Below are 60,948 nucleotides of genomic sequence, written 5' to 3' on the forward strand. Positions count from 1 at the left end.
ACTCGGCGATGTGTACGTGTGAAGTGTAAGGATGATGCGGAGGAAGAGAGACTAATCAGCTAAGAGCGAGCGAGGAGTGGAGTGTGGCAGTTTGATGGATCACACCATTGTAATAAAGCTAAAAGGAATGGAGGGATGGAAAAGGTGCCGCGATGCGATGTATAGGGTGCTGAGATGGGGATACGTTAGTGGCTAAGAGCGTTGTGGGAGGAGGGAAGATATAGTGGCGGTGAGCTGAAGGGCGTGGGGCATTCCGAAGGTGGCCAGCCGCCTGTTGTCCTGCAGCCTCAGGTGTGTTACCCCACGCTAAGGCATGCTTACGAGGTTGGGAACGGCGTGGTGGGTTCGAGGAGGGGTGGAGAGTGAAGGCGGCGTGATGGGTTGAGGAGGATGGAAGGTGGGGGCGGCATGGTGGGTTGAAGAGGATGGAAGGTGGAGGCGGCGTGATGGAGTACGGAGGGGTGGATAATTGTGGGCGGCGTGGTGGGGTGTGGAGGGATGGAGGGCAGGGTGGCGTGATGGGGTGTGGAGGGGTGGAGGGCGGGATGCCGTGGTGGGGTGTGGAAAGATGGAGGGAGCGGTGGCGTGATGGAGTATGGAGGGGATGGACGGTGGTGGCGGCGTGGTGGGCTGTGGAGGGGTGGAGGGCGGGTTGTTGTGGTGGGGTGTGGAGGGATGGAAGGCGGGTTGGTGTGGTAGGGTGTGGAGGGGTGGAGGGTGGGATGGTGTGTTGGGATGTGGAGGGGTGGAGGGCGGGGTAGCGTGGTAGGGTGTGGAGGGGTGGAGGGTGGGGTGGCGTTGTTGGGTGTGGAGGGGTGGAGGGTGGAGTGGCGTGGAAGGGGGCTGAAGGATTGGACGTCTAGAAAAAGACGTGAAAAATTGCATCAGCGTAGGAGTGGATAGGACACAAGTTGTTTGGTTTAGAAGATCACTGATGAATGATAAGAAGAGAGTGAGTGACAGGACAGAACCCTGCGGAACACCACTGTTAATAGAATTAGGAGAACAGTGACCTTCTACCACAGCAGCAATAGAACGGTCAGAAAGGAAACTCAAGATGAAGTTACAGAGAGAAAAATAGAAGCCGTAGGAAGGTTGTTTGGAAATCAAAGCTTTGTGCCAGACTCTATCAAAGGCTTATGATATGTCTAAGGCAGCAGTAAAAGTTTCACAAAAATCTCTAAAAGAGGATGACCAAGTCTCAGTAAGGAAAGCCAGAAGATCACCCGTAGAGCGGCCTTGACGGAACCCATACTGGCAATTAGATAGAAGGTTGTGAAGTGATAGATGTTTAAGAATCTTCCTCTCGAGGATAGATTAAAAAACTTTAGATAGGAAGAAAATTAAAGGGATAGGACGGTAGTCTGAGGGATTAGAACGGTCACCCTTTTTAGGAACAGGCTGAATGAATATACGATATATATATATATATATATATATATATATATATATATATATATATATATATATATATATATATATATATATATATATATATATATATATATATATATATATATATATATATATATATATATATATATATATATATATATATATATATATATATACTCGTATATATACAAGCTATAGAACGGTAGTTTGCAGAATTGGAATGGTCACCCTCTTTATGAACAGGCTGAATGTAGGCAAACTTCCAGCAAGGAGGAAAGGTAGATGTTAATAGACAGAGTTTGACTAGGCAAAGGCATGGAGACACAGTTTCGGAGAACAATAGGAACAATCCCATCAGGTCCATAACCTTCCGAGGATTTAGGCTAGAGAAGGCATGGGAAACATCATTGCGAAGGATTTAAATAGGTAGCATGAAGCAGTCAGAGGGTGGAGGAGAGGGAAGAACAAGTCCTGAATCATCCAAGGTAGAGTTTTTAGCAAAAGTTTGAGCGAAGAGTTCAGTTTGAAATAGATGAGATGGCAGTGGTGCTATCACGTTGAAATTAAGTAGGGAAAGATGAGAAAGCAAAGTTACTGGAGATGTTTTTGGCTAGGTGGCAGAAGTCACGAGGGGAGTTAGATCTTAAAAGATTTTGACTCCTTCTATTAATGAAGGAGTTTTGGCTAGTTGGAGGACAGACTTCGCATGATTCCGGGCAAAAACATATAGCACCTGAGATTCAGATGATGAAAGGCTCAAATACCTTTTGTAAGCCACCTCTTTATCATGTATAGCACGAGAACAAGCTGTGGTAAACCAAGGTTTGGAAGGTTTAGGTCGAGTGAAAGAGTGAGGAATATACGCTATCACTACCACTATCCACTACCACTACCACTATCAACTCTGTTATGTGCTCAGTACACAGAGATGGGTCTCTGATACAGAAGCAGTAGTCATTCCAAGGAAAAGCAGCATAATATCTCCTCAAGTCCCCCCCAGCTGGCAGAGGCAAGATGTCAGAGGCACCACCACTTTTGGGGATCCTGAGGAGGGTTTGGAGCGATAGGACAAGATACAGATAAGAGACTGTGATCGGAGGAGCCCAGTGGAGAAGGTAGGGTAACAGTATAAGCAGGATTAGAGGTTAGGAAAAGGTCAAGAATGTTGAGCTTATCTCTAAGACGGTCAGGAGTACGAGTAGGTGTTTAATAATGGTGTTCATCATGGCAGTGACGTAATGGCGACATCATTAAGAAATCCGTAGCGATAGAAAATAACAACAGGTGCAACACTGCGGAAAAGAGAGGCTGAAGAAAGTCAGCTAAATTTAAAGGAAAGGATTTGTTTTTAATACCTGACTGAGTTATTGGAGTGACCATGGACACTTACTGCCTTTTGTATTTTATTGATGCATCAAAAAAAATATAAGATATAAAGTCTAAGTACTTATGAGTGGATTACACAGGTGTAGAAGGATAGTTTTACGTGATAGAAACCTTTTACCAAAGTTAGCTTCTTTGATATGATACGATAAAAATGACATTCAATGGTACATTAACAGAGAAGGGTCTGGAGTCAGTAGCGTCGGACACCTGAGTGAGGAATACAAGGTGAAGTATGGAAGAGGTGAGGTGACGCACGAGTACCTCATATTGGAGATTAGATCCAAGGCTGTGAATGTTGCACAATTTAATACAGATAAAGCTGGAGGAGATATAGGTATTCCGCGTGTCACTATCTGGAAGACAGCTTGGCGTGGAAGTGAAGGAATTTTGGTCTGTGAGGGATACGGGCTGCCATGTAAGGTGAACGAAGGCAGCTGTCCTCACAGTATCAGGCACCCACTCGTTGCTTACCCAGGGTTGGATATCGAGAATGAAAAGATTAAATATCCCAGCACAAGAAAATATAACAAGGTATAATAATCTCCCGGGCGTCACAGACAGCAGCGGCAGGCCACGGGCTGGGAAGGGTGATGCGCAGGTAGACGCTCGCCTGTCCACGCTTAATGTTGGCACGTAACGTAGCGAGGCGGGAGGCCGAGCACAAGTGTTGCCTTCAGCAGGGTGAGGTCGGGGCGTCATGGGTAGCGTGGAGTAAGTGTAACCCTGGAATGGTGCCTGGCTAGACACACACCTGGTCCACAGTCTCGTCAACCAGTAAGGTTGAGATAGTAGAGTCGAGCAGCAGAATACTGGAACAGCCGGGTAGCTGACCGAGCTCAGGCCAGCAGCAACTCCCGTCAGCTGGGTAAGTTAGCTGGGGAGACCATACTAGTCATCATAACACGGTTGAATCCCAGCTGAGTCTCCCACCACAATCACGCCATGCCCGGAAGTCAGGTCGGGTACGAACCCTCGGTGCTTCGGAAGCACGAGAGAAGCAGGAACGAAGCGAGCAAGTAATGGTTATGAAGTGAGACAGAGTGTTTAATAGTCTATCCTTCACATGGTCAGAAACTTGAAGGAATATCGGGAAGTCGAGAAATGTGTCGTAAGCAAGATACACACAACTATGATCTTCCAACAAGAATTAACAGCGTACAAGTGTACCAGTGTTGAGGTGGCGGTCAGGATAAGTACAAATGCTGGGCTGGGCAAGGTGCGCGGTCGCTCAGCGGTTCTTTGTACTCACCCGGCAGTGATTATATGCTAGGGGCACCTGCTGCCTGTCTGCCTTGCATGTACAGGGGCAACTGCTGCCAGTCTCCCTTACATGTGCAGGGCCACTTGCTGCCTGTCTGCCTTGCATGTAAACGCCAGGGGCACCTGCTGCCTGTCTGCCCTGCATGCACACGCCAGAGGCACCTGCTGCCTGTCTGCCCTGCATGCACACGCCAGGGGCACCTGCTGCCTGTCAGCCATCCATGTACACGCTAGGAGCACCTATTGCCTGTCTGCCCTGCACGCTTACAGAAATGTGGTACAGACTATGACGCGATTGTTAACCTCTAGATTATCTTTTAATCCCCCTTGCGTGGCAGGTAATGCTGAGGCGGCCGTATTTGGAGATAAAATATCGACTCACATCCACCGCCCCTCGCACCGCTTGCCTGGCCACCCACTGGTGCCGGGCCATCTGTGTGGGCTTACTCGGCGAGTCCCTCTGTTTGGAGCCTTTTGATCAACAACTTTCAAGAGAGGTAACACAATATAACTAGTGCACATCCTTAACTTCAAGTGAAATGAGACTGTGAGCAGCAACACGGCAATTGTAGTTAAGATGAATGAATGAATTGTAGTTAAGATGAATGTTTCGCTAAGGTGAACACGTAGTGAACACCACCACTTTTTTACTAATGAGCAGCGCATGAGACGAATCAGAAACGGAAAACTCTCTGCAAATTAAACTTTGTCTTCAGATAGTTTTTTGTTTATATATACTCGTATATATCTATATCTGTCTATTTATCTACATCTATATCTATCAGTCTCTCTCTCTCTCTCTCTCTCTCTCTCTCTCTCTCTCTCTCTCTCTCTCTCTCTCTCTCTCGCTGTGTGTGTGTGTGTGTGTGTGTGTGTGTGTATATATATATATATATATATATATATATATATATATATATATATATATATATATATATATATATATATATATATATATATATATATATATATGCCCACGCTCTTGAATCTTCCGAGATTTCCACCATCTAGCTACGAATAAAGAGTCACTCTCAAACTAGATTTATCTGTGCTGTTTACTTCTCACCTAAGTCCTCCGACTATAAGAAATTCTTTATCTACCTAACTTCCAAAGTGGGGCACATTCTGACTCTCTTCCCATTTGCAGAGATCTCCATTCTTAGAGACTTCAATGTTCACCACCAGCTTTGGCTTCCCTCTCCCTTCACTGACCATCTTGGTGAACTAGCTTTTAACTTTGCTATCCTCCAGGAAGTAGAAAAAAACTGTTACAACACTGGTATTCCTTGGAGATACGCCCAACATTCTTGACCTTTTCCCAACCTCTAATCCTGCCTATGCTGTCACCCTCTCTTTTCCGTTGGGCTTCTCCGATCACAGTCTCATATCTGTATCTTGTCCTATCGTTCTAATCCCTTCTCAGGACTCCTCAAAGCAGAAGAGCCTCTGCTGTTTTGCTTCTGCTAAATGTGGGAACCTAAGGAGGTATTATGCTGATTTTCCTTGGAATGATCACTGCTTTCGTGTCAGAGACCCGTCTCTGTGTGCTGAGCACATAACAGAGTTGATAGTGTCTGGCATGGAGGCGCACATTCCTCACTCTTTCTCTCAACCTAAACTTTCCTAACCTTGGTTTAACGCAACCTGTTCTCGTGCTATACATGATAAAGAGGTGACCCACAAAAGGTATTTGCGCCTTTCATCATTTGAATCTCATGCGGTTTATATTTCTGCCCAGAATCATGCCAAGTCTGTTTTGCAACTAGCTAAAAACTCCTTCACAAATAGAAAGTGTCAAAATGTTTCAAGATCTAACTTCCCTCGTGGCTTCTGGCACCTAGCCAAAAACATCTCCAATAACTTTGTTTCTTCATCTTTTTTCCTCCTTTATTTCAACCTGATGGCATCACTTCCATCTCATCTATTTCTAAAGCTGAACTCTTCGCTCAGACCTTTGCTAAAAACTCTACTTTGGATGATTCAGGACTTGTTCCTCTCTCTCCTACACCCTCTGACAACCTCATGCTACCCATTAAAATCCCTTGCAGTGATGTTTTCCATGCCCTAAACCTTCAGAAGGCTTATGGACATGATGGGGTTCCTCCTATTGTTCTCCGAAACTGTGTCTCCATACTTGCACCTTGTCTTGTCAAACTTTTTCAATTATGTCTATCAACATCTACTTTTCCGTCTTGCTTAAAGTATGCCTACATTCAGCCTGTTCCTAAAAAGGGTGACCGTTCTAATCCCTCAAACTACCGGCCTATTGCTTTAATTTCCTGCCTATCTAAATTTTTTAAATTTTTCCTCAACAGTAAGATTCTTAAACATCTATCATTTCACAATCTTCTATCTGATCACCAGTATGGATTCCATCAAGGCTACTCTTACTGAGACTTGGTCATCCTCTTTTAGAGATTTTGGTGAAACTTTTGCTGTTGCTTTAGACATATCAGAAGCTTTTAATAGAGTTTGACACAAAGCTTTGATTTCCAAATTAACCTCCTATGGCTTCTATCATTCTCTCTGTAATTTAATCTCAAGTTTCCTTTCTGACCGTTCTATTGTTGCTGTGGTAGACGGTCACTGTTCTTCTTCTAAATCTATTAACATTGGTGTTCCTCAGTGTTCTGTCCTGTCACCCACTCTCTTCCTATTATTCATCAATGATCTTCCAAACCAAACTTTTTGTACTATCCACTTCTGCGCTGATGATACCACCCTACACTTTTCCACGTCTTTTCATAGACGTCCAACCCTTCAGGAAGTAAACAGTTCACACAGAGAAGCCACAGAACGCCTGACTTCTGATCTCTCTTAAATTTCTGATTGGGGAAGAGCAAACTTGGTATTGTTCATTGCCTCAAAAACTCAATTCCTCCATCTATCAGTTTCACACAACCTTCCAGACAATTATCGTTTCTTCTTCAATGACACTCAACTGCCCCCCTCTTTTACAATGAACATCCTAGGTCTGTCCTTTACTTATAATCTAAAGTGGAAACTTCACATCTCATCTCTAGCTAAAACAGCTTCTATGAAGTTAGGTGTTCTAACTTGTCTCTGCCAGTTTTTTTTTTTTTTTTCTCACCCCCGCCTCAAGCTGCTAACTCTGTACAGGGGCCTTATCCGTTCATGTATGGAGTATGGTTCACATGTATGGGGGGTTTCCACCCATACCGCTATCTTAGACAGGTTGGAATCAAAAGCTTTTCGTCATATCAACTCCTTTCCTCTAACTGACTGTCTTCAACCTCTTTCTCATCGCCGCAGTGTTGCATCTCTTGCTATCTGCTTTTGCTATTTTCATGCTAACAGCGATTCTGATCTTACTAACTGCATGCCTCCCCTCCCCGCGGCCTCATTGCACAAGAATCTCTTCTTTCTCTCATCCTTATTCTGTCCACCTCTCTAATGTAAGAGTTAACTAGTATTCTCAGTCATTCATCCCTTTCTCTGGTAAACTCTGGAACTCCCTGACTGTTTCTGTATTTTCTCCTTTCGATGACTTGAAGTCTTTCAAGAGAGAGAGAGTTATCAAGAAAGTTATCCTTCAATTTTCGATGATTCTCTTGACATCTCCTTTGGGACTAGCGCCTAAGTGGGATTTTTTTCCGGTTTTGTTTCCCTTGGCCAGTGATCCTCTTACTTAAAAAATAAGTAAATAAATAAATTGTATATATATATATATATATATATATATATATATATATATATATATATATATATATATATATATATATATATATATATATATATATATATATATATATATATATATATATATATATATATATATATATATATTTATATATATAACACTAGAAAAGAACAGAGAGAGAGAGAGAGAGAGAGAGAGAGAGAGAGAGAGAGAGAGAGAGAGAGAGAGAGAGAGAGTGTGTGTGTGTGTGTGTGTGTGTGTGTGTGTGTGTGTGTGTGTGTGTGTGTGTGTGTGTGTGTGTGTGTGTGTGTGTGTGTGTGTGTGTGTGTCTGTGTGTGTGTTTCTCTGCACCATCGCCAAGAATAGAGCCGGCACATCACAACCAGCACCCCTCCCGCTGCACCTCACAATTCGTGTTCGTGAAGATGAACACGTGTATTGCTTTCGGGAAATACAGGACCCTTACTGCGTGTATAATTATCCTGTCATGGAGAAATTTCATTATTTTTTATGATGGTACTCTCTCTCTCTCTCTCTCTCTCTCTCTCTCTCTCTCTCTCTCTCTCTCTCTCTCTCTCTCTCTCTCTCTCTCTCTCTCTCTCTCTCTCTCTCATTCATTTTTGAGGTGGCGGGCTCGAGTTCCTCGACGGTCGGCCATCATGCTTCTTTAAAGTTGAGAATAAAGTTAAGTACGTTCTTTACTGTGCTTAATTTTTCGCTAAACACTAAGTACGCTTGGAGACTTAAGCATGAAATTAAACATAAGTAACGTCTTAAGCGCAATCCGTCTACTTAAGAATCTTTATAAAAATGTCATCTGGATGGCAGCAGATGACGTTAGAGGCATGGTTCTAGTACTGTTTCTGCAATATAAGGATCCTTTGCAGGGGATCGCAGTCATCCTCAGATTATCATTGTATAATATCTGTACATGTCCTGGAGATAGCATAATAATACGGTGTTCTATACGCTCAGCATTATTTTGATTAGTTACGTTTTAGGGAATGTGTTTTACTCATCAGTTTGGCGAGAAAGAAGTTTGTTACAGTGTGACCTAACCCACATCTGTAATTCATAGAAGTATTTATTTGTTTTTTTTTTTTCTTGTTTATGTATATTTTTAGTGTGAGTGTTAAATAAACGACGGTGTTATCCCGCTAGCGGCTCACCCAGCACGTCGTGAGCAGCGCTCTTTGTTGTTCAAGGAACTTCCCACCCTCAGCGATGGCGGTCGCCTGGTGGTGCCATTAATCTCACTACGCACCAACCGTGCCTTCACCTGACTGACGTGTTGGTCCCTCTCGAAGAGCGCCATGGCAACAAGAAAGAAGCAGCTGCGGCAAAACCCCTAACATCTGCACACATCTACACCAATACTATGGCCTGACCATTTTGGATTGAGCGCTTAGTCGGCGTTGCCATATGCATACACAAAAGACTGACACAGACGGAAATGACATTGAATACACCTCTTGAAGCTGTCGCGTGCAGGATGAGATTCGACGACACTTACCTGGCTATCTGTTCCCTCCCAATGTCCTTATTGTTGATGACATTAGTCAGTTTCCGGACAAGAGGCGTACCCACCACCACCACTACCACCACCAAAAGAAGCAGCAGTAACAACAACAACAGCCGCAGCAGCAGCAGCAGCAGCAACAACAACAACAACAACAACAACAACAACAACAACAACAACAACAACAACAACAACAACAACAACAACATCAGCAGTAGCAGCAGTAACAACACCACCACCACCACCAAAAGAAGCAGCAGTAACAACAACAACAACAGCACCAACAGCAGCAGCAGCACCAGCACCAGCAGCAGCAGCAGCAACAACAACAATAGCAACAGCGACAACAACAACAACACCAACAACAACAGCAGTAGCAGCAGCAGCAGCAGCAGCAGCAACAACAACAATAACAACAGCGACAACAACAACAACACCAACAACAACAACAGCAGTAGCAGCAGCAGCAGCAGCAGCAGCAGCAACAACAACAATAACAACAGCGACAACAACAACAACACCAACAACAACAACAGCAGTAGCAGCAGCAGCAGCAGCAGCAACAACAACAACAATAACAACAGCAACAACAACAACAACACCAACAACAACAACAGCAGTAGCAGCAGCAGCAGCAACAACAGCAGCAGCAGCAGTAACAACAACAACAACAACAACAACAACAACAACAACAACAGTAGCAACAGCAGCAGCAAAAACAACAACAACAGAAACAACAACAACAACAACAACAACAACAACAACAGCAGCAGCAGCAGCAGCATCAGCAACAACAACAACAACAACAACAACAACAACAACAACAACAACGACAACAACAACAACAACAACAACAGCAGCAGCAGCAGAAGCAGAAGCAGAAGCAACAGCAACAACATCAACAACTAACAGCAACCACAACCCCAATAAACACAATCACAAAAGCAGTAAAAACAATTGCAGCAGCAGCAGCAGAAGCAGCAGCAGCAGCAGCAGCAGCAGCAGCAGCAGCAGCAGCAGCGGCGGCAACAACAAGAACAACAACAACAACAACAACAGAAGCAATAGCAGCAGCAGCAACAGCAACAACAACAATAATAACTAACAGCAACCACAGCCACAATAACCGCAATCACAAAAGCAGTAAAAACAACTGCAGCAGCAGCAGCAGCAGCAGCAAAAGCAGCAGCAGTAACAGTAGCAGCAGCAGCAGCAGCAGCAACAGCAGTAGCAGCAGTAGCAGTAGTAGCAGCATCAGTAGCAGCAGCAGCAGCAGCAGTAACAGCAGCAGCAGCAGCAGCAGCAGCAGTAGCAGCAGCAGCAACAGCAGCAGCAACAGCAGCAGCAGCAGCAGCAACAGCAATAACAGCAGCAGCACCATTTTGGTTTCTGAATACTGTCTCTTGCACGCACTTTTATGTCCCTTATTCTCTAAAAGGCACTTGTCGGTTCAAGGAAATAAAATAAGCTTTATAAACTTAACTAAATATCATTGATAAGTATACACACTACACAGCTTATTTCATTTTGTACATTTCCGACTCTTATTTATTTATGCAATTGATACTAAATAACAAAACACATCAACACATCAGTGTCTCTCATTCTTTCAAATTCCTTGGACCCCTTCCATCCATTCAAAGATTTTTTGGAGACCATTTGGTTCAGGATTGGATATGATAACGAGTCATTTTATATCTTTACGTGACAAAGATAAAAAAAAGTTTTCTTTTCACAGGATATGTTTATTATCAGGTTGTTGTCATTGTTGTACATGCATGATACAAAATAGCAGAAAAAAGTTCTGTCTGTTTCTGAAAGAAAAAAATGATCAACTTGCCTTCTAAAAATGCAAAATAATTAGGTTTTCAAAGTGAGCTCCTGTTTAGCGACACTGAAACCTAGGCTTACAAATAATGTTTTTACATATTAAAATACTTTCCAATTTGAGTTTATGATCATGTCACTATTATTTTTTTCTTTTTCTGCAAATGATGTTCATATTTTACCTATCATGTGAGACTTGCTGCTGGCTTCTAACAATGTGCGTGGGTATCTTTGATAAACTGACCCCCATATCATCTTTTATTCTTAATCTTGGCATATTTAGTTTTCAGTGTCATCACGGCTGAAAAGCTTGCTTCACATATTATAGGTGGTGAAGTAATGAAAGGTACAGAGTGTCTCAAAATACATGCAACCCATACCACTGCTAGTAACCCTATTGTTCTTTTTTTTTTTTTTTTAAGAGAGCAGACCATGACAACTGATAGCCATCAGTTAAAATGCCTTGGACAAAGGAAGAAAAATATTTGGTGTCGCTTCTTATTTCGAAACGAAATCATTCAAAAAGGTGCAAGCAAAATTTCACAGGAAGTTCAGATTCAACAACTATCCTCAGAAAAGCCAAATTTATAGCTGGGCACTCAAATTTCAAACCACCGGATCAAACTCCCTCAACAAGGAGGGAGAAATACGCAAATTTGGTAGGAGGCTGACTGCAAGATTTCCTGTGATAACATGGATGTGGTGAGAGATTCTGTTGGAAGGAGCCCAAAAAGTCAATCTGAAGACATAACCAAGAAGTGGGTCTTTCACATGCGTCTGTACAAAGAATCATGATCAAGGATCTTCAGCTGTACGCAAACTGGATCCAGATCGAGCATAAACTCACACCAACTAACATGGCAAAATGTGTTGTGCTTCGAAAACAAGATAAAAAAGGATCCTGACTTTCTTGTCGATGCAAACTTCTTTCTCTCTGGGTATGTCAGTAGCAAAACAATGTGCTCCGGAGCACACAAACCTCAGACGAACTGCATCAGAGGATCTTGCACTCTGTGAAATGCAGTCTGCATAGTCACCTCAAAACATGGCATAATCAGACCATTTTGGTTTGAAGATGCAGATGAGGAGGCAGTCACTGTCTCAAAGAAGCGTCACCTTGTGGTGGTCAACAAGTTCTGGAGGGCACTTGGGACACATCGTGGCGTGAATTGAGATGTGCAATTGTTCCAGCAAGATGGTGCAACACCACATACTGCTAACATTAACAAGCGCCGCGAACCAGAGTGGTCTCCTCATTCACCCAATTTGAATTTCCCGGATTTCTATATTTGGGAGTTCTTGAAAGACCATGTGTATGAGAATCGTCCTCAATTCATTGCAGAACTGAAAGTGGCCATCACCCAGAAGATTCGAGCCATCAGGAAGGAAGTGTGTTATTGTGATTGACAACTTTGTTCGTCGACTTCAAGTGTGTCTGCAGCGCTACGACAGTCATCAGGAGCATGTTTTCTAATGAATGTACCCATTGAGCTACAAACCTCGGATCTTCAGTTTTTAATTGCTTTAATATCAGCTTCTAGAAAAACGTAACCTTTTCTTGAACTTCTTGTCTGAGCAATAAATTATTATAACGTTAATGGGTTGCATCTATCTTGAGACACCCTTTATCAATACCTTCATAGCTCCTCAATGACAAACCGGTGTCGTGTTCATGGTTATCCCTTTGTACGAAGCTATCCGCTGTTCGTTAAAAAAAAAAAAGCCTGACTGCTTTTCATACTAAATTTGTAGAATCTATTTCATTTCTATATTTGGCTAATCTTTTAAACACGTCTTCAGCCATGCTGTGGACAGCATGTAGTGTTCCTAGCTGTCCTCTTGTGCGCGCCTGTCAACCCGCGAACTGCGCTTGCTCAGACGTTCAGAACCCAATGTTTACAAACAAAATCGTGTTGATAAACATATCTGTCCTTTGCTGTTCACAACAACATGGCTGAAGACATGGTTAAAAGATTACCCAAATACAGGAATGGAGTAGACCTCATGAAGTATTCACTATAGTCCGGCTTTTGCTTGTAAACAAAGAACGGACAGCTACATACAAGGGGACAGGCTACGAACACGACATCGGGAACTCATGAAAACATTGAGCCCAGAATGTTTTTAATGGCACTACACTGAATTGAGTCTTCATGACAGCATCAGATGATAAGTCAATGAGCTCCCCTAATAGAGTCTTCTGGGAGCTTCAACTCAATATTCTCAGTGAAATGTATTATGTTGAATTTTGTCATGTGAATCCCTTAGTAAATTTCCGCGGATCCCTGATTAAGAAACGTTGCTATATCCCATCCCTCCTTTTTCTGATACATAACATTAATATTTATTCTGTACTATAATACAAATTTTGAGCTCTATTTACGAGTACTGTGACAGGCGACTTGCCCATCTTGACCCTCTGGTCTGAGCTCTCTCTCTCTCTCTCTCTCTCTCTCTCTCTCTCTCTCTCTCTCTCTCTCTCTCTCTCTCTCTCTCTCTCCCCGCCTCTTGTCTTTATTCGTCTCCTACATCTCATAATATACCTCATGCCAGAGTGAACTTTTGTGTCCCAAAAAGATGTTCATTCTCATATGGTTTACTATGCAATAAATTAATTTTTCACAACATTTCTATAACATTTTCTGGCTACCCATACATAAGACCCACCCATATACATAGTCAGGAACAAGGCGGCGATATTTTGACATCTGCTGTGGCCGCTGTCCGCCTTGTCCACGTCATTAACTGCATGGTAAACTTATGGTTTCCATGTCTACCAACTGTGTGATAGCGACCTGGATATCTCCTCTGGTAATCCACTGCTACTCTCCGGTTTAGTTTTGTGATGACCGCATCTTGTTGTTCTCCTGGGTAGTCTCCTTGTTCCTCATCTACAAGGTTGTAATAGCTTGTTGTAATCTTGATATTCTCCCCCCTTCATTTCTTCCTCTTCCTTTCTTGTCTCATGTTCTTCCGTCTCTCCTCACTCTTCATTCCTTTTTTGGCATTGCCCTGTTATCCTAAATAATTTCTTCTGTTTTTTCTTTTTCATCATTATCATAATCATATCACCATCATCATCATCAACATCAGCATCATCTTCTTGTTCTTGTTCTTGTTCTTCCTACCTTCTTTATTTCCTGTTTTTGTTCTTCCTGTTCTGGTTCTTCCTGTTCTGATTCTGGTTCTTCTTCTTCTTCTTCTTCTTCTCCTTCTTCTTCTTCTCCTTATGCACACCGCCGTCACTGCCGCTGCACGGTGATTGGGTTGGGCAGCTGAGCGGCACAGCAGAGGCAACTACCGCACGCTGCGAGCGTGCGGTGCTCCGGTCCCCAGGGTGCCAGTAACCGAATCATGAATCAAAAGATTTTCTCTTTTTGGTGCACTGGAGTCCCGGATCAGAGGTGAGGCACGACCTACACGTGCATGGAAACGCCAATGGTGTGAGGCTTCCTCCTCGACCCGTGTCTCGTCACTGTTCTGTAGGCGCATCAGGCTCGGCGCAAGTATCGTCACTCTCTGATCCACGATATTTACAGTCACCGTTGATCTGACCTAGGGCGGTGGGACCTGAGGGGAAGGTCAACACGGCGGCACATCAGTGAGGATTGGTGACGCATGTTGAGGGAGAGCTTGGAATGCATGTCCGCGCCTACATATCCGGTCCAGACTACTGTCTGTAACCCAAGTATCATCAGAAGAAATTAAACACGTAAGAAGAAGGAAGAATATGAGTAAAAGATGAAGAAATGAAGAAGGAATTAAGAAAGTAGAAAGAATAAATGAGAGCAGATGTTAAATACGAAAGCAGGTACCAAGATTACAAGAAGCTATCACCATCCTGATAGATGAGAGACGAGACGTGACCGCCGAGGAGAAAAAGATGCGGTGAGTCATCACAAGACTAACAGAGCCGGAGAATAGCACCAGATTATGAGAAGAGGTAGTTTTTTACTAAATTAGTATACAAGGGAAGTAGAGGTCACCGGCAACAAACAAGAACGGACAGCCGGCACAACATGGGAAACGCCGCCTCCTTCCTGATTAGATGAGCATGCGATTTTCCGAAATTACTCGAAAAATTAACCTTGTTCAAAGTTATAGGAAAATTAACTGTATGACTGAAGTATGGAAAAATAAATATAATTTCTCGAAAACGAACCTTATTGAAAATTACGGGAAAATAAACTGTATGATCGAAGAATTAAAAAAAAAAAAAAATCTCATAGCAGTGGAGGCCTTGTTGGAGCAAAAAAAGTCGCTGTGTCGTCGAAGTGTAGGACACAGGAATAGACAGGAGACAGAGAGACAAGCTAGACAGAACTGTTAGACCAGAGTGGTTCAAGATGGGTAAGCCGCCCGTCACAGTACCAGTAAGTAGAGCCTAACAGTTGTAATGCAGTCCAGAGTAAAATATTGGTATCATATATTGACAGAGGGGGATTGGGTATGTGTAGGATGTGTTTTATTATTGAGTGTTAATTGCATGAAGTAATTCGAATCGGAAGTGTAATGTGAAGTGTTTCGAGATATTAAATGGAATTTGTTTGGAGAGAAATTTTTTTTTTTTTTTTTTTTGTGTGTGTGTGTGTTAGGATACTGTGCATAACGGTTGGCAGTCGTATATGATTGTGTGAGTGTACATATATGTAAATCATACAAATTAAGAAAAGTTCATAAAAACTTAAACGGGTTATCTTGAACCCACAAGTGTCTGTCTTAAAAAAAAAAAAATAAGGACGCAACAAGAAGGTGCAGTATGGAATTACTATACTGCGGTGCACCCTTATAGAAGCCTGTGGCCGCGGAACTCGAACATCCCGCCAAAATGATAAGTAGAGGCACACTGGCTTTGAAGTTCTCTCCCATGTTTAAGGAGTCTTGACAATGTTTTCTTTTCACAAGTGGTATCAGTGATAGCAGACTGCTATGTACGCTGCGATTAAAATGATATTGTATACAGAAGCTGCGATCTCTTTTTGTGTATACCATCATGAAACTTTTTTTTTTTTTCATTGAGAAACCATCACACTTTCTTCAGCACCGTATAGTCTAGAGAAACGGTTTTAATTTATTTTTTTTATTATTTATTTATTTATTTATTTTATTTTTTGAAGAGCGACTCAAAAATCGTGTCCCTGCCCTTACCCTCATAAATCAAGCATTCAGCGAGACTGGAGTTCACTCTTTCAAGTATTATTTATTTATCTATGTATCTATTTTATCAATGTATTTATTCGTGTATTTATATAAAGTACCCTGAACTTAATATTAGACTGTGGCGATAAATATAACAAAGAACACTGGTATTATAAAGTAATAGAGTGAGGGTCGTGTGATGGTGCAGAAGCATGCATGAGTGTTAGGGCTAGTTGCAGTTATTATTATTATTATTATCAATGTGTTAGATTTTTTTTCTCCTCTTTCTCCTCTTCTCTGCCTGGCCTGTGCGCGCTGAGGTCAGGCGAATGTGAATGTTAGGTAGGTTTATTTAACATTCATATCTAGAGGATTTACTGGGAAAGGTACTGGGAAAGGTGGCAGGGGAAGTCAAACTGAAGCAGAAGTGTTATATTCTCTTAAGTTTCAATTACATCTCCTATGAACATGCTCTTTGAAGTCGTGTAGTCGATACTTAAGAGAATAAAGTATTCTTCCTTCAGCCTGAGTTCCTTACCATCGTTTCCACTTTTCTGTCTTATCTTTGTTTTGTGTTTGATAATCTTGCTGTGCCAGAGAGAGAGAGAGAGAGAGAGAGAGAGAGAGAGAGAGAGAGAGAGAGAGAGAGGTAGGTGGGAGGGAACTATCCTGTTGTCTTCCGCTCTTGGAGGGTAAAAGGAGAAAAAAACAGAGTTTCAGAGAGGGAAACTCAGTTTAGCTGATCGTTGGTGTGATGCTTTCTTCGTGAAAGTAAACTTGAGACAGTATGATGGAGAAAAGAGATTCCAGAATTATCCCACGACTCTCGCATCAACTAGCATAAGATTGTTTAAGGAAAAAATGCTATCCTTGTACTAAAATACATATATCATGAAACCATTCACATTTATTGTTATTATTGTTATTGTTATTACTATTATTATTATTTTTATCATCATCATTATTATTATTATTATTATTATTATTATTATTATTATTATTATTATTATTATTATTATTATATTATTATTATTATTATTATTATTATTATTATTATTATTATTATCATCATCATCATCATCAATATTGCAGTTACTGTCATCTTTTGTGTTTATGCTTATTTATTAATATTATGGATGTTATTATTTTTATCAATATTTTATTTACTGTTATCTTTTGTGTTTATATTTATTTATCAACATTATTAATGTTATATTTGTTTATATTATAATCAATATTGGTACAATTTTATTTTGTCATTCTTATCATCATCAATTTTTTTTTTTTTTCATCTTCGCTGTTACCATCCGCTTTTATTATTGTTAGGATCTTATCTACTATTATTATCCTTACGATTATGAATATTTATTGTTAATAGTGATATTGAATATAGTGATGGTGGTACTTATTATTACTATTACTTATTACTTATTATTACTATTACTATTATTATCATTTTTATTATTATTATTATTATTATTATTATTATTATTATTATTACTATTAACTAGTAGTAGTAGTAGTAGTAGTAGTAGTAGTAGTAGTAGTAGTAGTAGTAGTACTCTTAAGGCTATCAACATCATTAAAGATGTTTCGATATGTATTACTGTTCTTTCTAAGTACTGTGATTTGCTAAGAATAAAGTTACTATGTTTTCTCTTTTCTCACTCTTCTTTTGCTCATAAAGCTTGATTTGTAAAAGACTGTTTGTCTAAACTTTATTCTCACTATAAATTCCATATAAATAAAACAAACATAATAAAGTGTTTAAGTGTTTTAAGGAGTGAAGATACTATATTCTTGCGTTAATACCCTAGTCAAGTCTGTACGAGCAAGGTTGTTTCAGATAGACTTGGTCACCACTGTTTCCCTTAGGGTTTCTTGCCACTTCTCTGTTCCGATGATGTACTTGCCACCACTGTATCAGATGAGATTCTTGGTATGCCGTTGCCACCACTGTCTTGGTTAGATTGCTGGTATGGTGGTGATTACTCTGGAGGACTTGGTAGTAGCTTGGTATTGTTGGTAGCGTGGAGCTCGTGGGTAGTGGTTTGGATTTTGGTTCATGGTGCGAGTAAAAGAAACAAGTTATAAAAGTTCTTCTTGATTTAATGATGGACAGGATGTACACACGTGACACTGAGGCACAATTGATGACTGACGTGACGGTACTTGATTCTCTCTCTGACGACTGATCTCTCGACTGATAGGAACTGACTCTGAACAGACCGACATTCTAACAGTTTAACAGTTTTACTAAGAAAGTTATATTTAAGAAGTAAGTGTAGGTATCTTACTTGACTCTCTAGCTATGAGTATGGTTCTATTTATGCGAGATGAAGTGGATCAGAGTTCAGAATATGAGATGAAGAAATGATCAATGAGGTGCTTGGAAATGGGGTGAAGGGACCAGTGGTAGAGGTTGTTATTTTGGCCAATGACCAGGGAGGACGACAGGAAGACGATGCAGGTGTTTCCCTAAGGACTGGCAGAAATGTAGGGAAGGTAGGTGAGGTAATCCCTTGAGAGCGCGATAGGGAGGAGAAAGGATAAAATAGACTGAGGTTGGCCTCATGGGCACGTGGTATGAAATATATGAACGATGAATATATGTAATAATAATTGTTATGGCTGATGCAACTGATACAGGGTTGAGCGATGAATGGAAGCTGTTCCAAAAAAGTGGTAATGTACGTACATTGATAGAAGACTGCATGAACTGTCCCGTGAGAGGATGAGGCAGGATACTTCAGTACCTGCTGTATTGTTTCGGTTATTGCTTATTTCAGAGAGCCAATGCCAATGCCAATGCCAATGTTGTCACTTCCTTACCTCATGCTTCCATCAACACCGCCGGATTTACTTGATCTCACTGTGTACACAAGAGTGTAGGTTTCTGTGGTGTAGGAACTGTAGGGGAAATAACAGGACTGATGTAAGCAAAAATTTCATGATCAGTAATCAGGATGGAACAAGAAATAAGGGAGAAAAAATTTACAATAACTCCTTGTTACATAACTCCTCCCCTTTCTCCCAACAAGCTTGGGGTACCTAGCATTACCTAACCTAATCTAACATACCATTACCTAACCTAACCTAACCTAACCTAACATTACCTAACCTATCCAGTACGTACCGCGGCAGTCACACGCTATTCCTCACAGCCTGCATCTGAAATCATCATATACTGAGAAATAAGATACATTAACAATACTAAGAAATTAAGATACATTGACACCAAACTTAAGGTTATGAAAATAGAAGCTGCCATTTTTCAAAGGTGTAACAAGCAACGTAGATCACAATCTTCCAAACTTTCCATGATGACGGCTGGAGTCAAATTGGCATGGCGCCGTGACAGCCTCCCTGAAGGGGAAGCGCGGAATAATATCCTCGTAGTGTCCTTTATATATCTCGCAAACACGATGTGCCTCATAATAAATGTTCATAATAAAATGCTTATCGTTTAATAGTTTCGATACAACGAACAAGCTGAGCTTATGTATGGACAAAAAAAAACTCTTTATATATTTAACTCGCATATGAACTGTTACTGTATGTAAAGCGTATGTACCTCACGTCATTATTCCTCGGCATTTATAAGTGAAATGTTCAATAGTTTTCTATTTGCATGAAAACGTGTAATATGTGTAAGTATCAGTATTTAATGCTATATTAAGCACCGAAGCCGATGCTCACTTGTTAGTAGTGTGGGGTTAACCTGCTAGTCGCCTGCGGGCATCACTCACGGCCAAGTCGCGCTCAAAGACGGGCAGGATGGTGACCGAGGTAAATACTTTAATTTTGTGGTTAAAACTGATTGTCATAGTGCCAAGTTAATTGCATGTATTGTTAATGAATATTGTAATATGTTGAAAGTGTTTAATATCCGTGTATAATGTTATTTTGTAAGAAATTGAGACCGAGAACTTGTTCGCAGTTCTTACGGTCATGCCTACCTCATCAATAAACGTGTCAGGGAGAACTGCCTTTCCTCGACCCTACGATGATGGGTGTGATCAGTAAAACAGATCACCTGAGAGCCAACCAATTGATGCCCAGCCGGTGCGGCTACATGAACTACTTCCTGAGGCAAGTAGGAAGTGTTCCAGGGCTCAGTGTGTGAAAGAAGCCGTACTGTACACACAGTTTGTGAACTTAAGCTTTGGGAGGCACCTCTGTTTTCAAGGCGGATTTATGAGTTAACTATAGGAGGCACTCTGTCTAAAACTCATACAGACGTACACTGCAGCAACTATACTGTATCATCATGTAAGTCTTCAACAGCAAAGTAAGGAGTTATTGTAAACATTAACGGATAAAGGGTTCAAGCTTGAAAAAGCTAGATTAAAAAAAAAGTGATAGGAAGGAATTGGTTCTCAAATTTAGGGGTAGTTGAATGGAATAGAATCAGTATTCAGGTTGTTAGTGCTGAGTCATCAGGGAGCTTTGAAAGAAGAATAGACAAATTTATGGACGAGAATGGTAGGTGGAAATAGGCATGTATGTTTCATGCAGCGACTGCCACGTGTAGGCGTGACGGCTTCTTGCAGCTTCCATGATTTTGTTGTTCTTATGTTCTTAAGAGTGCATGAGAAGCAGCGCTGCTTTCGCTTGCCATCGGTGTCGTATGGTGAGCAGGGAGGACGAGCTTACCGATGCTTGGTGTGAGCGAGCTTCCAGACCGAGTCGGCACCTCGGCGCCAACAGAGGAACTGCGAGGCCAGTGGCCAGGAGGCAGTCGGCTGGTGCTGGTGGGTGGACTGGTACGGCAGTGTAGCTCTGACCATCTACGTAGAAGGGTGTGTGCGCAGTGGCTGTCTCCTCTTGCCCACGTGTGACTTGCGTGCCGTCCGTCCGCTGACTGACCTCTCATTCTTTTCACCTGTATAATATATTTACAAATTCTGGACTTCAGTGATAGCATCGCACTGTGAAGGCAAACTTTGCATTTTCTAATATATTTATTCATAGAGGGTCAACAAATTTTCTACTGCAAAAAAAAATACTCTGGCCAGTGCATAAGTATTATAGGCATGTCGGTGTAGCAAGGTATGACAAGCTACCAGGCACAGGCCACACTCGAACACACGTACAGCTTTGGTGCTAAAGGTTACCCCGGTGCACAGTGAGCGGCAGGCGAGGAGAGTGGCGCGGCGCGGCGCGGGGCATGGGGCTGCGAGGTGTGGCGGTGCTGGCAGTGGTGGCGTGGCTGACGGGGAGCAAGGCTCGTCCACCAGGTAAGTTCATCTCTCTTCATCGTCGAGTTAGCATTGCAATGAAGCGACTACATTTCCTGCCCGGTGCATGTTCACTATATACTCATGGCCACGAACCGGGTCACTTGCTGCACTTGTTTTCACTTTTTTTTCCTTATACTTTCTCTTGTCCTATAATCAGCTGATAATCTTACAAAATCTGACAAGTGATAGATTATCAGCAGATAAGATACTAGACTGAAAAACTTCAGACACAGCGAAAGTGAGTGTGGCAGGCTAACCGACTTGTCTGTGAGTACTATGAATAACAACAGTTCGTGTGTTCAGACAAGGTAGGGCTACATGGACGATGGTAGACATTTAGGCAAGGTAGCGCCACATGGATGATGGCAGACGCTTCTGTTGAAACACATGTTCACTGCACCCGGAACACCTGTGTGACTGGATAAAATGACGTCGTTCTAGAGTGAGGAGGCGTCACCGTTAAAGTTAGAGCACAACCTGATGTTTGCATTAAAATGAGAGTGTCACCGTGGTGGATCAGGGAAGATGCATGCCGAAGCATGCATCTTCCCTCGATCCGTTTCCAGCAGGATGTCCTCCATACCTTAGCGTATACTTGACGCAGACTGAGCTCTGCTAACGTGTGTAAAATTATCTTGAAACTCATAATTGACGTAGCACGACGTGGGGGCCCGGGTGGTAGCGCCAGTGTCGCGCCTTTGGTAAGGATATCGGCCTACATTTAGTTATTTTTTATTCGTGACTTCTTTAATTTTTTTTTTATAATTACACAATTATCTCTAATTCTTATTCACTTAACACTCACCTTTTTACTGATTCGCTAACCCATTTATTTGTGCATTAATTAATGCATTTATCAGTGTGAATTATGCCTGAAGGAGTTATTCAACTTAGTATCAACGCATGGGATTGACCGCCAAACATTGACCTGTATGCTGTATTCTGCGCCACACGAGACAGGTGTGAGCACGCTAATAAAGCAGAGCAGGGAACTTAACAAGAGAAGATGTGCAGGGATTTTCTAAATGCACCAGTTGATCCTTGAGATGTATTTCAAGAAGAAATTATGTGTGCGAGCAACTTAAATATGATCATTCATGAGTGAAAGACGGGAGATTACGGACTTCGAAGATAAATAAGTGAGTTACAGCGGCAGGAAAAGGTGCATGGAATGGAGGAGAGAGTGAGGGCAGCGTGCGGCGATGCTAGACACCAGGAGGCACCTATAGAGCGCGGGGATCAATGGCACCCAGGAACAAGTGGAGAATGATAAGGGAAGAGGAGAATAATGAGGCGGAGAACAGCTGCGGGGTTAACAATGGCCGCCGAACAATGGCATGGAAGGAACAATATGGTGAAGGAGGGTGAAGACTCCTCAGGCGTTCGACCAGTGATGGATATCGTCCGTTTGTCAGAAGGTATCCCAGCCCTCTCCTTTACTCACACTTCCCTCTCCCGCCCCGCCTACGTGTGCACCAGCTACACCTCCTCATCCCTTCGCCACATTCCTTTCCACGCCTGTCCATCCACGCCTCTCAATATGTTCTCACACACGCGTCTGTTTTGACTATCCATTTTTAATTCTTATCGAGCCTGAATGTCCGCCTGCTTGAGGTGTCTCTTTGTGACTTACCAATAAGGATATAAGGGAAGCTGCAAGAAGCCATCAGGCCTACACGCGGCAGTCCCTGTATAAAACATACCTATTTCCCCCTATCATCCCCATACATAAATTTATCTAGTCTTTTAAGGCTCCCTAATGATTCAACACAAACATCCTGATTACCGAGTCTATTCCATTCATCTATCACTTTATTTGAAAGCCAGTTCCTATCTCTTTTTCAAATCAACTATTTCAAGCTTGAACCTATTATTTCTTGTTCTATTCTGATTACTGATCCTGACAATTTTGCTTACGTCACCCAAGAACGAGTTGCATTCTGTCCCATACATTTGTTTCGAATATATATATCGGCCCAGATGGCTCCTCCTACAAGGGAACTTTACTAGACATGTCTGTGGTTAATCTAATACAGAAAATGTGAGGTAACAATTATTTTCATGTTATGAAATTAAATTTGAAGAAAGGAAAAAAATAGAAATGCTGTTCATTATAGAAAAACAAAATTAATATCGATTGTTCAAAGAATGTACTAGTTTTTCCCGCCTAGGAAGGTCCTAGACACTACCTGGCTGTTGAGTGGTGCGGAGTTCAAACCGTTAAGACGTCAGGTTTACTGACACAACGCTTCTCAGCAGTGTTGTGCACCTGTGAAACCCCACGCTGCACCAGGCATGTGTACGCCACACATGCAGGGAGCACATTATATGCAATATACTTAATACACAAAATTTTCTTAGTTTTACAAATATTCATAAATATTTTTTTTTTTTTTTTTGTTAAGCATTTACAAGTACCTTACACATTATTATAGAGCTCAGCCTTTCAGACTGGTATGCACATCATACAACATTTGAGGTAATGCTCTCAGTCTCTTATGTCCACAGTTCAGAACATCTCTCTTTAACCACAGTGTACTATGCTCCTTTCCCCAAATGTGGAATTCATTGCCTTTACAAATTAAAACTTCTCAATAGTGTTAATTTATCTATTTTTAAGATATGATTGCCAAAATAATTGATATTAGTTTCTTTGTATATATTTTCCAGTGTGGTTGTAGTGTGGGGTATGAATTCTATTTCACGAGTGTAATGTTTATTATCACTCTTATAACTATTGTTGTAGGTATTATTGTTATTTTTATTATTATTATTATTATTATTATTATTATTATTATTATTATTATTATTATTATTCAGGAGAACTGCAGTTCCCCTGAAGAAGCTGTAGGAATTACTATTATTATTATTATTATTATTATTATTATTATTATTATTATTATTATTGTTGTTATTATTATTATTATCATCATCATCAATTGTTGTTGTTGTTTTATACATTAGTTAAGTAAATATTGCCAGTTTGTGTGCCAGTGTAAACACTAAATCAAATATGTAAACATGTCTGTCAGGAAGCTTCGGCTTGACAGGATGTACCATTGTCATTTGTGTATGTTTATATTCAGCAATGTACTTGTAATTTAAGGGCAAGGGGAATTACCTTTAGAGGTAAATGTGGCTGAGGCAAGATGTAATCCAGTAATTCTGATGTGAGCTTCATTGGAAAGAAAGACAATACAAAAAAGTCGGATCATGTGTGGCGAGACAACGAGGAACACAGCTCACGAGGGACGCTCCGTGACTGGATGAAGGTCGAGGTTGAAAATACCATATACATACAGTTCATAACTTCCGCAGGAAATGCTCTTCGTATTCGACTGACCAGTGATTCCTGATTACGTAATCTGCTCAATTTCACCACACAGAACGAGTCACGAAGCGAGATATATATATATATATATATATATATATATATATATATATATATATATATATATATATATATATATATATATATATATATATATATATATATATATATATATATATATATATATATATATATATATATATATATATATATATATATATATATATTTTTTTTTTTTTTTTTTTTTTTTCCCCGCTTAGAAAATGATGATCTGTGTTTTTTTTTTTTTTTATGTAGGAAGGATACTGGCCAAGGGCAACAAAAATCTAATAAAAAAAATGCCCACTGAAATACCAATTCCATAAAAGGGTCAAAGCAGTGGTCAAAAATTGGTGGATAAGTGTCTTGAAACCTCTCTCTTGAAGGAATTCAAGTAATAGGAAGGTGGAAATACAGAAGCAGGCAGGGAGTTCCAGAGTTTACCAGAGAAAGGGATGAATGATTGAGAATACTGGTTAACTCTTGCGTTAGAGAGGTGGACAGAATAGGGGCGAGAGAAAGAAGAAAGTCTTGTGCAGCGAGGCCGCGGAAGGAGGGGAGGCATGCAGTTAGCAAGATCAGAAGAGCAGTTGGCATGAAAATAGCGGTAGAAGACAGCTAGATATGCAACATTGCGGCGGTGAGAGAGGGGCTGAAGACAGTCAGTTAGAGGAGAGGAGTTGATGAGACGAAAAGCTTTTGATTCCACCCTGTCTAGAAGAGCAGTATGAGTGGAACCCCCCCCAGACATGTGAAGCATACTCCATACATGGACGGATAAGGCCCTTGTACAGAGTTAGCAGCTGGGGGGGTGAGAAAAACTGGCGGAGACGTCTCAGAACACCTAACTTCATAGAAGCTGTTTTAGCTAGAGATGAGATGTGAAGTTTCCAGTTCAGATTATAAGTAAAGGACAGACCGAGGATGTTCAGTGTAGAAGAGGGGGACAGTTGAGTGTCATTGAAGAAGAGGGGATAGTTGTCTGGAAGGTTGTGTCGAGTTGATAGATGGAGGAATTGAGTTTTTGAGGCATTTGCTCTGCCCCAATCAGAAATTTTAGAAAGATCAGAAGTCAGGCGTTCTGTGGCTTCCCTGCGTGATATGTTTACCTCCTGAAGGGTTGGACGTCTATGAACGTCCAACCCTTGTGTTAGTCCAACCTTATGTGTGTTAGTCATAGTGTGAAGAAAGAGCCCCTGGCACACGCTGGCGCCACCGCCGCAGGGAGGCCGAGTGAAGAAATCACTGCTGATTATTCCCGTCACGTCACTGGTAAATACATACCAGAACAGAAAGCCGTGCATGTTTAGCGAATAGGAAAAAGTCAACACACACACACACACACACACACACACACACACACACACACACACACACACACACACACACACACACACACACACACACACACACACGTACCCCCCTTTTTCGTGTAAAAAATTTCTATCAGCATGAAGCTCATTTGAATTCAAAGACAAGTATAGGCATCAGGCACGGGAGCAGGGAGAGCGAGGCACCTTAGGTCTAGTAGTAGCAGTAGTAGTAATAGTACTTGTTGTTGTAGTGGTAGTAGTAGTAGTTGTTGTACATTGTGCGGTTGTTCATTCACTACTAGACAGCAGTATATACTGTATGTAATATTTTTCCTATGAAAGATGTTATGTTTTGTTATGTTTTTATGTTCTTACTTCATGCTAAATGAAGGAACGGACTGTATTACTACTTAATGTAGCATAGCCATGGGTCTATTTTTACTTGATGTTCTCACAATTTATCCTTCTGTAAACTGCCTCATTGCCATCAATTGTTCCTGCTGTTTTCGTGTGTGTGTGTGTGTGTGTGTGTGTGTGTGTGTGTGTGTGTGTGTGTGTGTGTGTATGTTTGTTCCTGTAGTGTTCGCTTCAGGCATGTCTTGGTCATTCACTTATGGTCGTCGTGTGACGGTCACCCAGCTAATCGTTCCCCTACGAAAACAGCTCACAGCTCGTACTGACCGACCTTTGGGTAGGACTGAGACCACTCATACACCACACACCGAGACGGCGAGGTCACAACCCCTCGCATTACATCCCGTACATACTTGCTCCTTGGTGAACAAGGGTCACACATTGAGAAGCTCACGCATTTGCCTCACCGCGCCCGGAACTCAACCCGGGACTCTCGGTTGTGAGCCGAGAGTGCTAACCACTACACTACTCAGTGTGTGTGCGTGTGTGTGTGTGTGTGTGTGTGTGTGTGTGTGTGTGTGTGTGTGTGTGTGTGTGTGTGTGTGTGTCGTTTTGTCCCTGTGGTGTTGGCATGAGCCATGTTTTGGTGTGTGTGTATGTGTGTGTGTGTGTCAGGAAGTCGTTTTGTCCTTATAGTGTTGGCGTGAGGAATGTTTTGGTGTGTGTGTGTGTGTATGTGTGTGTGTGTGTGTGTGTGTGTGTGTGTGTGTGTGTGTGTGTGTGTATTCTGTTGTAAGCGTATGCATGAATCGTTGGAGCTGTTGGAATGTTTTGTAGTTGCGAAGGATAGTGTCATTCAGTGTATGGTAGGTTTTTTGCCGACTTACGGTAGAAGGGAGAGGGTCTGTACCTGTTCCTCTGTTTGACTTTCCAACTACAAAATGACAGAACACTCCCTAAAGACTTATACTCTGCACACGCTCTGCTCTCTCATAATTTATATACACAGGAGGAGTAAGTGGCCTGATAGACTACAAGGATGTATCACCATCTCTTCAGTTGTCGTAACATTTAACTCGAGATAACAGTTAGTGCACCATTCTAAGAAAAAACTTCTCACATCTCGATATGTGCTGTTATCACCACAACATTGACCCCCACAACACAGATAGGATTATCCTCACATCTCACTAGCACACAGTTCTCACATTTACACATTTACTGATGTGAATAGTGCAGAATATGAGCGACACATTCATGCCCCAGGGAGCGCCTGTGTACTGATGTGGTCCTCGAGTGCGAAAATCTTTGATCCATAAAAGTCGGGCTGAGATTTATGTTCATGTTAAACAATTTGTTCATCAGTAAGTGATACTAAATGATGTCAAATGCACTTCAAAATGTGTAAGTAATATATTAACGAAGCGTTTAGGACCAGAGATAGTAAGTTTATAAAAATAAGTAAATGAATAAATGAATAAATAACACTTAGTAAAGGAGAGAAGTGCAGTCTTAACATACCTGTTTGTGATGTGCTTGAAGTGACACCTAACCTGAGAATGGTTAATATTCAATAACAATATATTTGTGACAATTTTCTCCAAACCTTTCACTCTTAAGTGCTCTTGCTATATGACGAGTGGTATAACTTCAGATTTTTTTTTTTTTTTGTATAGCTGCTGGAATACAAGTTTTCTATGTAGATGGTAGACATACAAGTTTTCCATGTAGCTGGTAGACATACAAGTTTTCCATGTAGCTGGTAGACATACAAGTTTTCCATGTAGCTGGTAGACATACAAGTTTTCTGTGTAGATGGTAGACATACAAGTTTTCTATATAGTTGGTAGACACTAAGTCTCGTGAAGTGATTGCTGAAATATCTTACACAAAATTGAAATTAATGGATTTTGTTTACTTATCTATATATTATTTCTTATTTTTGTTGTTGTTGTTGTCTTTTTCATTATTTTATCCATTTGCACTGATTGTGAACTAGTTATGTTGAGGTAGAAGGATCATGTTGAATGGTCCGGCCTCACCGCGACGTTTTTCACAAGCCTATATCTTCTGAACTACGCGGCCGACCACAAGGAAACTCATACCGTATGATAACACAGTTTCTTCAGTTTGATGCGATACAGGTTTCATCACTTGTGTTTGGTGGAATTGATAGGTAACTTGTATAAAAGGGGAATATTGCCTCAATTATGGTGAGGCACCCTTCACTACTTCGCTGATTCTGTTGAAAATTTAATTGTGTCTTATAGTCTTCATATGCGCATTGCATGTGGATTTATACTAAGCATGCGCAAACGTCTCAGAGCAACCCAAGAACTAATATTTTTGTCAAGATTAAATTTGTTATGTAATATGGGCCGAGAATGTTTATAAGCATGTCAAAATCATATCCTTTTTTGCGCATGCTCAAATTACAAGATGAATTTTTGAAAACAAAAAAAAATGTATCGTGTTTTTTGCAATTTTAAGTCACTAAGTTTTGTCTCAGTAAGGGAAGGAGCGACATTAGACGCAGACCTGCGTTTTGTATGAAATAGTGCACAGAACAGAACTTCATGACTCCTGTAGTTTTGAGCTACAGCGAGTTGAAATTAATTTATGCTAACGTCACGTTTATTATTTTCAAAACTTATCGTAGCATCCAGCTTCAAAATGAGACCGGAGCGAGTAGTTGTGTGGCAAGGCGCTGCTGGACGCTCTGGGTGGACGTTTTTCGCTGGACGCGTGGCACCAGTGCTCGGTCATCGCCCATCAAAACGTTTTGCTGATTTGATCTGGACCAGGTGCCAGGAACAGATTAAAAGAACTTGGAGAAATCCAGTTGAGAAAAAAAAAAAAAATTGGGGGGAGGCAGAGAGTGAGATAGAAGGATGGAATTGTGGCAGAACTGCAAAGAATGGGAGCCACAGAGGAAGAGGCGAGGGACAGACACAACTGAAGGAGACTGGTACATGGCGCCAACCCCACACTGGGGAAACGGGGAAATGAGAAGAAGGAGAAAAAGAAGAAGATGATGAAAAAGATGAAGAAGAAGAAGAAGGTGCCTTCCCTGTTTTGAGTGACTGAAGACAATGAAGTACACCCGTTTTCAGTATTACGCTTCCTAAGGTGCTAGTGTTTCAGCGTTAATTGTTAATGCTTCAGTAGAAGACACATTAGAAAAATCATATATGTATCAAGTTTTGAGTAAAATAAATACTAAATAAGATAAATGAATTCATTATTTTTTTTTGTAGTACTGTTTATCATAGTGTTACTTGTAATTAAAACATTCCACGCTAATTGTTTATCTCTTTTAAACATATTCTTCATCTTCACTTTAAATATGTATTTACCTTTTAAAAATTTTCCCTGGAACACTTTTTACTTTGATTTTGTCACAGACCATAGAAACATGTTTTCTTTATGTATAAGTCTTTGTATTTGCTTTGTTATCCATAGTTCGTTGGTATATTTTTTTCAAAATATCTTTCTCAGTACTATGTTGTTTATGCAAAAGGAAAGATAGGAAATGAGTACATCATCATTTCTAACTATACGTCGAGGTCTCGCTCTCACAGAACACGGGGAAATCTGTTGGCTCTGTGTATCCTAGCAGAGTGTACATCTTTGGCTTACGAGTGTATTAGTCTTTCAACTGGCTTTGTACACTTCAGCAAAACTGGCGCGAAAAGATTCCTGTTATGATCAGAATTACTCAAAGGCTGGAGTTTCTTGGCCACATAATTATTTCGCTTTTTACGGAAGAAAAATATTAGTAAATTATAATCTATATTTGGAAAGCCTTTAAATCGTTGAAAATGGGAATACATTTCCTGTGATGATCATGACAGCTGGAATATTATTTCATATTTTAGTAACCACCTCAAGCAAAACATTATCAGCCACTGTTCCATCACCACTTCATGCACTCCACTGTAACGGAAGCTTTATTAAGCTCTCGAGTTAGATGAAACAGGCTTAATGACAACATCACATACTCGATATTTTCATTACAGAATTTCTCACATGCGGAAACCTCACCTTTTGTTTATATATACACACATTTCCTCTTGTTGGCTTCCTCGAATGTTTTGTCTTATTGAGAATCCATCTAATGAGAAGACACAATCCAGATCCTTGTCTTTTTGAACTACTTGTAAGTCTAGGTCAAGGATATTAAAAGACATTCTTGAAATGACTAATCTCGTCTTACTAGTCCATGCAATGCATCACCTTTCTTCAATATACACGCGTTCGCACACACAACTTTGGGTGCCGGTATCGTGCCAAATCTCTCCCGGTGTCGTGTCCGTGTGTGTCCGGCTGTATGCAGGCGTCCTTCCGCGAACTGCGCATGCTCAGAAGCGATTGTATACAAAGACTTGTTGATAAACAAAACTATCCGTAGGCGTCCGAGTACCTGAAGATTTACGGGGAAGACTAGCCCAATTTAGGATGAAATAAGTAAGAATGAAATCTTGAATCAAGAACTGGAGGCTCTCAGTTATCTTGGGAGGAGAGAAAGGGGAAATTGTTCAAGATAAGAAAAGTTTATTTAATGAAGAACGGATGATTTATTTGTGCCCTTGGCTGAGACAGACATGTTTATAATGTATTCGTACCAAGAGAATATCCTACAACAATAATTACTACAGACTAACTCGTAATATATAACAAAAATGGTCATTTTACAGTAAGAACTTTTCTACAGTCATCAAATTAAGTTAACAAACCTATATCACTGTGTAATGTAATTTTGATCACTGCATAAAGGTTATTTAAGGATTCCTCACTAAACGTTTTACACAATATAACGATGTGTACAGTTTTTTTTTTTTTTTTTGAAAATATAGCGGTATATTAGATTTCTGAACGGATTTCTTATGAGAAAATTAAAACACTGGCCGTACATCCACGGACAGGCGACCAGCTCTGTACACGCAATGCGCTGTATATAGCCGTCCGCCTTTTGTTTGTAATCAAAACCCGGACAGCTCCGTACAGCCGGACACTCACGGACACGACACCTGGTCCAAATTTCTCCCGGGTGACGCGCACCATATCGAGGCGACAGCATCAAAAGATCACCCAGGTATTTTACACATTTTTTACGTATTATCAACTACTTTTTGAGGTTTTATTGACAAATTACTATTGTTTCATTGTATGTGGATATGTTAGTATAGGAATGGAGCAAGCAAACAAGAATAATGAGTGATAACTTTCTCCCTGTGCAAGTGTCAGGTCCTACCACTATGATATGTATTTTAGGCATTATCAACATCTCTTGTTTACTTGCTCCATTCCTATCCTAACATATCGACATACAATGAAACAATAGTAATTTGTCAATAAAACCTTAAAAAGTAGTTGATAATACGTAAAAAAATGTGTAAAATACCTGGGTGATGTTTTGATGCTGTCGCCTCGATATGGTGCGCATGCGCAGTGGTGTCACCTGGAAGAGATTTGGCATAGCACCGGTAATTTTCCCTCTCGTTCTTTACGCCGTACACAAATCCCACCACGTTTGCCTTGCTTCTTGACCCATCGCATTATTTCCTAAGGCACATCGATCATGATGGAAAAGGTATTATAATCGTATCTTGATACCTGTACGAGTTTACTGTGCAGGTGAGCGGCCGTGTTGCTTGTTCATCGCTCGTTTGGAAAATTTGATGTAATGTACTAGAATTTTAGGAATTGCTGCTGCAGTAAGAGTTGGTAGGTAACTACAAGCGAAGGGAAAGGAGAGGAGAGACAAGATAGGAGAAGCTTGGAGGTAGGAAGTTGTAATTATGAGGAAGAAGGTTGGAGCTGAGGGGTAGAAAGCCGATGCTGGATAAGAACAAGCTCGGAAATAAAAGGAAGAAGCTTGGAGTTAAGAAGAGACAACTTGGAGCTATAAGGAAGTTATTTGGAATTAAGAGGAAGGATATAAGGAGATTAAAACTAAGAGGAAGGAGCATGCAGATAATGAGCGGTGATTGGAATGAAGAGAAAGGTTAAGATATAATCGAGCTTAGACGCGGAGGCTCCGAGTTAAGAGGAAATAGCTTAAATTGAGAGGAAGAAATTTTGAGTCAGGGAGGAAAAAGTTTTGAGTTATGAGGAACAAGTTTAATGACAAGAGGGAATAGCTTGATATTAAGGGAAAGAAGGTTAAGATAAGAGTTTAGCATTATGAGTTTGCAACTGGTCAGCAACCACTGTCAACTAGTAACGAAATGCAACTTATAAGTATGGTTATGTTTACCACAGCTACGTATACAAAATATAACCGTGTATCTTGTTTCCTGTATATTATGGAATTCAGCCTTTCACTACTATTTGGCACATCCTTCTTTAATCACTAACCACTCTGAGACATTTTTTCTTGTTCTACAGCCACCCTCCAAACACTGTACTGCCTGGAAATTGCAAACTCTCTTCTTCTTTTTTCCCCTTTATTTCTTGTAGATGCTTGTAAAGATTACATACATTGCCTTTAGTGTTGTGAATTGTTGCACATCGCAGTGAAAGACTTAAAGGCAAACTACACATCAGAAAAGCATCAAGCCTTACTTAACACATTTTCTTACCCAACTGTTATAAAAATCAATCATTTGTGAACATTTTACTGTTACCTCGAGCATTCACCTCGTCGGTTGCTCCATTCCTCCTCCGGCAGAAGAGCAAGCAGTGTGGGCGGTGAGCGGCCGGCGCGCTAACCTACCCTGCACCCCCGCCCCCCGCGAGGCCGACGACCAGCCGGTGCTTGTGTTGTGGTACCGCGCCGGCGACACCCTGCAGCCCGTCTTCAGGTCAGGCTGGCGCATCATGACGTGTTCAGTAGAGCAGCCCTTTCAGTATGGCACTTGCGGTTTCAGTTATGTTACTTAGTGATCTCATCGGAAAGACCAATGCCTTTTTTTTTTTTCTCACATCTCAGCACTGTCTCTGAAAAATCCCTCCTTGTGATCTGCTGGTTTTTCTGCTACCATTTCCTATATCGTGGGAGAGGTGGGGGGGTGTCAGTCAGCATGCAAGTGACATTATCAGTTTCGTAATATCCCCCTTTAAAGGATAACAGAAACCTTTATTTGAATGGTTGATCACGAGAGAGAGAGAGAGAGAGAGAGAGAGAGAGAGAGAGAGAGAGAGAGAGAGAGAGAGAGAGAGAGAGAGAGAGTGGGTGGGGTGGGTGGGGAGAACAGAGGCAGGGCAGAGTGGGGGTTTCACCTGGCCGCGCTGCCTCCGCGCCATGGGTAAGACCAGTGCGGGACGTCTGTGGAGTGACTTAAGGATTTTTTTTTCAATCGCCTTGAATTTGTTTTGGAATCAGGAAGAAGAATTTAAAGAATTCAAAGGATAATTCATGCCAGAAACAGGCGGAAAAAAAGTTGAGGAATAAGATGTTTTAAGAATGAATGGAGTTTTGCAACATCCAAGAAGACGAAAGGACCGTGTGACGCAGGGAACGTTTAAACGATGTGTTGTAAGTGAAACGATGAGCCGTTACTGATATCCAAGACGCTGAGTGATATCAAGCAGCGGAGGTAAATGAATGTGACAATTGGTTGAGGCCAAAAAATGCATAGACTGATAGATATAGTGTGTGTGTGTGTGCGTGTGTGTGTGTGTGTGTGTGTGTGTGTGTGTGTGTGTGTGTGTGTGTGTGTGTGTGTGTGTGTGTGTGTGGATTAATCGAGGGTAGCCCTCCACTTATTCAGCACTGCACACACGCGCAAGTCCTCTGCTCCTACCAGACAGAAAAGTGACATCAAGTATTTACTTCCTGATCTGTTCTCCGCTGGATGATTATAAGCTACAGTGTAAAGGAAGCAATACTCAAATCGTCTCCCTCCAGCTAAATATTTGAACCGTGACCAAGCGTACTAATCACTAAGAGACGAGTACGTGCATCACCAGAACACAGGAAATGAACGAGACTACACAGGTCAGATGACTCACTTAAGGCGGCTCATCACTTCAAACTTACCATCCATCTGTTATCACCATCCACTTATTAATACTAGCTGTTCCACTCGTCTGGAATCTATTTGTAAACCATTTCTTGCCTATTTCGTCTTTGAATATGAATCCATCTAGTTCAGTGTGGTGCAACTGCGGGTCAGTGATTCATTGTGGACCGCGAACACTCATGTTACCATAGTGCTTCTTTTTATAAAATGAAGTGTCTGCAAGTCTGAAGATATTTTTTTATTATGTGGAACACACACACACACACACACACACACACACACACAATTATTAGTGTCTCTTGGCTTTTAAGTTTAGTGCCAAAATGGGTCTAGTTTATAATCATTCGCACGAGATGCGCCCTGTTTCCAGACTGGTAGAATCAGATTTATATTTCTCTTGTTGAATCCTTTAACCCGTTTAAACATTTGTCATATTAGCTTGCACACACAGCACATCTGTCCATGGACTGCAGCTTGAGGCATTTGATTCTGCCGTCGTAAGTTTTTCAATTTTTTTATTTATTTACTTTTTTTTTTTGTTCAATTCAGCATCGTAGCCATTCCTCTTTGTACAGATCCAAGCCTTTCAGTGTCGATTCTGTAATAAGGAAATCATAACTATGCACCGTGACCCAAGTACATCTCATCAAAGCTACGTGTAACTTGAGAGTTACGTTAAACAGTATTACATTACTTGCAATCATGTTAATTAATAATAATTCTAGTAATAATAATAATAATAATAATAATAATAATAATAATAATAATAATAATAATAATAATAATAATAATGATAATAATAATAGTAATAATAATAATAATAATAATAATAATAATAATAATAATAATAATAATAATAATATTAATAATTTATTAGTATTATTACTTTTTTTTTTTTACCATTATTTTTATTATCATAATTATCACTTATCTTTATATGACACTTCCACTTTCCACAGTGGACGCATCATTTTCCCCGGAAGGCTGCATATTCTGATTTCATTCAAAGGCGTAGCGTTATCTACTGACTACAAAAGTTAGGAGATTAGGTGATGAGAACAGCAACGACAATTTTACTGTTGTCAGCCTTTACGACACACAAATAGGGCATTAGAATACTTCAATAGCAGAAAATAAGTATAATTTGTGGAACGTTTGCATTTTGGGAGGAAGGGAAATGATCACGTGGATTGTGAATGTAACAACTCTTGATAAACAAAAAATTCGTATTTGCTTCAGTAGTGACATTACATTAACAAATAAGCAAAAGTCTGTTTTCCGCACGAGCTGTGTTGAATGTGACGACTGTCAATTTTTTTTTACCTCTTTCGTTATTCGGCTTTTGGAATTAGTGACCAGAACTTGGAAGTTTAACTTATATCAATTGAACAATGAAATACCGTACGAACTCGAGTGTTAAGTGAAATGTAAAAGCTTTTAAACCGAGCGTAATGTATTGTGTGCTTGTGACTCATTAGTATCACCATTAACACCAGGCTGTGTGGACTGGGGCGTCTTCATGGGTTGTCTTGTATTATTTCGCTCCTGGCTAGGGCGCCCTCAAAGGTTGTCTGGTTAACACTTCTTGGTTTCTATCGTGAAAAAATATTATCTCCTGCAGTAAGCTTTTGACTCTAAGTTCAGTGTGCACTTCAATACATAAGGATTCTTTAAAGTGCAGGTACTAGGTCGCCAACTTTTGTTCATTGGGTCGTCACTTCATAAACAGATATATGAACAACAAATGAAATATAAGTATGCATATGTGTGCGAGAGCGGGAATTGGTTTTCATATCAGGAGAAAGTGTGTACAGCTTATCACATCAAACTGGGTCGTGATGAAAAAAAGTTTAAAGAAAAATGCGGTGCCTACGTCACCAGGCCATTGTGTGATATCATTGCCATGTCTTGATTTCAAGAGATATCAAGATAGAAAATATAAACAGTGCTCTACATACGTATATTGGCATACATACCATACACAAGATGTAATAAAGAAGTAGTAAACATTCAAGCTAAACACCAATGTATTAAGTATAAGTAACACACACCTACAGTATACTGAGAAAAAAAAAAAACATAACTTACGCTATGCCAGTAAATAATTTTTAATAGTACATGATTTATATATATTTCTTTGTACAAATTTTGAATGGGTCCCTATTACTGATATACTTTACATATTCTAGTTGACCGTTTCATTTCATACATCCGTCTGACACAAATCTTCCTTAAGACTAAGTAAGTTGAAGAGGTGGTGTTGCATGATGGCCATCTCCCGTGTTGATATTATATATTTGAAGAGCTGGGTGAAATGCTTCTTGCAGCTTCCCTTATTTTCTTATGTTCTTATGATGTGGCTGAATAGGAATGAGTTTTGGAGTATAAAATATCAGTAATTCTTAAAATCTTAAAGATTTTAAATAAGAACAGTGGTAGTATCGTATTATTTTTACTTTCCCTGTGGTTCTGATTATTCTTTTTGTGAAGTAAATGTATTGGTTTTATTATATTTATACCCGCCACACCCAAAACAGCAATGCAATAATGTAAATAAGGATTCTCTCTCTCTCTCTCTCTCTCTCTCTCTCTCTCTCTCTCTCTCTCTCTCTCTCTCTCTCTCTCTCTCTCTCTCTCTCTCTCTCTCTCCGTATGGTATTTACGAACTCATTTGGTTTTCTCTCAGCTATGACGCTCGTTCGGGGAATTTCCATTCCGGCAAGAGTTGGGCCAACCCGAAGGTGTTGGGGACGAGGGCCTCCTTTGCCACTCACTCTGCCCCTCCTGTGCTGGTACTAAAGCCTGTCCTTCCCCACGACCAAGGAGAGTACACCTGCAGGATCGACTACCGCCTCTCTCCCTCTACTGTTGCTCTTGTTAATCTTACTGTCGCGAGTAAGTAAAAAATAGATACATACAATAGATATATAGGTAAATAAATAGCTAAGCATATAAGTAAATAGAATAAAACACAAAAGCAGCGAAGATCATATTACTACTCATATCTTTATTGCTTATTGATATATGGATAGGTTGCAGTTGTAATTTTTTTTTCTGAAATAGCTCGATCGAATGTCTATTCTAACATGTATGTACAAACATTCGCCTTTTTTTTTTTTTCTCCAGTCACTTATCTCTTGGCTTGTAAGGTTGCTAAGGTGACGCTAATCCTTTACGGCAAAGAACTTTATTTGTTTTTGTCTCATCATTAGTGGTTTTCAGAGTTCGGTGGTAGAATAAACTTGATTATGAGTGCTGAGTCAACAAGGAGCTTTTGTGAGAATATAAGACAAATTTAAGGAGAAGGGTGACGGAGGGACATACATAGATGCAAAAATACGTGTGTGCACATATTGCTGAGGGAAGGTATACTGGTTCTTGTAGCTTCCCTTACACTCTTGTGTAGTCGTGAGTTTTCTATCTGGCAGTGTTCAGTGGCCAGTTTCATTAGTGTGATTCGGTCATTCTTTCACATAGTGTGGGTTGGGAAATGATGTGTGTGAAGTGCTTCGTAATGGAGAGAGATCGGGATCCTGCTAGGACATGTGTGTGGCAAACACACACACACACACACACACACACACACACACACACGGTCGAATGCTTCGGAGAAAGAGAACGTTACTCTGGTTGTACTCACACACACACGCACACACGCACACACAGGGCAACTGTGTTGGCCAGAGAAGCCCCAGAGTAATGTAAGCTCCTTAATGAAGCAGCAGGGAGTAGCCTTGTGTCGTGCTGCTTGCTGCTGGGAGTTTGACAGCGGAACTCTTACTTGTGACTCGTTTGTTGCTCTTTGTGGCTCATGTTTGCCACTCATTACCACCACCATCACCGCCACCGGTACGATTAGCAAAACTAGTATCGCCAATATACATAATTTACCACCGAAATCACGAATACTGCCAAAAGCACCACCATCACCTGCAGAACTTAACTATCATTACCAACACCAAAATTATCACCACCACCATCACTAAGATCTTCAGTAAAACCGCCACCACCATCACCATCACCAAGATCTTCAGTAAAACCGCCACAACCACCACCACCACCATTTTCACCCCTACCACTACCACTATCACCATCAACTCCAGAATTACACCACCACTATTCCCATCATTCACCATCACCATCAACATCGGCAACAGGAAGGCAATAATAAGAAATAGTCATTATCATCATCACCATTATCGCCATTATCTTTAGCACCACCACCACCAGCACCATCACCACCACCACAACAGAATAGCGATATCGATAATATACACATCTGTTCTTAATTGCCAAGTATATAGATGTCAAAGACGTCAAGAGTTGTGATGTTTCCCAGTTTACACATTTGCGTCGTCACACTATTATCTTATTAGTTCGACTCGAGACTTAAAAATTGACATTTCTGTCTTTGTTTTGAATATCCATTTGTCCATTTTTGTAATGTGGTGGAGATTATTTAGCTCCTCGTTTATTGCACACACACACACACACACCACGGTCTTCTGATGGACCATATTTTCAAACAGTTCCGTGTCGCATTCCCACTACATCCAAAAGGCTCTTGTTGAAATTACACAGGTTTTTAAGAGTGTTTTTATGGTTCTAGTGACTGATTAACAACATTTCTACATAACAGAAGAAACGTTCTTGAGAACCCGGCTAATCATCTCTGTGGCCTTTGAAAATAGTCGCGGTGAGAGAGCAAATCGTTTCAGAATACGAGTCTATTTGGAGCTTCAGTCTTTAGAATAAAAAGATACTTGGCATATGCGACACTCTGAATGTGACAACAATTATCTATGTACTGCATGTGCGAGAACAAATCGCTCTTAAGTGAGTCTTGCGAAGAATAATGGGAGCCATGGCTTATTCGTAGACTAACATTGCAACTATTCAAGTTACGGTACACCTCCACCTGCGGTTGCAATCTCACAACCAAACCCACCCAAAGTGTCCTAACCCTTATTCCACCTCGAGCCTCATCCTTACCAAGTAGTGTATTTGGGGTTAGGTTAGGATGTAAATGTACATACATAGTATAACATCTGACACTGCCTTAGTACAGAGTTATTTTTAAGATGCAGAAATTAACATTGAGGATGTTCATAAATTGGTTCATGGAAAGTAAACTCCTATGCTTTATGTAAAAGATAGGTTCCATATATGCAAATTTTCTTTATCTCAGGTTTTCGAAGAACGTATAGGTAGTCCTGGCGTATATCGAGGCTCAAGTGTGTGTGTGTGTGTGTGTATTAATGATATCATTACAGTTTTCTGAAGGTGATTTGTACATTTCCGCAGTTCCTCCTGCGCCTCCGATGGTGATATGGCGTGGGGAGGGGGTGGCCGGCATGCTGGAACCCCTGAAGGAGGGCACCAGTGTTGAGCTATTGTGCCGCAGCGAAGGGGGACGTCCACCCCCACAATTGACATGGTGGTGGCGTGGTGCTCGACTACCCACCCGCCAGGCCTCCTCCCTCCACTCTTCCACTGGTACTGTCTGACGGCTGCTGCCTGCATGTAGGAGTTGTGGCTTGCAGAAATATGAATTACTGTCTTTGAAGAGTCTCATGATATTGAGAAAGACACTCACTGGGACATTTGTGCTATATATCTCGCACCTAACTCCTCTGGCTATAAAAATTCCCTTGATTATTCAACTTTTAAAGTGGAGCACATACTGCTGTCTTCCCTTTCGTGAGATCTCCATTCTTGGAGACTTCAATGTTAACCACCAGCTTTGGCTTTTCTCTCCCTTCACTGACCAACCTGGTGAACTAGCCTTTGACTTTCCTATTCTCCACGACCTAGAGCAGCTGGTGCAACATCCAACTCGTATTCCTGACTGTTTTGGAGATAAGCCCAACATTCTTGATCTTTTCCTAACCTCTAATCCTTCTGTTTATGGGGGTCACTGTCTTCTCCGTTCGGTTCCTCCAATCACAACCTCATATTTGTATCTTATCCTATTGCTCCAATCCCTCCTCAGGATCCTGCGAAGTGAAGGTGCCTCGTCATCTTTGACGTATCAAAAGCATTTGATAGAATTTGCCACAAAGCTTTGATTTCCGAATTATCCTACTGCGGCTGTTATCCTTCTCTCTGTAACTGCATCTCAAGTTTCCTTTTTGACATTCTATCACTGCTGTTGTAGACGGTCACTGTTCTTCTCCTAAGTCTATTAACAGTGGTGTTCCTCAGGGCTCTGTCTTGTCACCCAATTTCTTGCTATTATTCATCAATGATCTTCTAAGTAAAACTTCTTGTCCTATCTAGTCCTACGCGATTGATCCCACCCTTCACTTTTCCATGTCTTTTCGTAGATGTCCAATCCTTTAGGAAGTAAACAGCTCAAGCAGGAAAGCTACAGAATGTCTGACTTCGTATATCTCTAAAATTTCTGATTGGGGTAGAGCATACTTAGTAGATCTACACTGAAGATCTTCTTTCTGTCCTTTACTTATAATCTAAACTAGAAACTTCATAACCTCATTTCTAGATAAAAACAGGTCCTATGAAGTTGGGCGTTCTGAGTCGTCTCCGCCAGTTTTTTTTCTTAACCCTTCACCCCCCGCCCCCATCAAAGCTGTTAACTATGTACAGGGGCCTTATCCAACCATATATGGAGTATGCTTCTCATGTATGATGGGAGAGGTGGTTCCACAAGCTAGACAAGGCAGAATCAAAAGTATTTCTTCTTATCAACTTTAATTGTCTCCAACCCCTCTCTCCCAGCAATGTTACATCTCTTGCTATCTTTTACCGCTATTTTCATGCTAACTGCTCTTCTGATCTTGCTAACTGCATGCCTCCCCTCCTCCCGCGGCCTCGCTGCACAAGACTTTCTACTTTCTCTCACCACTATTCTGTCCACCTCTCTAATGCAAGAGTTAACCAGTATTCTCAATCATTTATCCCTTTCTCTGGGAAACTCTGGAACTTCATGTCTGCTTCCATATTTCCACCTTCCTATGACTTGAACTCTTTCAAGAGGAAGGTTACAAGACACTTATCCTCCAATATTTGATTAACTCATTTGAGCACTTTGGGAACTGATTGAAATGGAGCTTTTTTCAGTTTTTATTGTCCCTGGCCAATGGCCCCTTGACAGAAAGAAAAAAAAAAAGGATGGTGCAAGAAGCCGTTAGGCCTACACGTGGCAGTCTCTGTATGAAACATGTCCACCTATTTCCATCTATCATCCTCATCCATAAACTTCTATAATCTTTTAAAAGCTCTTTAATGACCCAGCACTAACAACCTGATTACTGGATCTAGTCCATTCATCTACCACTCTACTTGAAAACCAATTCCTTCCTATCTCTATTTCTAATCTAACTTTTCAAGTTTGAACCCATGATTTCATGTTCTATCTTGACAATTGACCTTTAGGATTTTGCTTACGTCACTTTTGCTATATCCCCTGTGCCACTTGAAGACCTGTGCTACCTGTCTCCAGGAGTGGTGGAATCTAGTCTCGTAATGAAAGCCTCGCGGGCCCTGCACGGCGCCACTCTCACCTGCCACGCCCAGACGCCCACGCCAGACAATGCCGCCGCCACAGCCCTGCCGCAGCCCCTCGCCTCCTCCGTCACCCTCAACGTGACCTGTACGTTCTGTGTGTGTGTGTGTGTGTGTGTGTGTGTGTGTGTGTGTGTGTGTGTGTGTGTGTGTGTGTGTGTGTGTGTGTGTGTGTGTTGTTGTTATTCTTGTTTTAGTATTGAAATCCATTTATTAGTTTTGTGACTCTTCAGTATACCTGTTGATGTTTCCAGTGTGTTCCATTGCCTGCAGACATCATCCTTAGCTACCCTTGCTACTTTATATGTAATTTTCAAACAACAGTGCTAGTCTGGCTCGCAGGCACTCTGCGTGTCATAGCCATATCAAGGTAATAGTTTGGCTCTTAACATTCGGGTGTGTGAATTAGGAACTTTACTGGTTTGTTCTCTTGTCCACAGTGCCGCCGCTGAGTGTAGAGATATTAGGTCCCAAAGAGCCCATCACTTCTGGAGTCAGTGTGAAGCTCGTGTGTCGTACATACGGATCCCACCCGCCCGCTCATGTCACTTGGTGGCAGGGAAACACCCGCCTCTCCGAGGTCACCTCCTTTGTAAGTAACTTATTGTTCTTGGGCCTCGTTCAGAGTATTTCGCATGAAGCAATGCCAGTGACATTACTCCATTCACGTGCTGTGGAAATAAAGCGTGCGTGCCATATTTCACGCGAATCAACCATTACTTGACACTTCTCGTAAGCACTGTTGCACTGTGTCAATATGGTGGACATGGTGATGTTTTCGATCTCTTTCTTAAAACATTAGTATATAATCTCTGTAGAAAGGTCTGTCTGCAATATGGGTGTGCCCATGTAAGAGAGATGTGGCGGACGTGGCAGCAAATGTGGAGGGGAGAGTAATATATTCCCAGTGTGGCAGAAAATGTAGAGGGGAATGTGAACATACTCGCAGTGTGGCCACAGCGGCAGGCAATTTTTCATTTCAAACATCTACTACATAAGTTATAAAAGTTACAGAAGTTGAGAATGTCAAGTGCTGTAGTGCTGAAATCAGTTGTCTTGTAGTGTAGAGCAGCATTTCTCAGCCGTGTTCCCTAGAATCCTAGTGTTCGGCAAGTGTTCCGCAAGAAACTGAAAGTAGGGTAATGCATTTTTGAGTAATTTTTTTTCCAACTTTATACTTGTAATTTTACTATATACGCATGGCATGTTGCTGGAAAATCCTTGAATATTATAATAAAAGCCTCAGCCTCTTATATCATTTAGAATTGTAATAACAATAATAGGGAATGTATTTAGCGATGTCTGTTTGGAGCCAGTGTGGAACTGTTTTCACTGGTTGGTGGACAGGATTCCTGTATCACTTGAGTGACTCAAAGGATTCAGGACGCAGGGCAGGCACGGTGTCCAGCTGTCTTTTCGGTGCCTCCCGGGGCACATCTATAATATGTACTACTCTCTGTCATCCACCTAAGTTATTCTTTTATATTTTATCCAGTATTTAGGACTGTTATATTAATTCTTATAATTTAAGTTTTTTTTTTTTTTCTCAGTTTATGAGAAGTAATTCTCTCATGGTTAGGTCTTCTGTTTACCTCTATTTGTTTCAGCTTTATTTGTTTGAGTTCGTGAATGAGAACATTGGTGTGGAGTCTCATAAACAGTTTGCATGTTTGTTTTTTTTTTTTTTTTTTGCCAATAAATTTAACAAAAAAGTGGGTAATTTCCCAGCCTGAACTAATTGCAGTTTCTTCGTATCAAAACTTAATATCACATGAATGTCGTAATTAAAAAAAGGAAAGAGAAATAAAAGGCACGGATTCCAAACCAGTATACTGGGTCACTTCCGCTCTAAACACAAATATCGTGTGATTCGCATGTCATTTAACAGAAATAATTTCTCAACAGGAAAATGTGTTTTCTAAAGTACATTTTCTAAATGTATTTTTCATAATGCGGCTATCCATCAAGAACTAAGATGTTGAATGGTATTATTCTTTCGTGATGTGTTTGCAGACTGACGACGGAGGAAATGTAACCACGGCGACGGTGACTCTAGCGGTGCGTCAGGAACACAATGGCGTCACGCTGGTCTGCACCGCCTCCAACCCATTGCTGCCTCACGCCTCCGTCACCGCCACCCGTACACTTGAGGTGTTCTGTGAGTGCTTCAAATAACATCCTCGCTTTTCCCATCACACTTTACAAATTGTAGTTATGCAATAGTTAAGTTTGCGTCTTAACGCAGACGCAAACAGTGACTGTTACGTAATACTTAATTAAACGAAGTTTGCTGTCAGTTCACTGAACTATGAAAGTAATGACAATACAACATAAATCCATTTTTTGTCTGCATTGCGTTGTAATAATTAAAGAATAGGCATAATATATATATATATATATATATATATATATATATATATATATATATATATATATATATATATATATATATATATATATATATATATATATATATATATATATATATATATATATATATATATATATATATATATATTTTTTTTTTTTTTTTTTTTTTTTTTTTTTTTTCGAGTATTTAGGACTGTCATATTAATTCATTTGATTTAAGTTTTTTTTTTATCTCAGTTTATGAGAAGTAATTGTCTCAAGGTCAGGTCTTCTGTTTTAATTATATATATATATATATATATATATATATATATATATATATATATATATATATATATATATATATATATATATATATATATATATATATATATATATATATTTTTTTTTTTTTTTTTTTTTTTTTTTTAGTAATCTAAATGTAAGAATAACTTCTTGAGATATATCTACTGTAGCATCAGCGTCCCAAGACGTGGGCTTGCTAGAACTTTCACAAGAAAGTCTTCAGGCGCTGCGTAATGTCTCTATACATACTTTACATGTGATGGCGATCCGTGGTAACGTGTCTAGACAAGCCAATGGTGGAGCTGCAGCTCGGTCGACACCTAGACGGCAGCCAACTCATGGAGGGTAATGATGTTTTCTTCGAGTGTCAAGTGAAGGCAAACCCGTCCGTGCTTCGCCTCTACTTCTACCACAACGTGAGTTTTCCCTCCTTCCTCCCGTCCATACCTCCTTGCCCTCACATCTTTCATCACACCAGGACCGAGATGCGTCTGTACAACCGCATATCTACACATGCCGTGACTTCTATAGTCATTTCTATAGTTCTATAGTCTTTCTATAGTGTCTCCAGTAATACGTCACTGCCTTTCATCTCCTGCCACAGGGAGCAGAGGTTGTCCAAGACCTAACTGCGGGCGTGGTGGTGAGTGGTAGGATGTTGGTGATGCGTCGATTACGGCGAGAGCAATCTGGCTATTACACCTGCGCCGCCGCCAACCAGGAAGGACACAACACCAGCAACGCAGTGCACCTCCTGGTTCAACGTGAGTATTCCTTGGCATATCTCTTCTAGCGAAGAGGATAGGATAGGATAGACAAAAATAAGAAGAGAACAATACTAAAAAAGACAGTGATAAAGACAATATAAAAGGATAAAACTACAGTACAGAAATAAAGAAGATGGAAATTTGATAGGTCTCGGAAAAACAGGTTCCAAGACCGACACCCGTGCTCATTGGTTCATCCTGGTCACGACACGCGTGCACGGAGAACCACGTCGCGTTACGCGTGGTCACTTCTTTCATAGGATCATTTTCTGAAACACTTCTGAGTCGCACCTCCAGTGCTTTCTTTCATAAGGTTCTACTTGAAGTTACACTGGTTTTTATGGCTCCAGCGACAAATTAACAAGATTTCTATATTATTAAAAGGAGTAACAGTCTTGAGAATTATTATTAAAAGGAGTAACAGTCTTGAGAACCTGGCTAATCATTTATGTGGCCTTTAAAAGAAGACATGACGTCTCTGAATACGGGCCTACATCAAATCGGATATGTTCATACGTACCGAGGTTTGAATATAATTAATTTCCGATCAGGAAAACTTTGAAGCCAATCCTACCCAGGAGTCTCTTTTGTCCCTCGCCAGAAGTTATTCAATCTAGCAAATTCCTTTTCCTCGCATTAAATCCATTGCCTTCCGTGCCGAAAATTCACGGGCAGGATCGCACATGTGCAATCATCCAGTCACCGCTAGTGTCTGCTGAATAGCCATGAAACCCGTTTTGCCGTAATGAGGTAAAGAACCATTCGTAATAGAGACTTGTAAAGCAAATGATAAGGAAAGGAACAAAGACAAATGAAACATGGAAGATGAATACCAACAGACAAAGACTGAGAGAGAGAGAGAGAGAGAGAGAGAGAGAGAGAGAGAGAGAGAGAGAGAGAGAGAGAGAGAGAAATAGGAAAAAGGATAAGGACGGCAACAAGAACATAGGGAGAGGAGAAAAACTTTATTTATTAATTTATTGATGTTTATTGTCTTTTCTTAATTTTATGAAAACAAAACAAAACTTGGAAGTAACAGCGTGCCTGGCCAGTTCACTTTTACTTACATTACTCGACCAAAAAAATATTTCTCCCACAGACGATATTTCTTTGGTGAAGATAAAATTTGGATTTCCATTGTAAGCAATCACCTTGTCAGTGAACAACTGGTCGAAAGTTTACCTGCACCCAATCTGTTAAGTCAAAGGTAGTTGCCAGCTTTTTCGAAAATTAATCTTTCTTTGGCTATACTATTCTACATCCTATATATATATATATATATATATATATATATATATATATATATATATATATATATATATATATATATATATATATATATATATATATATATATATATATATATATATATATATATATATATATATATATATATATATATATATATATAAGAGGGCAACTGGCCAAACCCAAAAAAAAAAAAAAGAAAGAGGTAAAAAAGGCCCTCGAATTGCCAGTTACCATGTAGAATGGTAAAAAAAAAAAAAAAAAAACAGGATAAGTGTCTTGAAACTTCTCTCTTGAAAGGGTTCAAGTCATAGAAAGGAGGAAATACAGAAGCAGGAATAAAGTTCCAGAGTTTACTAGAGAAAGGGATGAATGATTGAGAATACTGGTTAACTATTGCATTAGAATAGGGGTGAGAGAAAGAAGAAAGTCTTGTGCAATGAGGCCGCGGGAGGAGAGGAGGCATGCAGTTAGCAAGATCAGAAGAACAGTTAGCATCAAAATAGCGGTAGAAGATAGCAAGAGATGCAACACTGCGGCGATGACAAAGAGGCTGAAGACAGTCAGTTAGAGGAAAGGAGTTGATAAGACGAAAAGCTTTAGATTCACCCTGTCTAAAATAGCGTTATGAGTGAAACCCCCCAATATATGTGAAGCATACTCCATACATGGACGATAAGGCACTGTACAGAGTTAGCATTCGGGGTGGGGGGGTGAGAAGAACTGGCGGAGACAAATCAGAACACCTAACTTCATAAAAGTTTCAGCTAGAGATGTGATGTGAAGTTTCCAGTTTAGATTTTAAGTAAAAACAGAAAAAAAAACAGACCGAAAATGTTCAGTGTAGGAGAGTGTCATTGATGAAGGGAGTATAGTTGTCTGGAAGGTTGTGTCGAGTTGATAGATGGAGGAATTGAGTTTCTGAGGCATTGAACAATACTAAGTTTGCTCTGCCCCAATCAGAAATTTTAGAGAGATCAAAAACTCAGGTGTTCTGAGGCTTCCATGTGTGAACTGTTTACTTGTTGAAGGATTGGACCTCTATGAAAAGACTTGGAAAAGTACAGGTTGGTATCATCAGCGTAGGAGTGGATAGGACAAAAAGTTTGGTTTAGAAGACCATTGACAAATAATAGGAAGAGAGTGGATGACAGTACAGAACCCTGAGGAACACTGTATTAGATCATTCTGCTTCTATTAGTAATATGGTCTGACCATTTTGAATTGAGCGTTTGGGCGTTGTCATTTCCTAGGATTCCCCGACCTGCGGCGATGCCAAACTTTGTACTGGGCCAATTACCGGATTAGAGCCTATGTGTCACTGATAACCTCACTCTCCAAACACCACCTCTCTCTCTCTCTCTCTCTCTCTCTCTCTCTCTCTCTCTCTCTCTCTCTCTCTCTCTCTCTCTCTCTCTCTCTCTCTCTCTGCATATACAATCTACATTTCATGCAAATTTATTTTCACCAGAGATCTATACTTGCTTATGAATCATTAGAGTTTGAGAAAGAAAATCTCCTGCCTGTCAGTCAGTCACACTACCTCTCTCTGTCTCTCTCTCTCTCTCTCTCTCTCTCTCTATTTAGAGAGAGAGAAACCATTTAATGGCCCCCTCTCTCTTTTACAGATATTGACGGTGTGACAGTCGGAGCCGACGCAGTTGATGTCAGCAAGGTTAGGAGAGGGATTCGTCGATTTCAGAGTGGCGACAGAGATGTGAGCGACAAACCGCGCCCCGGACGCCCATGCACAGCCACCACTCCGGAAAATGAAGCGGGCCTCGATCAACTCATCCGGGCTAATCGGCGGATAATGGTGACTGAAATGCGTGCCGAGTTGGATGTGGGTGATGGTGCAATGGAAACGATGTTGTCCTCCCTAGGGTACAGAAAAGTTTGTGCCTGGAGGGTTCCACGGATGTTTACGCAGGAGTAAAATGACCACTGGCTGTGCATGGGCGTCCGGAGCGCGGTTTGTCACTCACATCTCTGTCGCCGCTCCTGAATCGACGGACCCATCTCCTAACTGTGCTGACATCAACTTCGTCGGCTCCGTAAATATTCACCAAGGATTGTGAATGTCGATTGGTTCAACTTCTGCATGGAGGAATTCAATGACACATCTTTACATGCTTCTGACGCACGTCCATGACATGGGTTGCTTTCTTTCACTGTCACACCGTCAATATCAATAACAAAGAGATGAAAATTTCATGTTATTAGTGCAAACGTTCAGTCATCATAACAATGCCATAAGCAATTCCCTCTGACCCCTTGGGGTGGAATAAAAAAAAAAGTATATATATATATATATATATATATATATATATATATATATATATATATATATATATATATATATATATATATATATATATATATATATATATATATATATATATATACATATATATATAATTGACCGTATTAATGTTAAACTGAATTTAGTATCAGCGAATTTTCTTACGTGACAGATGCCCCTGTGTGTGCCGGAGCTGATCTACAGCGAACTTTAGGCGTGGCTCGAACCACGCCCGTCACAGTTACGTGTAGGGTGGAAGCAGAGCCTGCCCAAGACCTATCCTGGTCTTGGGTGAGGACACTAGAGGACGGGCAGGAGCATCCCATTCCTGCAGCGGACGTTGAAAGTGTTGGACTCACTTCCAGCGTAGAGGTGATGGTGATGTCCACACAGGACTACGGGAATCTGTTGTGTAAGGCGAGCAACGCTGTGGGAAGACAGCAGGAGCCGTGTGTCGTACGTCTAATACCTGCAGGACCTCCTGACCCGCCTGCTAATTGTTCCGCTGCCCCATCCGAGCCCCAGGACGCAGCAGCCTTCACACTTTCACTGGCCGTGGTCTGTTTCGAGGGATTTGATGGCGGCCTCCCGCAACAGTTCCTGCTGGAGGCGTGGCAGAGCGGTCTTGCCATGGCCAATATGACCAGGTGATACTTATTTTTCATTTATGTTTATCGTCATACATTTAAACTGAACTTATTAAAGGTACTGAGACCCAATCACATGCTATTATAAACTCATTGTATATACACAGCGATTTCCCAGAGTGGGAGGTGGATAGACTAGAAAGTGGACTGGACACTACACTCTTCATTGTCGCCTTCAACGCTCGTGGATCAAGCGACAAACTACTACTAGAGGTACCAACTGCTCGTGCACAGCAGCAGGCCGCCGCCCCAGGTGGGTACACTCATACAGAAGTGACAGACTAAACCTCAAGCACCCACACTGTCCCGCGAGACTCTGTTCTGGAACACTCTCTCTCTCTCTCTCTCTCTCTCTCTCTCTCTCTCTCTCTCTCTCTCTCTCTCTCTCTCTCTCTCTCTCTCTCTCTCTCTCTCTCTCTCCATATATATATATATATATATATATATATATATATATATATATATATATATATATATATATATATATATATATATATATATATATATATATATATATATATATATATATATATATATATATATATATATATATATATATATATATATATATATATATATATATATATAAGCACTGATCCAGTGCTTCAGACCTCAGTGGGAGTAATTATCGTTTCGGCAGGTGTCTACTACCCTCTTATATGATATATATATATATATATATATATATATATATATATATATATATATATATATATATATATATATATATATATATATATATATATATATATATATATATATATATATATATATATATATATATATATATATATATATATATATATATATATATATATATATATATTTATTTATTTATTTATTTATTTATTTATTTATGTAAGAGTGTCACTGGCCGAGAGCAACAGACAATTCGTTAAAAAAAGGCCCATTTAAATGCCAGTTATCAGACCAATGCCAAATAAAATGATCAAATAGCAGAGGATAAATGTCTTGAAACCTCCCTCTTGAAAGAGTTCAAGTCATAGGAGGGAGGAAACACAGAAACTGGCAGGGAGTTGCAGAGTTTACCAGAGAAAGGGATAAATGATTGAGAATACTGGTTAACTTTTGCATTAGAGAGGTGGACAGAATAAGGGTGAGGGAAAAAGAAAATCTTGTGCAGCGAGGCTGCGGGAAAGGGGGAGACATGCAGTTAGCAAGATCAGAAGAGCAGTTAGCATGAAAATAGCGGTAAAAGACAGCAAGAGATGCAACATTGCGGTGATGAGAGAGAGGCTGAAAGCATTCATTTAAAGGAGAGGATTTGATAAGACGAAAAGTTTTTTATTCTACTCCGTCTAAAAGACCGGTATGAGTGGAGTACATGTGAAGTATACTCCATACATGAACGGATAAAGCCCCTGTGCAGAATTAGCAGTTGGGGTGGTGAGAAAAAACTGGCGAAGACGATTCAGAACGCCTAACTTCATAAAAGATGTTTTAACTGGAGGTGAGATGTGAAGTCATATATATATATATATATATATATATATATATATATATATATATATATATATATATATATATATATATATATATATATATATATATATATATATATATATATATATATATATATATATATATATATATATATATATATATATATATATATGTTTTTTTTTTTTTCTTCTTCTTTTGTTTTTCTTGAAGCCATATGAGGTTAAAGGCTATAACACATTCTTCTTTATTTATTTTCTTTTGTATGGTCTCTATTTCAGCGCTCAGCTTAGTCCCTCTCACAGCTTACTGGCTACGGCTAAACCATTATAAGAAGTCTCTCACTACACTCCCGTCTACCATCCTCCTCCTTCCAATCTCTCGAAGCGGCACAGAACGAAGCCATAACGGCAATACTCGGTACGCCCCGCTGGATATCCAGCATCACTCTAAGAGAATAGCGCGACCTTCCAACGATGCAACATCAGATATACGCCAGCTCCACCCCACCGCCCTGACTTGCGATTGAGCACGCTGCCGCTGACGCTGCACGCATCTTAGGTGTGGCCGAAGACGTCCGCTGCGGACCCGACAGACGACCACGTAACTTCCATCCGCTCCCCCTACCCCCCTTCACGGACTCTTCTTATCAACACCACAGAGTCCGTCCTCTCTCGACCCAAAGAGCTGATCCCTTCACTCCTCCGACAAGAGGCTCTGGAGGAAATTGCTGCTGCCAGGAACCCTTGTGTCCGGCTGTACTTCATGGACGGGTCAGTTGGGTCCAGCGGAGCCGCCGGTGCAGCAAGTGTCTGTGGTGCAGAAACTCTTGCACACCGTCTTCTTGACCATACATCCCCTACGCCCTACAACACGCCCACCAACACCCTACAGACGAAATCTACATCTATACCGACTCCCTCGCAGCACTCCGCACACTGAAGCAGCGACACTCACACGATAGTCACCAGCTCCTATCCAGTATACAACATCTTTCTACTCTATACAAAGACGAGACACCTGTGGCATGCCATTGGGTTCCGGGCCATGTAAACTTCCCAGGGAATGAGAAGACCGACTTTACAGCGCTGTCTCCATCAAAACCGAGACCGACAGGTCAGCCCTCTCTACTACTCACCAAATGCTCAACAACGCCGTCGAGGAAGGATCCAGATCCGCCTACTGGGATACTGCTGCAACGAGGGAAAGAAAGGGCGAACTCCCAGCAAGTCTGCCCTCCCGGCTGCGGAAAAATATCACAAGGCTCTGCCTTGAATATCTCTGCAAGCCTGAACCTTGCCCTCACTGCCTACACACCCCGGATGAACCTTTAGCGCATTACATCCTTCACTGCCCTGCAACAGCAGCACTCCGACTAGGCACTGAAGAAGCTAATGGTTTCCGATTGGGAGAGAGCAGCAAACATGGTGGGTTCTGTCAACACTGCCACACTTCTACACACACTACACCACCACAATCCCCCGCGCTAAACCCTTACTAATTCCCAGATCTTACTGACGGGTTCCCCATAGCCCATGTCTCTCCCAAGAGACAAACAAAACACACACACACACACACACACACACACACACACACACACAGACATACTGCCGCCAGATTCAGCCTGAAGATGGAACATGATTCCAAAACGTCGCTACCCTTTACCCAACAACTACAACAACTACTTGACGAACACCGAAAAACAGCTGGGCAAATAAGAACCGTACAAAAGAAGATAAATAAAGGAAAATGTGTTATAGCCTTCAACCTCGTATGCCTTCAAGAAAATATTCTGCCTGGTTACACAAATATCTATCTATCTATTTATCTATCTATCTATCTATCTATCTATTTCTCTCTCTCTCTCTCTCTGTATATATATATATATATATATATATATATATATATATATATATATATATATATATATATATATATATATATGAACTAAGTAACTGTTGTACTAAGCTTCGAGATGAATATCTGACATCCCTTTCAGAGTCAGAATCCTTGGGAGTGCCTACGCTTCTGGGCGCAGCCGCAGGCGTTGTTGCTGTGTTGCTGCTGTCGTTGACGGTGAGCGTAATGCTTGCACGCCACAGCCGCTTATGCCGTACCAAGGGCGCCATCCAGGACCTATCCCCGGCAGGCACGCCTAGAGGCAGCGTGTGGGAGTGTTACGAGCCTCAGTCAAGTCCCTGTTCCCGAAACCACCAGATCGTCGAAGGAGAGGCACACGCCCAGTCTTACACAAGCCTTCTTGAAACATACCCTGACTCTCCAAGGAAATACTTAAACAGTCACATACTGAATTACTCCACCAAACTTGATAACGTTGAATTTTCATGTCAAGTAAGTCAATGAGGCTTTTACACATACACACTCAATGGTATCCCAGTTCAGTTGTCGCGGGTTGCAAGGTGGTGTTGAGAAGGGATCAGATACCGAGCTCTCCTGTGTTGAGAATGAAAATGAGAGGAGGATGGATGGATGGATGAGTGGATATATATATATATATATATATATATATATATATATATATATATATATATATATATATATATATATATATATATATATATATATATATATATATATATATCCACTCATCCATCCATCCTCCTCTCATTTATATATATATATATATATATATATATATATATATATATATATATATATATATATATATATATATATATATATATATATATATATATATATATATATATATATATATATATATATATATATATATATATATATATTTTATTTTTTTTATTTTTTTTTTTTTATGTAGGAAGGACACTGGCCAAGGGCAACAAAAATCCAATAAAAAAAATGCCCACTGAAATACCAGTCCCACAAAAGGGTCAAAGCAGTGGTCAAAAATTGATGAATAAGTGTCTTGAAACCTCCCTCTTGAAGGAATTCAAGTCATAGGAAGGTGGAAATATAGAAGCAGGCAGGGAGTTCCAGAGTTTACCAGAGAAAGGGATGAATGATTGAGAATACTGGTTAACTCTTGCGTTAGAGAGGTGGACAGAATAGGGGTGAGAGAAAGAAGAAAGTCTTGTGCAGCGAGGCCGCGGAAGGAGGGGAGGCATGCAGTTAGCAAGATCAGAAGAGCAGTTAGCATGAAAATAGCGGTAGAAGACAGCTAGATATGCAACATTGCAGCGCTGAGAGAGAGGCTGAAGACAGTCAGTTAGAGGAGAGGAGTTGATGAGACGAAAAGCTTTTGATTCCACCCTGTCTAGAAGAGCAGTATGAGTGGAACCCCCCCAGACATGTGAAGCATACGAGTACTCCATACATGGACGGATGAGGCCCTTGTACAGAGTTAGCAGCTGGGGGGGTGAGAAAAACTGGCGGAGACGTCTCAGAACACCTAACTTCATAGAAGCTGTTTTAGCTAGAGATGAGATGTGAAGTTTTCAGTTCAGATTATAAGTAAAGGACAGACCGAGGATGTTCAGTGTAGAAGAGGGGGACAGTTGAGTGTCATTGAAGAAGAGGGGATAGTTGTCTGGAAGGTTGTGTCGAGTTGATAGATGGAGGAATTGAGTTTTGGAGGCATTGAACAATACCAAGTTTGCTCTGCCCCAATCAGAAATTTTAGAAAGATCAGAAATCAAGCGTTCTGTGGCTTCCCTACGTGATATGTTTACCTCCTGAAGGGTTGGACGTCTATGAAAAGACTTGGAAAAGTGCAGGGTGGTATCATCAGCGTAGGAGTGGATAGGACAAGAAGTTTGGTTTAGAAGATAATTAATGAATAATAAGAAGAGAGTGGGTGACAGGACAGAACCCTGAGGAACACCACTGTTAATAGATTTAGGAGAAGAACAGTGACCGTCTACCACAGCAGCAATAGAACGGTCAGAAAGGAAACGAGATGAAGTTACAGAGAGAAGGATAGAAACTGTAGGAGGGTAATTTGGAAATCAAAGCTTTGTGCCAGACTCTATCTAAAGCTTTAGATATGTCCAAGGCAACAGCAAAAGTTTCATCAAAATCTCTAAAAGAGGATGACCAAGACTCAGTAAGGAAAGCCAGAAGATCACCAGTAGAGCGGCCTTGACGGAACCCATACTGGCGATCAGATAGAAGGTTGTGAAGTGATAGATGTTTAAGAATCTTCCTGTTGAGAATAGATTCAAAAACTTTAGAAAGGCAGGAAATTAAAGCAATAGGACGGTCACCCTTTTTAGGAACAGGTTGAATGTAGGCAAACTTCCAGCAAGAAGGAAAGGTAGATGTTGACAGACAGAGCTGAAATAGTTTGACTAGGCAAGGTGCAAGCACGGAGGCACAGTTTCGGAGAACAATAGGAGGGACCTCATCAGGTCCATAAGCCTTCCGAGGGTTTAGGCCAGCGAGGGCATGGAAAACATCATTGCGAAGAATTTTAATACGTGGCATGAAGTAGTCAGAGGGTGGAGGAGAGGGAGGAAAAAGCCCAGAATCGTCCAAGGTAGAGTTTTTAGCAAAGATTTGAGCGAAGAGTTCAGCTTTAGAAATAGATGTGATAGCAGTGGTGCCATCTGGTTGAAATAAAGGAGGGAAAGAAGAAGCAAAGTTATTGGAGATATTTTTGGCTAGATGCCAGAAGTCACGTGGGGAGTTAGATCTTGAAAGGTTTTGACACTTTCTGTTAATGAAGGAGTTTTTGGCTAGTTGGAGAACAGACTTGGCATGGTTCCGGGCAGAAATATAAAGTGCATGAGATTCTGGTGATGGAAGGCTTAAGTACCTTTTGTGGGCCACCTCTCTATCATGTATAGCACGAGAACAAGCTGTGTTAAACCAAGGTTTAGAAGGTTTAGGACGAGAAAAAGAGTGAGGAATGTACTCCTCCATGCCAGACACTATCACCTCTGTTATGCGCTCAGCACACAAAGACGGGTCTCTGACACGGAAGCAGTAGTCATTCCAAGGAAAATCAGCAAAATATCTCCTCAGGTCCCCCCAACTAGCAGAGGCAAAATGCCCGAGGCACCTTCGCTTAGGGGGATCCTGAGGAGGGATTGGAGCGATAGGACAAGATACAGATACGAGATTGTGATCGGAGGAGCCCAACGGAGAAGAAAGGGTGACAGCATAAGCAGAAGGATTAGAGGTCAGGAAAAGGTCAAGAATGTTGGGCGTATCTCCAAGACGGTCAGGAATACGAGTAGGGTGTTGCACCAATTGCTCTAGGTCGTGGAGGATAGCAAAGTTGTAGGCTAGTTCACCAGGATGGTCAGTGAAGGGAGAAGAAAGCCAAAGCTAGTGGTGAACATTGAAGTCTCCAAGAATGGAGATCTCTGCCAAAGGGAAGAGGGTCAGAATGTGCTCCACTTTGGAAGTTAAGTAGTCAAAGAATTTCTTTTATATATATATATATATATATATATATATATATATATATATATATATATATATATATATATATATATATATATATATATATATATATATATATATATATATATATATATATATATATATATATATATATATATATATATATATATATATATATATATATATAATTTTTTTTTCAGGTTAGCGATTCGTGCAGTGACTCCAGTTGTGACTCCAAGGCTGAGTCAGTGGTGGAAGTATCAGAACTCAATCGGCAGTGCTGGCCTAGACAAGATGGTAAAGTCCTAGCGAACTCAAGGGCAGATTACTTCGCAATACCCACCAGAGCGTCCCCACGACAGACACCCCTTGATAGCCATGTGTTACTACCACGGAATGGAAACCTCTTCTCCAGCACACCCTGTCATGTCATCTGCCCTCCCCCGGATACCCATAAACTGGCGGGTCACGGCAATGGGTGTGGTAGGAATATTTTAGAACCTCACCATAAAAGAAACTTAATACCATTCAAGAGTAGTGAGAAAACAGTGGTGTTGCAGCATCCCGGGTATCCTACCGCCACGCATGAACTTCAAACACGTCCTACGAATAAGAGTAACAGAAGGGCCAGATACGAATTACTCCACACAGCCAGAAAACCTCCACGCACGTTCAGTCAGACTTCCATCCCCAGCTACCCGCCAACGCGTGGCTCTTACACATCTTTGTGTTCCTCCTCTAGTCAGCCAGTGCCACACATCATCATTTCGGAAGATCCTTCAGAATGGGGATGCCCACGCGCTCCATTAGCAGAAGATGAAGTGCAAGACGCTTACGTACTTTCGCAGCCAAATGGAGGATAAATGAACAAAACGGTTTCCAGACCGTTTGTTGTGCACTTTGTTTGTTGTGCTCTGTAAATGTCTTGATGAAAGTTGTAAAAAAAAATAAATAAATGAATAGAAACAGCAACCACTCAATCCATCAGTGATCCATTCATCTGCTACTGGCTGCTCAAGAATTCATCATCTCATTGACAATAAACTTGATGAAACATTGTCATAGATTACAACATTGTCTTCCACTTAAAATTTATTACAGTTCTCCATCGTGATGATGAGTCACAGAACTTAAAAAAAAAAAAAAAAAAGGGAAAAAAAAGCTGAGAAAGCTTCCATCCAGATAATATAAGCTGTAGTGTGTCGCTAAACAATTCGGGTTTCTGCTGATGTGAATGCCTTCGAAGTTGTCAACTTGCTGCACAAAACATTCATGTCTTTACACTGCCTAAAATTTTTCCAGAGAGCTCAGCAAAGGAAGCCAGCAGTCTCGCCTCCTGCAAGTTATTATAGAAAAAGTCAGTGTCTTTGTCGTCGGTGATGTATGTGCTAGTGACGTGATTATGGTGAATCAAACCCCGACCTGGAGCATATGTTAGGTTAAATCTACAATTGCCTTTTATTAACACATATTTTTTTTATATCCTAAGTTCTTAGAACAAGGTTATATTTGTCATATAATTGTGTTCTTGCTTAAAATTACATATTTCAATTATAATTTTTTCTATTTTCTCTTCCCTAGAAAAATAAGATTCATTATGATACTCACTTGTTGGAGGTATATAACGCTTTTTTTTTTTTTATCTAATTCTTATATTACGTATACACTTTATTTTAAGAAGGTGGCATTAAAACTTTCTCAATGTGAAAAGGGATAAACTGTTAACATACCGAGTGTACTTTTTGAGCTTTATCTTAAGTTTCTCTTTCACTTCCTTGACAGAGAAGTAGAGTATGATGGTTATACCTATGTAGGAGACACGAGACATCTGCTGATGCAGTTAATTAAACGCTCCGCAGCAGGGAGGCACATACATAGGGGCGAAGAAATGCTGCCAGCCCACTGCTTACCCTCTCCTTGTCCTCTTTATCAGTTTCCTTTTAGGTCTTAATAAAACATTATGATGTAAATAGATTTCTTGGATTTACTGAAGGCGTTGATTATCTAAGTTCGGTTTAGTTAAATTGGAAAGTTGGCAAAAATGAAAAAGTAAGGAGGAAGGGAAGCTGGCAGCTGGAGTCAGTCAGTCAGCTGTAGCACGGTGGTGGCACGGTGGTAGAAGAAGTCAGTCAGCTGGTTGGCGAGATGAAAGCAATTTATACACAGGTTGTCACGGAATTATATAAAATCATGTGAAAATTACATTCCCTGCCTGCCCGTATTTCCTCCTTCTTATGACTTGAACTCTTTTAAGAGGGAGGTTTCAAGACACTTACACTCTAAATAATTTCTTTTGACCTGCTTTTGGGACTTGCACTCTAGTGCGCCTTTTTTTCATTTTTTTTTTTCTTGGCCAGTACCCCATTTACATAAATTAAAGTTAGATAAAACGTGTATTCCTTACAAGAAAAAAATACCATCCTTATTCGGAGTACACAAATATTATAGAACAAAACCGTTACTAAAAGCTTTAATGATTCCCTCGCTGGAGTTCCATGTTGATATAATGAATATGGAATTTTTCATGCCAGGTTTTTCTAAGTAACTGAAGAGCAAGACCATTTTATTTATACTGTCTTGATAAACTCTAAATGACAGAAATTTTAATCAAACAGGCTTATTTGGTAGAGTTATGGACATTTGTGTAAAGCATGATATAAATTTTGTGAAATATATTTTTTATTCAAACTATGAAAAGAGGCAAAATATGATGTGAAGCAGTCAAGTCTTGTAAATGAATGGCTATCTGACAGTGTTCGTACCTTTCTGGCGAGTGGTGATCCATTTAATAAATATGTTAATATTTATTATAATAACAAATGTATTAAATGGATCACCACTCGATAGAATATAATACATATGTTAATATAATAAATATTAACATATTTATTAAATGGATCACTACTCGCCAGAAAGGTACGAACACTGTCAGATAGCCATTCATTTACAAGACTTGACTGCTTCACATCATATTTTGCCTCTTTTCATAGTTTGAATAAAAAATATATTTCACAAAATTTATATCATGCTTTACACAAATGTCCATAACCCTACCAAATAAGCCTGTTTGATTAAAATTTCTGTCATTCAGAGTTTATCAAGACAGTATAAATATAATGGTCTTGCTCTTCAGTTACTTAGAAAAACCTGGCATGAAAAATTCCATATTCATTATATCAACATGGAACTCCAGCGAGGGAATCATTAAAGCTTTTAGTAACGGTTTTGTTCTATAATATTTGTGTACTCCGAATAAGGATGGTATTTTTTCTTGTAAGAAATACACGTTTTATCTAACTTTAATTTATGTAAATGGGGTACTGGCCAAGAAAAAAAAAATGAAAAAAAAAAAAGGCCCACTAGAGTGCGTCCCAAAAGCAGGTCAAAAGAAATTATTTAGAGAGTAAGTGTCTTGAAACCTCCCTCTTAAAAGAGTTCAAGTCATAAGAAGGAGGAAATACGGCAGGCAGGGAGTTCCAGAGTTTACCAGAGAAAGGGATGAATGACTGAGAATACTGGTTAACTCTTGCATTAGAAAGGTGGACAGAATAGGGATGAGAGAAAGTAGAAAGTATTGTGCAGTGAAGCCGTGGGAAGAGCGAAGACATGCAGTTAGCAAGATTAGAAGAGAAGTTAGCATGAAAATAGCGGTAGAAAATAGCAAGAGATGCAACATTGCTGGGAGAGAGAGAGAGAGAGAGAGAGAGAGAGAGAGAGAGAGAGAGAGAGAGAGAGAGAGAGAGAGAGAGAGAGAGAGAGAGAGAGAGAGTGAAGACAGTTAGAAGAGAGGAGTTGATCAGACAAAATGCTTTTAATTCCTCTGTGTATAAAATGAGTGGAACTCCCCATACATACGAGTATGAAGCATACTCCATAGATGGCCGGATAAAGCCACTGTGCTGAAGTAGCAACTGTAGTATGAAAAAACTGACGGAGACGACTCAGAACACCCAGTACTTGGAAGAGGCAGTATGCATCTGCTGAAATGATAATTACTTCCACTGAGGTCTGAAGCACTGGATCAGGGGATGTTGTGAACTTAACAGTATCCCAGCTGTGACCTCACTGAATGTTTCCTTTTCTCTCTCAACACAAGGGAGCAGCCACACCCTGCCCTCTAAAGACAACTCTCTCCCTTCACACAAAACTGCATGCACCTAATTACATCCACACCCTTCACTCAAAATTCTAAATTAAATATGGTGACTCCTACACCAGCCTCGGAGTCACCATCTGGGGAGAAGACCACAAATGTCCCTAGGTAGGACTGCTCATCTAGTACCTTGAGACCCCATAAACTTTTTCTTAAATAACTTCTGCAACATTCGCAGCCTTATATCTAATTTTCAATCTGCAGAACACCACCCCTCCTTTACTAAACTACATCTTCTTTTCCTCACTGAAACACTGGTGTCCGACTTTTGTTCCTTTTTTTTGGTGATCTCCATTCTAGCAGACTTCAATGTTCATCACCAGCTTTGGCTTTCCTTTCCCTTCACTTCATCCTGGTGAACTAGCCCTTAATTTTGCTATCATCCACAACCTAGAGTAACTGGTGCAACAC

At 40.5% G+C, this 60,948-nt stretch overlaps 2 protein-coding genes across 5 annotated transcripts; one reads left to right on the plus strand and one right to left on the minus strand.

Annotated features, from left to right (window-relative positions):
• Positions 1-118: 118 nt before the first annotated feature.
• Positions 119-9,017, minus strand: LOC135110824 (uncharacterized). Its single transcript, XM_064023396.1, has 5 exons — positions 8,919-9,017; positions 4,424-4,501; positions 4,031-4,249; positions 3,533-3,655; positions 119-859 (listed from the first exon to the last, which is right to left on the minus strand). Exons 1-5 carry the CDS (start codon positions 9,015-9,017, stop codon positions 119-121), a joined length of 1,260 nt encoding a protein of 419 aa, XP_063879466.1.
• Positions 9,018-20,871: 11,854 nt separating this feature from the next.
• Positions 20,872-57,354, plus strand: LOC135110864 (nephrin-like). 4 transcript variants are annotated; one of them, XM_064023479.1, is made up of 13 exons: positions 20,961-21,427; positions 33,141-33,273; positions 37,121-37,329; positions 39,739-39,930; positions 41,897-42,046; positions 42,399-42,550; positions 43,972-44,116; positions 44,899-45,029; positions 45,218-45,377; positions 49,103-49,577; positions 49,685-49,830; positions 53,038-53,390; positions 56,585-57,354. In XM_064023479.1, exons 1-13 carry the CDS (start codon positions 21,358-21,360, stop codon positions 57,245-57,247), a joined length of 2,979 nt encoding a protein of 992 aa, XP_063879549.1. In that variant the 5' UTR covers positions 20,961-21,357; the 3' UTR covers positions 57,248-57,354. The 4 variants fall into 4 exon arrangements, 3 of the variants coding, with proteins under 3 accessions (XP_063879551.1, XP_063879549.1, XP_063879550.1); XM_064023480.1 differs by lacking the exon at positions 20,961-21,427 and adding an exon at positions 21,639-21,697; XM_064023481.1 differs by lacking the exon at positions 33,141-33,273 and having other exon boundaries at positions 20,872-21,427.
• The last annotated feature ends 3,594 nt before the right edge of the window (positions 57,355-60,948 follow it).

Source organism: Scylla paramamosain, chromosome 21, assembly GCF_035594125.1.
Source record: "Scylla paramamosain isolate STU-SP2022 chromosome 21, ASM3559412v1, whole genome shotgun sequence".
In the NCBI taxonomy this organism is placed as follows: Eukaryota; Metazoa; Arthropoda; class Malacostraca; order Decapoda; family Portunidae; genus Scylla; species Scylla paramamosain.

Bases quoted from the DNA above. Each gene is read 5' to 3' on its own strand.
- LOC135110864 (XM_064023479.1), top strand. From the start codon at position 21,358: ATGGGGCTGCGAGGTGTGGCGGTGCTGGCAGTGGTGGCGTGGCTGACG. The intron at 42,047-42,398 runs GTACGTTCTGTG...TCTTGTCCACAG, and splicing joins CGTCACCCTCAACGTGACCT to TGCCGCCGCTGAGTGTAGAG. The intron at 42,551-43,971 runs GTAAGTAACTTA...ATGTGTTTGCAG, and splicing joins TCTCCGAGGTCACCTCCTTT to ACTGACGACGGAGGAAATGT.
- LOC135110824 (XM_064023396.1), bottom strand. From the start codon at position 9,017: ATGGCGCTCTTCGAGAGGGACCAACACGTCAGTCAGGTGAAGGCACGG. The intron at 4,250-4,423 runs GTGAGTCGATAT...GATGGCTGACAG, and splicing joins CGGTGCGAGGGGCGGTGGAT to GCAGCAGGTGCCCCTGGCGT. The intron at 3,656-4,030 runs GTGAGTACAAAG...TGGTCTCCCCAG, and splicing joins TAGCATATAATCACTGCCGG to CTAACTTACCCAGCTGACGG.